Below are 59,138 nucleotides of genomic sequence, written 5' to 3'. Positions count from 1 at the left end.
ACGAAGGAAAGAAGGAAAAAAGAAAGAGGCAGAGGAAAGAAAGATTTGGAGGAAAAGAAGGAACAAAGAAAGGAAGATGGAAAGAAGGAAGGAAAGGAAGAAGGTGGAGGAAAGAAAAGAGAATGGAAGTAGGCATAGCATAGCTGGCTGGAGAATTCTAGGAGTTGCCCCAAGTCTTAAGGTTCCCAAGTTTGAAGACCTCTCTGTTCCTCACCAGGAACAGAGGTTAGAATAAACAAATAATTTCCAGGATCTTCCCAAATTCTGTTGAGATTTTGATGCCATTTTTATGCAGAGGCTAAATGACACCTGACTGTTTCCCATTTTGGGGAGGGTGGTATTTTATCCTGTTTACTTTTCCAAAGCTATCCTCTTGGACTTGGTACTGGGTTAATGTTTGATTGGGGAATAAAGCTGACCATTGTCTTTTGCCCTCTTTAAAAGGGTTCTTAAAGCACCCCTTCTGAAAATGCTGGCTTAGGAGTATGGTGCCTATATTTTTTCCTGCAATAAAGACAGATGCAAAGAATTAATTGAGCTGCTCTCTTGCAATTTTAATTTGTGGTGGGTCCTTGGTGCCCTTTGAACTTCTTGGTTTTCTTGCTAGGACCATCGAGGTTACCTAGTTGGGTAATAAGAAAACAACCAAGCTCAGAGAGTTAAGTTACAAATACTGTAATTCTGTAGAAACTGTATTTCTGGACTTTCAGAGACGTTTGAATGGTGGATTCACCTGTTACCCTAAACCAGGGGTAGTCAAAATTGGCTCTTCTTGTGGACTTCAGCTCCCAGAATTCCTGAGCCAGTCATGCCAGCTCAGGAATTCTGGGAGTTAAAGTCCACATGTCATAGAAGAGCCAACTTTGCCTATCCCTGCCCTAAAACATTATGTGTTTTGTTTTTGGTTTGGCATGCCGGTTGAAGCCTATTCTATTCTATTCCATTCCATTCCATTTTACACTTGGCCAATAAAGAATTCTATTCTATTCTATTTCATTCCAATATTTTATTCTATTCTATTTCATTTTGTTCCAATATTCTATTCTATTCTATTCTTGACAAAGGTATCTTTTTTAGATATACACTGAGAGCATATGCAACAAAGACAAATTCATTGTGTGTCCAATCACACTTGGCCAATAAAGAATTCTATTCTATTCTAGACAAATAAAAAGTAAAATAAAAAGAGGACAATAGGACAGGGATGGTTGGCACAGCGGTGCGCTTATTTTGGAAGCGAGCTGGCGCAAAATGGCAAAAAATAAATAAAATAAAATAAAATAAAATTTATTTATTTATTTATTTATTTATTTATTTATTTATTAGATTTGTATGCCGCCCCTCTCCGTAGACTCGGGGCGGCTCACAATGGCAAAAAATAAAATAAAATAAAATAACATAAAATAAAATAAAGGCGAACGCAGCTGCTGGCACCGCCTTCCTTCCTTCTAGCACCTTTGCGCACGAGGGCGCGGCGCGCGTTTTTACGCGCGGCGCGAATCTCTCCAACCTCGGCCGCTGCAGGCGGGGAATCTCTCGACTGGGGCGGGACGAGAGAGGGCCGGCCTTCCCTTTTTTCCCCCTCGCCCGCCCCTCCCGTGGGTCTGGCCCTGCGGTCCGCCCTCCCCTTCCCTCCCTTCTCTCTCTCCCCTCCCCTTGCCGGGCTGCTCTGGGCCTCGCGCGGTTCCTTTAAGAATCGGCCTACGTGGCACAGCCCTGGCGAGGCAAGGCGAGCGCACAAGCGCCACTTCCTTGGGCAATCGCGGCGGGGGCGGCAGCAGCAGCAAGCAAGCAGCTCTCCGAAGGAAAAAGCCGGGGGGCGGGTGCCTTACAAATCGGCTTTCCCCGTCAAATTTGCGCCCCCCTCCCCGCCAAAAAAATAAAATAAAATAAACCCAAGCCAGCCATGGCCATTGTGCAAAACGACCTGATGGGCAGCGCCGAAGATTTTGCAGACCAGGTGAGTCTGTTCTTTTGGGTGGGTAGAGGCTTTGGGTTTGCAAAGAGACGAGTGGGGAGGGGGGGGGGTTCCTATGGGAGTTCCCCCCCCTCTCCACCACCCGTTCCCGTGCCAATTTCCGTCGATCTATAGGAATTGGAAGCGATTGTATCCATTTCCTCTGCCACAATAAATAAGCGAAGCCAACAAAAAGAAACAAAATACACAACCAAAAACCGAAAGCAAGAAAAGTCTTTGGGGAGGGAGAGAAGGAGGGGCAGGGCGTGGAGCGCATGGCTTCCCCCCCCCTCAACCATCAGAGCTGACCCTGTTTTGGGGGGAGGGGGGAAGCCAGCCTGTTGACCCCCATCTCCATCTCTGGAGCTTGAATGGGCAAGTTGGCTTGAACAAAAGGCTCAGAAAGGATGGGGGTTTTTCTTCCTTGCCATCTTGGAGAAAAAAGAGAGGCCCAGCCCCGGAACGTCGCCTACATTAAACCAAGATTGCGGAATAAACTTGGGTTTTTTAGCCTGTCACACACAGCTGTAAATCATGGTTTCGGGGCTAGGGTTAAGGGTCGTCGTTTGGCAAAATGCAGGTGGGTTTTTTGCCAAAATATTGGATCCGGCCTAACAGAAGTGTGTGTGTGTGTATGTTGGATTTTTGTCTCCTATCATCTTTTTGATGCACTAAGGAATGGGCTCTGTCGGTGCCTAGGAATTAACCTAGTTTGATGTAGGGTCAGTAGGTTGGTTTGTTTTTCCGTGCCTGCTTTTTGGGGATGCTTGGACTTAGGCCTCTCCTTGCTCGTTATTGGTCGATTGGGAGCACAATTAGGGGACAGATAATAATCTTCAAATTCACCCATCGCGATTGGGGACCCGGAATTGGTCTTTCCCTAAACAAGGCGGTTTGTTTAGTGACTTGGGCCTGATTTTAACAACCCTTTTTTTTTTTGACGCGGTTATTAAGTAAATTGTTTGGTTGTTAAGCAAATCTGGTGAGTCCCCTATCTCCCACCCATTGATTTTGCTTGTGGGAAGCAAAAAATAAAAAATAAAAGTGGGTTTCACACAATCCTGGGACACTTCCTCTGTTGCAAATACAGGCCAGCTGCTTGAATTTTCACACAACTGTGGCAGATGCTATGACGGTCGTAAGTGCGAGAACCGATCCTAATTCACTTTCCCCCCGCCATTGTGATTTCAAACGGCTGCTAAAAGGAATGGTTGTAAGTTGGGGACTTTAAAAAATGCAGTCTGGCGTGTTTTGAAATGGCCTGAATGAGTAAAACTGATTTTTTTCAAAAAAAAAAATTTAAAAAAAAAATCTGGTCAGCCTGTCTAGGAGCGTCAGTCCGTCATTACGACACTGGGTCAGCTTAAGATCCCGTAGAAGTGTGGAACATAGGCAGTCCTCGACTTAACGACCACAATGGAGCCCCCAAATTTCTGTCATTAAGTGAGATGTGAGTTTTGCTCCATTTAATGGGTTTTCTTTTGCCCCAGTGGGTAGGTGAATCCCTGTGTCTGTTAAATTAGGTAGCCCAGGTGTTAAGTGAATCTGGCTTCAACTGTTGGGCCTTCTCTGTGTCCCGTCAACAAAACAATGTCGTTTGGCGGGCCCCAGGGGAAGAGCCTTCTCTATGGTGGCCCCGGCCCTCTGGAACCAACTCCCCCCCCGGAGATTAGAATTGCCCCCATCCTCCTCGCCTTTCATAAGCTCCTTAAAACCCACCTCTGCCGTCAGGCATGGGGGAACTGAGATATTCTTTCCCCCTAGGCCTTTACAATTCAATAAATAAACAAACTGTTGACTTCGCTTGTCAGACAGTCGCAAAAGGGGATCATATGTCTCTGGGACACTACAATGGTCATAACTGTGCGTCAGCTGTCAAACATCCAAATCTAAATCACATACGAATGGGGATGTTGCCACGGTCATAAGTATAAAAAATGGTCTTAAATCACTTTTTTCTAGTGTCATCATAACTTTGAACGGTTACTGTCTGTCTGTCTGTCTGTCATCTATCTATCTATGTAACATACACCGCTCAAAAAAATAAAGCGAACACTTAAACAACACAATATGATTCCAAGTAAATCAAATTTCTGTGAAATCAAACTGTCCATTTAGGAAGCAACACTGATTGACAATCAATTTCACCTGCTGTTGTGCAAATGGAATAGTTGTGCAAATGAAATATTCAATGAGAATATTTCATTCATTCAGACCCAGCATGTGTTCTTTGAGTGTTCCCTTTATTTTTTTTGAGCAATATATTTTTGCTGAATTGTAAATGAAGAGAGATTAGTATAGATCTATTCAACAGAAAAGCACACACAAACACACACACATCTATCTCTATCTATCTATCTATCTATCTATCTATCTATCTAATCTATTTATCTATATCTATCTAATTCATTTTATTTATTTATTTATTTTATTTTTGACACAGTTAAATAAAACAAGTAACAAGTAAACAAAACGAAGGAACAACAAAAAAGGAATACATTAATTGGATGCACACACACACATACACATAACTGTTCCTTTAGTGTGTGTCTGTGTGTATGTAGATAGATGATAGATAGATAGATAGAGGGGGAGCGAGGGAGGAAAGATAGATGGGAATAGATGATAGAGAAGATGGGTGAATGGGGGGATAGAGATAATAATAATAATAATAATAATAATAATAATAATAATAATAATAATTTATTAGACTTGTATGCTGCCTCTCTCCGAAGACTAAGGGAAAGAGAGAGGGAAGGAGGGAGGAAAAGTAGGATAGATGATAGAGAAGATAGACGGACGGACGGATGGATGGATGGATAGAAACATAGAAAGATAGAGAGCCGGGGAGGGAGGGCAGGAGGGAAGATAGATAGGGATAGATGATAGAGAAGATGGATGGATAGAAACATAGAAAGATAGATAGCGGGGGGGGGGGAGGAAAGATAGATAGGGATAGATGATAGAGAGGATAGATAGATAGATAGATAGATAGATAGATAGATAGATAGATAGATGATAGATAGATAGATAGATAGATAGATAGATAGATAGATAGATAGATAGATAGATAGATAGATAGATAGATATTGTGCTGAGTAGATAACTGATGGGAGCCAAAGCAAGGATTTTTTAAAACTTTCTGCTCATTCTTCTTTGTGAATGAATGAATGAATGAAAATTGTCAAGGAAAAAACAACTTAGAACTAAGGAGAAATTTCCTGAGAGTGAGAACAATTAATCCGTGGAACAGAAGTTGCCTCCAGAAGTTGTGAATGCTCCAACACTGGAAGTTTTTAAGAAGATGTTGGACAACCCTTTGTCTGAAGTGGTGTAGGGTTTCCTGCCTAAGCAGGGGGTTGGACTAGAGGACCTCCAAGGTCCCCTTTCAACTCTTGTTATTCTATTCTATTCTGTAGCTGTGTTGTTTTCCCCCCCAGCATGAGCAGGGCAAAAAGTAAGGTCAGGTTGCCTTTCTTTTCTTTTTCTTCTGAAAAGTATTCAGCTGCTGTTAAAAAGTAAACAGGAACATTGAAAAACATAGAGGCCTGGTCAACAGTTGGCAAAAAAGAACCGTGCCAACAATCTTTGACCGTGGAAAGGATCCAAAATGGGACTCGGCTGGTGTAGTTTTCCTAGGCTATAATTAAAAAGAAAGAAAAACACGAACATTTGTCCTTTTCAGAATAAGGTATGAACGGGATTGAGTCTTGAGTTTGGTAGTTTCGTTGCAGAGGTTTTAATACCCAACTAGGTAGCATCATCAGTGTTATGCGATGATGGTTGGGGATAATGAAAACCACCAAGCTCAGAGACTAAGGACCCCACAATTGCCGTTCTACCCTCCCTCCCCAAATCTTACTCCATTCTATAACTGATGTTATTCCCTAGGTGGGTAATGAAATGTCTACAAGAAAACCACCAAGTTCGGAGAGCACCACGGATCTCACAATTCTCCTCCTTCCTCCTCTTCCTCCCCTTCTTCCTCCTCTTCCTCCTCCTCTTCTTCCTCCTGCTCCTCTTCTTCCTCCTCCTCTTCCTCTTCCTCCTCCTCTTCCTCCTCCTCTTAATCCTCCTTCTCTTCCTCCTCTTCCTTGTCATCCTCTTCCTCTTCTTCCTCCTCCTCTTCTTCCTCCTCTTCCTCTTCCTCCTCTTAATCCTCCTTCTCCTCCTCTTCCTCCTCTTCTTCCTCCTCTTCCTCTTCCTCCTCCTCTTAATCCTCCTTCTCCTCCTCTTCCTCCTCCTCTTCATACACCCCACTCACTTCTAGCACTGATGATGTTCCCTCGCTGGGTGATGAAACATCTTTTTTTTAAAAAAGCACCAAGCTCAAAGAGCACCAACAGTTCGACCCCCAGCTACAAATATCCTCTTCTATTGATAAACTGGGTTTATTTCATTACCAAGTGACCTAGGAAGCCACACAATTGTGACCAGGGTCACCCTGTCCCATTCCATGTGTTGATTCATTACAGACGAATTTGCACCACGTGCCGAGCCATGAAGCATTCGTAGAAAAAGAAAACCTTTCAATAAATCTACGAGCTGGGTCGTCTTTCTCATAGCAAACCTAACATGCAAAGCCACAAAGACGCCCATCACGACAAACCACGATCCTGCATCTCGGTTCTTCTTCCCTTTACTTTGTTATGAACATGGTTTGTTCTCTCCTGCTGGCTGTTACCCCTCCAGATCTCTGTTTATTTTGTTAGCACAACATCTGCGATAGAAACCACCTGGAGTTGCCTAGGATCGTGTTTGCCCTTAACGCGGAGAGATTAATTTTATCAGGAATTGATTGATCTGCCGTAGCCATTTCATTGGCAGCAAAAGGAAAAACACAGAAACATAGAAGATTGACGGCAGAAAAAGACCTCATGGTCCATCTCGTATGCCCTTATATTATTTCTTGTATTTTATCTTAGGATGGATCTATGTTTATCCCAGGCATGTTACTGTGGATTCACCAACCACGTCCCCTCACGAGGTTTTTGCGCTGAGGTAAAAACCTACTGGGACGCATGCACACACACTCAGGTGAAGCATGCCTGAGATTTCAGCCATTTGTTTGCTCCCGCACATGTACGGAATCAAAAATGTCACGTAAAACATGCCCATGCGCGCCTTCCCTCACAAGGTTTTTGCGCTGAGGTAAAAACACACTGGGACACATGCACGCACACGCAGGTGAAGCATGCCTGAGTTTTCAGCCATGTTTTTGCTCCCGCACATGCGCAGAAACTAAAATGTCACAGAAAATATGCCCGCACGGGCCTCCCCTCACAAGGTTTTTGCGCTGAGGTAAAAACACGCAAAACAAGCGCGGAAACAAAAAAAATTGCTGAAATCTTTCACGCAAGCGCGTCCCCCTCACAAAATGTTGCCTCCTGCGCATGTGCAGAAGTAAAAACCCACTGGGCATGCAGGAGAAGCGAAGTTGCACTGATAGCGCATCAACCCCGATCCCACGCCCGGTTGAAGATTGAGGCCTAACTGTATTAATTGGTTTTACCCAACGGTCTTTGCGTCTGGTTGCATCTGTGGAGGCTCGCTGTGGTTCTTCCTACACGCGGAAGAAGCCTTCATCAAGATTCGATCAAGTTTCTGCTTTTCTTACTAAGCTTATCTGGCAATCATAGATGATTCCGCTGATAGGACACTTCCTTCAACCCTGTTGTAAACCCAAAGTAGGGTGTTTGAACAGTGATGATAGTGAGTTGAGCGGAATATAAATTGAACCAAGAAATGAAATCAACATGTTTGGGGTGGCCCAGAGTTAATTCTGGGGTTTGAACTTGCGGGTTCTTACCTGTATAATTTTACCTGTATAATTTTTATTATTATTATTATTTTCAAGAACTTGTAAACCACAATCCTATGTCCTTCATAAATCTAAGCTTAGGAAGTTTTTCTTTATCCCAGCATTTATATGGCTGCAACCATGGATATTAAAAAAACCCGAGTAGGTTTCAAACAAAGCAATATTTTTGTTAAATGTTTTTTTAAAAAAATTTTTTTTATTGATTTTCAAAAAAGACAGACAAAGACATTTAAGGAGCTACCATTGCTCCGCTTGTCATAGAAGTCTAACTAATACAGAAATATAAAAAACCTAACTGTAGTCAGATCAAAGCAGAAATGCCACACATGTAAGTTACATTCTTATTGAATTCAACTCTATTTTTATAATATTAAACTTATTATTTAAATTTCTTTATATTTTAAGATGCAGTGTTCCCTCAATTTTCGCGGGGGATGCGTTCCGAAACCGCCCGCGAAAGTCTAATTTCCGCGAAATAGAGATGCGGAAGTAATTCACACAGCAAGACATACTACACTCGTTGGCCAGGGGACTTGGGTCTAATGGCCTCAAGCCTGGTGGCACAGATAGGTCTTTAAGCTTTTATGGAAGGTGAGGAGGGTGGGGGCAGTGCAAATCTCCAGGGGGAGCTGATTCCAAAGGGCCGGGGCCCCCACAGAGAAGGCTCTTTCTTTCCCAGGTCCCACCAAACGACATTGTTTAATTGATGGGACCTGGAGAAGGCCGACTCTGTGGGAACTGACCGGTTGCTGGGACTCATTTATTTATTTATTTATTTATTACTTAGATTTGTATGCCGCCCCTCTCCGAAGACTCGGGGCGGCTAACAACATGTAGAAACAAATCATAAGCAATCAGACAAATTTAAAATATTTAAATGCGGCACAAGGCGATCCTGGAGGTAATCTGTATTGTAATATAAGAATAATAACTACAACAGAGTTGGAAGGGACCTTGGAGGTCTTCTAGTCCAACCCCCTGCTTACGCAGGGAACCCTACACTACAAATGACATTTCCGGGCTCTTCCTTGGAAGGAAGTGGAGCCCAGTAGAACCTGGCTTCTCTCATCCCTTCTTTTATCTGTTGTTTTTCCCCTCTCGCGCCAGTTTCTGCGGGTGACGAAGCAGTACCTTCCTCACGTAGCTCGGCTCTGTCTAATCAGCACCTTCCTGGAAGACGGAATTCGCATGTGGTTCCAGTGGAGCGAGCAGAGGGACTACATCGACACCACATGGAGCTGCGGCTATTTCCTGGCGTCCGTCTTTGTCTTCATTAACCTCTTCGGGCAGTTAAGTAAGTAACTCGACTAAACAATGTCATTTGGCAGGCCCCAGGGGAAGAGCCTTCTCTGTGGCGGCCCCGGCCCTGTGGAATCAACTCCCCCCGGAGATTAGAACTGCCCCCACCCTCCTTGTCTTTCGTAAATTACTGAAGACTCACTTATACCGCCAGGCATGGGGGAGTTGAGACACCTTTCCCCCCAGGCTTCTTTATATTTTGTTTCATGTTTGGTATGAATGTGCTGTTTGGTTTTTAAATATTTGATAGGGTTTTATATGCTTCTTTTAATATTAGATTTGTTTTGCTATAATATTGTTTTTATTGTTGTGAGCCGCCCCGAGTCTTCGGAGAGGGGCGGCATACAAATCTAATAAATACTAATACTAATATTAATACTACTAATAATAATAACTCCCACGGGGTTTGAGATGGACAACAGATGGATTTTTGGGGGCATCAGGAATTGGAACCAAACAGCTGGAGTTTGCTTTAATTGTTGCGGTCCTGAGTCGACAACCAATTTCATTTTCTTTCCTTTTTTCCTCCCCTAGGCGGTTGCATTCTTGTGTTGAGCAGGAATTTTGTTCAATATGCCTGCTTTGGATTATTTGGAATTATTGCATTACAGGTAAGAAAGTTTGTGGATTTCTCCGTTCCGAAATCTACTGCAGAAAAAACAACAGCGAGGAATCCTGTGCTGCAGTGTTTCCCAACCTTGACAACTTGAAGATATTTGGACTTCAACTCCCAGAATTCCTGGGGAATTCTGGGAGTTGAAGTCCAAATGTCTTCAAGTTGCCAAGGTTGGGAAACACTGCTGTAAGGGATTGAAGTGGGTAATCTGAATTGGAAAGGGGCAATAGTCCCCATGTTTCCCTCATCTCTCTCTTTTTCCTCCCCTTCTAGACAATTGCATACAGTATTTTATGGGACTTGAAGTTTTTGATGAGGTAGGTCTTTATTTTGCATGACTTCACAAACTTATTCTCGCCGGGTTTAGTTAGAACTTAATTTGATTTAATTTGCAAACTCCTACCACCAGGTCAAAAAAATAGATAAATGAAAAAAACCAACAGAGGGTCTGCATTAATTTTTTTTTCCAGTATAATCTCGTAGATCTTTACCATAGCAAATGACCTTGCGAAACTTTCTTCACTTGTGGCTGGTCAGCCATAGATATGCTAAAATGGAAAATATATTTTTTCCCCAGCTGAGTTTACTTTCCAGGTTTTTTTTCCCCTGCATGGGGAGAAATTGAATTTTTAAAAAAAGTTTAATTCTCCTACAACTACCGTAGATGAGTCTCTTTGGGATCAGCTGGTCATCTCATTTTTGTTTTTGACAGTTCCACAATTCAAGACAGGCCTTCGTCAACTTAGTACAATAGAATAGAATTTTATTGGCCAAGTGTGATTGGACACACAAGGAATTTGTCTTGGTGCATATGCTCTCAGCGTACATAAAATAAAATATACATTTGTCCAGAATCATGTGGTGCAACACTTAATGATTGTCATAGGGGTCAAATAAGCAATAAAGAAACAATCAATATTAATAAAAATCTTAGGATACAAGCAACAAGTTACAGTCATACAGTCAACATGGGAGGAAATGGGTGATAGGAATGATGAGAAAAACTAGCAGAATAGAAGTGCAGATTTAGTAGAAAGTCTGACAGTGTTGAGGGAATTATTTGTTTAGAGTGATGGCGTTTGGAAAAAAATAATAATATAGTATAATATATTATGGGAATTGAGTTGGGTTCCCCCCCCCTTTTTTATTTTAACACAGGCCCCATCAATGGGACAATATTTATTTATTTTTATTTGTTTAATTAAATGTATAGGCTGCCCTTCTCTAAATAGATTCAGGGCGGTGTACAACAATAAAAATACAATAATAAAAATACAATTTAAAGCCCCAATATAAAGAAGATTACTTGTTTGTTTATTTATATTCAGTACACTTCTTTTCCTTTATTTTTTCCCATAACATCAACAATCCTGTAAAATGATTTGGGCTGAGAGAGATGGGATGGTCCAAAGTCACCCAGCCGTCTTTCATGCCTAAGGCTGGGCTAGAACTCACCGTCTCCTGGTGATTGACCCAAAGTCTCCCAGCTAGCTTTCATGCCTAAAATAGGACTAGAACTCACCAGTATGCTGATGATACCCAGCTTTACATCTCCACCCCATGTCCAGTCAACGAAGCAGTGGAAGTGATGTGCCGGTGTCTGTAGGCTGTTGGGGCCTGGATGGGTGTCAACAGACTCAAACTCAACCCGGATAAGACAGAGTGGCTGTGGGTTTTGCCTCCCAAGGACAATTCCATCTGTACGTCCATTACCCTGGGGGGGGGGGGGGGAATTACTGATCCCCTCAGAGAGGGTCCGCAACTTGGGCATCCTCCTTGGTCCACAGCTCACATTAGAGAAACATCTTTCAGCTGTGGCGAGGGGGGCGTTTGCCCAGGTTCGCCTGGTGCACCAGTTGCGGCCCTATCTGGACCGGGAGTCACTGCTCACAGTCACTCATGCCCTCATCACCTCGAGGCTCGACTACTGTAACGCTCTCTACATGGGGCTACCTTTGAAAAGTGTTCGGAAACTTCAGATCGTGCAGAATGCAGCTGCGAGAGCAATCATGCCCATGTTACTCCAACACTGCATTGGTTGTCGATCAGTTTCCGGTCACAATTCAAAGTGTTGGTCATCACCTATAAAGCCCTTCATGGCACCGGACCAGGTTATCTACGAGACCGCCTTCTACCGCACGAATCCCAGCGACCAGTTAGGTCCCACAGAGTTGGTCTCCTCCGGGTCCCGTCAACTAAACAATATCGTTTGGTGGGACCCAGAGGAAGAACCTTCTCTGTGGTGGCTCCGACCCTCTGGAGTCAGCTCCCTCCAGAGATTAGAACTGCCCTCACCCTCCTTGCCTTTCGTAAACTCCTTAAAACCCACCTCTGTCGTCAGGCATGGGGGAACTGAAACATCTTCCCCTGCCTATGTAGTTTTTTTTGTGTGTGACATGACTGTATGTATGTTTTTTATATATTGGGGTTTCTTGTTTTTTAGACTCTTTAAATGTATTATTGTTATTTGAGATTCTAACTATTAGATTTATTTATTTATTTATTGGATTTGTATGCCGCCCCTTTCCGTAGATTCGGGGTTGCTAACAACAGTAATAAAAAACATCATATAAATCCAATACTAAAACAACTAAAAACCCTTATTGTAAAAACCAAACATCCCTACAAACAAACATAACATGCATAAATTGTAAAGGCCTAGTGGGAAAGAGCATCTCACTTCCCCCATGCCTGACGGCAGAGGTGGGTTTTAAGGAGCTTACGAAAGGCAAGGAGGGTGGGGGCAATTCTAATCTCCAGGGGGAGTTGGTTCCAGAGGGCCGGGGCCACCACAGAGAAGGCTCTTCCCCTGGGCCCTGCCAAACAACATTGTTTTGTTGACGGGACCCGGAGAAGGCCCACTCTGTGGGACCTAACTGGTCGCTGGGATTCGTGCAGCAGAAGGTAGTCCCGGAGATATTCTGGTCCGGTGCCATGAAGGGCTTTATAGGTCATAACCAACACTTTGAATTGTGACTGGAAACTGATCGGCAACCAATGCAGACTGCAGAGTGTTGGTGTAACAAGGGCATATTTGGGAAAGCCCATGATTGCTCTCGCAGCTGCATTCTGCACGATCTGAAGTTTCCAAACACTTTTCAAAGGTAGCCCCATGTAGAGAGCGTTACAGTAGTCGAGCCTCAAGGTGATGAGGGCATGAGTGACTGTGAGCAGTGACTCCCGGTCCAACTAGGGCCGCAACTGGTGCACCAGGCGAACCTGGGCAAATGCCCCCCTCGCCACAGCTGAAAGATGTTTCTCTAATGTGAGCTGTGGATCGAGGAGGACACCCAAGTTGCGGACCCTCTCTGAGGGGGTCAGTAATTCCCCCCCCCCCAGGGTTTGTCATTGTATGTTGTTTTTATCATTGCTGTGAGCCGCCCCGAGTCTACGGAGAGGGGCGGAATACAAATCTAATAAATAATAATAAAAATAATAATAATCTCCTGGTGATTGGACCAAAGTCGCCCAGCTAGCTTTCATGCCTAAGGCAAAATTAGAACTCACCATCTCCTGGTGACTGGCCCAAAGTCACTCCACTAGCTTTCATGCCTAAGGCAGGACTAGAATTCGCTGTCACCCAGTTTCTAGCCCAGGGACTTAACTTGCCTGTCAAATTTACAGTCCTTTATAAAATGGTGGTTGAGAGAGACAGGGAATCTGAGAACGATACAGAATGCGGTCTTGAAATATTTTCATCTCTTGTCGACATTGGCGCGAAGATTATTTTTGCAAATTTGGTTGCGTCCAACATTCCGATTTGGACAGACCCGCATCTTGGGTGTGTGTGTGTGTTTGTGTGTTTTGTCTTTCTTTCCTGCAGAAATCTCGCCCTGGGAGGGGGTTTATTACTGCTGTTGGCGGAGTCTCGGTCGGAAGGGAAGAGTATGTTCGCGGGCGTTCCCACCATGCGGGAAAGCTCCCCGAAGCAATACATGCAGCTGGGCGGACGTGTGCTTCTAGTCCTTATGTTTATGACCCTGCTGCATTTGGATGTCAGTTTCTTTTCGGTAAGCACCTGATATCATTTGAACATATAACGTGTTTCTTTAACTTCGGTCCTGCTGTGTCTCTCCATGCAATCCACATCTGGAAAGTTTGTTAGGTTCTGACCCAGTTCCCCAAACCCAACCAACTCTCCGAAGTGAACTCAAAGATTCCTTTCATAAGAGCCCTGGCAAACAATTTCTCTCTCAACGCAAGAGGCTAACGAGTCCATCCGGCCGGGAGATTAATACACTGCCCACAAAAATAAAAAGGGAACACTTAAAACAACAGAATACAGTGTTCCCTTGATTTTCGCAGGTTCGAACTTCGCAAAAAGTCTATACTACGTTTTTTCAAAAATCTTAATTAAAAAATACTTCACGGGTTTTTCCCCTATACCACGGTTTTTCCCACCTGATGACGTCATATGTCATCGCCAAACTTTCATCTAACTTTAATAAATATTTTTTAAAATAAACTTTAATAAATAAACACGGTGAGTAATAATTTAAATGGTTGCTAAGGGAATGGGAAATTGTAATTTAGGGGTTTAAAGTGTTAAGGGAAGGCTTGTGACACTAGCCCAAAATAGTGTATTTACTTCCGCATCTCTACTTTGCGGAAATTCGACTTTCGCGGGCGGTCTCGGAACACATCCCCCGCGAAAATCAAGGGAACACTGTATAATTCTGAGTAAATCAAACTTCTGTGAAATCAAACTGTCCACTTAGGAAGCAACACGGATTGACCATCAATTTCGCCTGCTGTTGTGCAAATGGAATAGAGAGGGAGGGAGGGAAGAAGGAAGGAAGGAGAGAGGAAGGACGGAAGGACGGAAGAAGGAAAGAATGAAGGAAGGAGAGAGAGAGGAAGGAAGGAAGGAGAGAGGAAGGAGGGAAGGAAGGAAGAAGGAAAGAATGAAGGAAGGAAGGAGAGAGGGTGGGAGGAAGGAAAGAGGAAGGGAGGAAGGAAGGAGAGAGGGTGGGAGGAAGGAAAGAGAGAGGAAGGAAGGGAGGAAGGAAGGAGAGTGGGTGGGAGGAAGGAAGGAAGGGAGAGAGGGGGGAAGGAAGGAGAGAGGGGGGAACAAAGGAAGGAAAGAGGAAGGAAGGGAGGAAGGAAGGAGAGAGGGTGGGAGGAAGGAAGGAAGGAAACAGAGAGAGGGAGGAAGGAAATAGAGGGAGGAAGGAAGGAGAGGGAGGGAGGAAGGAAGGAAGGCCGAGTCAACCTTGAGCCTACTGAGATTCAATCTGCCAAAGTGCTGGCAGCGGGTGATCAGCAGAAGTAGCTTGCTGTAATGCACTCTGCGCTACCAAGGAAGGAAGGAGGGAAGGAAGGAGGAAAGCAAGAAAGGAGAGAGGGAAGGAAGGAAGGAATCAACTTTGAACCTACTGAGATTCAATCTGCCAAGCCTGCCAAACTGCAGGACTGCACTCTAACCACTGTGCCACCGAGTCTCTTCGTTGGGTTTCTGCCTAGCTTTCATTCACGGTCTTTTTTTCTCCCCGCTTGTCGCAGATCCTGCAGAACCTGGTGGGCACGGCGTTGATCATCCTGGTAGCCATCGGCTTCAAAACCAAGCTAGCCGCCTTGACTTTGGTCATCTGGCTCTTTGCCATCAACCTGTACTTCAACGCCTTCTGGACTGTCCCCACCTACAAGCCCATGCACGACTTCCTGAAATACGACTTCTTCCAAACCATGTCGGTCATCGGAGGCCTCCTTCTGGTCGTGGCCTTAGGTCCTGGCGGGGTCTCCATGGACGAGAAGAAGAAGGAGTGGTAGAGAAAGAACGGAGGAGCGGGAAAAAAGAAAGAAAGCGACACAGCATCTGGGGACTGACTCACAGTTTTGGGAATTAAACACCGAACAAAACTGGCATATTTTTTTTTACCGAAAAAGTGCCCCTGTTTTCCCTCCCTTTTTAAAGGCTCTTTTTCATGTTTTTTTTTTTTAAAAAAGTTATTTTAGTTCAACGCTGCGCCGATATTTCGATTCCCGTCGCCGGATAATTCTTCATTCAAGAACGTTTTGGGGTTGTGGTTATTTTTTCCCCCCTCGCGCGCATGGTTTTTTCCCTGTTCTTATAAACCTCCCAAAAAATTGGAATGATGCAACAGCTGGCTCGGCTTGAGCCTCTGCCACAGTTAAATTTCTTATTTTTTGTTTTGACAACTGTTTTTGCTTTTTTAAAAAATTTAAAGCTACTGTGATCCGATAAACCTTGCTGTGTCCTTTTCAGTGTGATGGGTGTTGCATCTTAACCTCTTTTTTTTTTTGGTTTTGGGTCGACGCTCGAGTTGTAACTAAAATGAAGTCCCATCCCAGAGGGAGAACGGTTATAAATCTTTTAACGGTTACTCCGTATGAGTTAAAGAGAAGAATTTTTACACAATTGCAGCATTTGGAAAAAAATATTCATTCTGCGACAAGGAAGAGCAAAATTGGGATCTCTTCTTGTGTAAGAGCAGTGGTTTCCCAACCTTGGCAACTTTTAAGAGCCGTGGGGCAGGGCCTTCTCTGTGGTGGCGCCGGCTCTCTGGAATCATTTACCTGCAGAGATCTGTACTGCCCCCCCAACCTAATGGCATTCTGGAAAGCCTTAAAAGACCTGGCTATGCAGTTAGGCCTGGGGCCATTGATCGGGTAGTTTCTGATCTGGCCACAGAAGCGAGGTGTGATTTTATTATGGGTTTTTTAATGCTGTTTTGATATTGTTTTTGTTGTAAGCTGCCCAGAATCCTTAGGGCAGTGTTTCCCAACCTTGGCTACTTGAAGATATTTGGACTTCAACTCCCAGAATTCCCCAGCCAGCGAATTCTGGGAGTTGAAGTCCAGATATCTTCAAGTGGCCAAGGTTGGGAAACACTGGTGTAGAGGCAGTCCTCAATTTAACAGCCACAATTCAGCCCCAATTTTTTTGCTAAGTTGAGTGAATTGGTAAGTTGTAAGTAGCCCCGAGTCCTTGGAGGAGGGAGGCATATAAACCCAATAAAACTGAACCTGCCTTCCCCCATGGCTTTCCAGGTTGCAAAAGACCCCATGACCCTGGAATGCTGCAGCGATCATAAATGGGATTTAGTTGCCAAGCGTCTTAAATTTTGATCACATGGGGCAAAAACCTCACTTAACGAATATCTCACTTAACAACTTAAGTTTTGGGCACAATCGCAGTTGTAAGCTGAGGATAGTTGGTCTCCTGCTTCACTGTTCCCTGGAGGAGAACTTTCACTATTCCAGACATGTTTTTACTGCACAAAAGTTTCCAAACTTGATTGTACGAAAAAGGCAGAGCTGGGATGTTGAAAAACTGGGGGGGGGGGGGGGGGGGGGGGGGGGGTGTGTGTGTGTGTGTTCCAAGTTCGCGCTCAAACACACAACTTAAGCAGTTGCTGTCTGTTCTGTTTTTGCTAAGGTGGACCACATTTTTTTTAAAACGAGAACTGCCGGCTCCAGTTTCCTTCTTTTTAAGGAAACCCATCCTAGGAAATAAAATAGTATTATTCCGTCCGCCGTCTTGCAGTTGTTTTCTGCTTAGCGATGAGCGGAATTAGAAATGGAATAAAAATGGAGGGGGGTTTCCCCCCCTCTTAAAAGGCTGAAAATTTGGGTGCATCTTATATTCTGATTGTAGCCCCACTCACTCACCAGCTCCTTTCCTTCGACCTTGTTTATTTATTTATTGGATTTGTATGCCGCCCCTTTCCGCAGGCTCGGGGCGGCTAACAGCAATAATAAAACAGCGTACAATAATAATCCAATACTAAAAACGATTAAAAACCTATTAATACAAAAACCAAACATACATACAGACATACCATGCATAAAATTGTAAAGGCCTAGGGGGAAAGAGTATCTCAATTCCCCCATGCCTGGCGGCAGAGGTGGGTTTTAAGGAGCTTACGAAAGGCGAGGGTGGGGGCAATTCTAATCTCCTGGGGGGAGTTGGTTCCAGAGGGCCAGGGCCACCACAGAGAAGGCTCTTCCCTTGGGTCCCGCCAAGCGACATTGTTTAGTTGACGGGACCCGGAGAAGACCCACTCTGTGGGACCTAACTGGTCGTTGGGATTCGTGCAGCAGAAGGCAGTCCCTGAGATAATCTGGTCCGATGCCATGTAGGGCTTTATAGGTCATAACCAACACTTTGAATTGTGACCGGAAACTGATCAGCAACCAGTGCAGACTGTGGAGTGTTGGTGTGACATGGGCATATTTGGGATGATGGGCGAGATCATCCAGGGGCATGGGGGTGACGTATCATCAGTATGCGGATGATACCCAGTTATACATCTCCACCCCATGTCCAGTCAACGAAGCAGTGGAAGTGATGTGCCGGTGCCTGGAGGCTGTTGGGGCCTGGATGGGTAGGGTATCAACCATAGATTGCTGATAACAGTTTGTTTTTAGGCTCCGCGTGTTGTGTTTTCAGCCTCCAAACGCTCGATGTGCGGTGCCCAAAATTGCTACCTGGACCAGCCGCTGCCTTCTCTTACCCCTTCCACGCCTTGCCAGCTTGTCACTGGAGCTCCCTCCAAAGATCAGCTATGCTTTTGAAGCTGTTTTGCAGCCCCAACACCAGCTAAGCAATTTTCTGAGCTTCACCTGCTTTTCCAATTGCTCCCCATGACAATCAGCTGTGCTTTAGAAGCATAAACTTCACCATCCCCAAACTCAAAACCATCGAGCGAACGAATGTGCTGAAGCTGACTAGGCTAAAGACCAGCCAGATGACCGATAAGAGCCCACAGGGTCGGCCTTCTCCGGGCCCTGTTGACTAAGCAATGCCGGTTGGTGGAGCCGCGGGGCAGGGCCTTCTCTGTGGTGGCGCCAGCTCTCTGGAATCATTTACCTCCAGAGACCTGTACTGCCCCCAACCTAATGGCATTCTGGAAAGCCTTAAAAGACTTGGCTATGCCGGCAGGCCTGGGGCCATTGATCGGGTAGTTTCTGATCCGGCCACAGAAGCGAGGTGTGATTTTATTATGGGTTTTTTAATGCTGTTTTGATATTGTTTTTGTTGTAAGCTGCCCAGAGTCTTTAGGCCAGTGTTTCCCAACCTTCGCCACTTGAAGATATTTGGACTTCAACTCCCAGAATTCCCCAGCCAGCGAATGCTGGCTGGGGAATTCCGGGAGTTGAAGTCCAGATATCTTCAAGTGGCCAAGGTTGGGAAACACTACCCTAGGGAGTTTGGCGGCATACAAATTTAATAAATAAAATAAATAATAAATACTTAGTAGGCAGAATTTCCCCCCACCCATTTTCCTCCCCCAAAACCAAGGTGCGTCTTATGCTCCGAAAAACACAGTAACGCTATTTCCTCGAGGCAATTCTGCCCTTGGTGGTCAGGTGGAAGAATTTTAGGAACGCCGTAGAGTTGAACGAACTTTATGGACATGAAATACAACGACATGTATATAATTCCTCCCACCGACCTCGAAAAGGACCATGGCGAAATAAAAATGCAACATGTTTTGAGTTCTAATGATAAGTCTTCTCGCCACGCTAAACGAATTGGAGGTTAACCCACGACAAGAAGTTTCGGTTCCTGTTAATGGCTCTTCCGAAGCTTTTTAGATTTCCTGTTCCACTTTTTAAATTTCTTCTTGTGAGGGCCGACTTGTTTCTGGAACGACAAGGGGGAGAAAAAAAAAGGCAGAGGGTAAGCGGAAACTTGTATAGATTTTTATTTTTTTTAAGTTTCTAGGCCTCATGAGTAAGGGACAAAGACTTACTAAGGCGGCTCTCGCCAAGACACTGAGCTTGTCGATCAGAAAGGTCAGCAGTTCGGCAGGTCAAATCCCTACTATAAGCCTCCTGCATGAGGGGGTTGGACTAGATGACCTCCAAGGTCCCTTCCAACTCTGTTACTGTTATTAATTGGGATTTGGCAATCAGAGACTTAATATGCTGCTCAAAAAAATAAAGGGAACACTCAAACAACACATCTGAATGAATAAAATATTCTCATGGAATACTTTGTTCTGTACAAAGTTGAATGTGCACAACAGCAGGTGAAATTGATTGTCAATCAATTGATACTCAATCTGTCTAGTCTGGAGGACAGAAGGAAAAGGGGGGACACGATCGAAACATTTAAATATGTTAAAGGGTTAAATAAGGTTCAGGAGGGAAGTGTTTTTAATAGGAAAGTGAACGCAAGAACAAGGGGGCACAATCTGAAGTTAGTTGGGGGAAAGATCAAAAGCAACATGAGAAAATATTATTTTACTGAAAGAGTAGTAGATCCTTGGAACAAACTTCCAGCAGACGTGGTAGATAAATCCACAGTAACTGAATTTAAACATGCCTGGGATAAACATATATCCATTGTAAGATAAAATACAGGAAATAGTGTAAGGGCAGACTAGATGGACCAGGAGGCCTTTTTCTGCCGTCAGTCTTCTTATGTTTCTAATCCATGTTGCTTCTTAAGTGGACAGTTTGATTTCACAGAAGTTATATTGTGTTGTTTAAGTGTTCCCTTTATTTATTTATTTTGAGCAGTGTAAATGCAATGTGAGCAGGGCTTAAAAGTAGCCCAAGCTTAGCACATGCAACTCCTAAGTCTTAACCTTACCACAGCAGGAAAAATAAGCCACAAACACCCAAAGTGTCAGGTTTACCTTTCTTCTTTTCGTGGCTGTCTGCGAATCAACTTCCATCATTTCTACCCGACTGCCATTTTCCACTATTGGCCTCGCAGGTTCTTCGTCGCTGTCACTCATAAATTCGTTGGGGGCCTCTTTGCCTGTGGCACTTTGCTTTGGGAACAGTTCAGCTTTGAAAATAATTAAAACATTAACATTTAAACATGAAGCATTAAGAGGGGGAAGGTGTCTCAACTCCCCCATGCCTGGCGGTATAGATGGGTCTTGAGTAATTTACGAAAGACAAGGAGTGTGGGGGCCGTTCTAATCTCCGGGGGGAGTTGATTCCAGAGGGCTGGGGCTGCCACAGAGAAGGCTCTTCCCCTGGGGCCCGCCAAACGACATTTTTTGGTCGAAGGGACCCGGAGAAGGCCAACTCTGTGGGACCTTATCGGTTGCTGGGATTCATGCGGTAGCAGGCGGTTCCGGAGGTACTCTGGTCCAATGCCATGCAGGGCTTTAAAGGCCATAACCAACACTTTGAATTGTGACCGGAAACTGATCGGCAGCCAGTGCAGGCCACGGAGTGTTGAAGAAACGTGGGCAAATCTAGGAAGCCCCATGACGGCTCTTGCAGCCGCATTCTGCACGATCTGAAGTTTCCGAACACTTTTCAGAGGTAGCCCCATGAAGAGAGCATTACAGTAGTCGAGCCTCGAGGTGATGAGGGCATGAGTGACTGTGAGCAGTGACTCCCTGTCCAAATAGGGCCGCAACTGGTGCACCAGGCAGACCTGGGCAAACGCCCCCCTCGCCGCAGCCGAAGGATGATGTTCCAATGTCAGCTGTGGATCGAGGAGGACGCCCAAGTTGCGAACCCTCTCTGGGTAATTACCCCCCCAGGGAAATGGAAAGACCTTGGGAGGCAAGACCCACAGCCACTCCGTCTTGTCTGGGTTGAGTTTGAGTTTGTTGACACCCATCCAGGCCCCAACAGCCTCCAGGCACCGGCACATCATTTCACTGCTTCGTTGATGCGTTATTCCCTTAAGCATCGCAAGAGATGTAACAGGCAAGGAAATAGATTGGGGTGGGCAGAGGAAAAGGGCAAACCCAGGACTAACTAAGCCTTAGCTCGCCTACAGATCTGGCCTTTTGGTCTTCTAGCTCAATGATTTTCAACCTTTTTTGAGCCGCGGCACATTTTTTTCATTTACGAAACCCTGAGGCACATTGAGCGGGGGGAGGGTGGGGGCTAAAAAAAGTTTGGACAAAAAAATTCTCTCTCTCTCTTCCTTTCGCTCTATTTCTCTCTCCCTTCTTTCTCTCTCCATCCCTCTTTCTTTCTCTTCCTTCCTCTTTTTTGCTCTTTCTCTCCCTCCGTACCTCCCTCTATGTCTTTCTCTCTCTCCTTCCCTCCCTCTTTCTCTCTCTCTCTTGTTCTCTTTCTCTCTCACGCTCTTTCTCTCTGCTTTCTTTCTCTCTTTCTTTCTCTCTCTCTCCGAGCTTCGCGGCACACCGGACCATGTCTCACGGCACACTAGTGTGCCGCGGCACACTGGTTGAAAACCACTGTTCTAGCTCACTCACCTGGGTATAAATCACTCAGGCTGTCGTCGGTTTCATTGCCCCCTTCATCACTGGCCGGAGGTTCCCAAAATGCCCCCCTCGGCTTCCCCCTCCTTTCGCAAAAGCCGTTGTCCGTTTCTTGCCGGGGCCGTCGGCGTTTGTGCAAGAGGCAAGCGGGGACGTATTCTAGCCCCTCTTTTTGACATTTTTCATCTGTAAAAGAGGAGAAAGACAAGGATGCCAGTCAAGAACGATTTCGGTTCTTCCTTTTCAAACCTTCCAGACTAAGTAGAACCTCTTCGGCTGGGGCAGTCTATCCCGTAATATACCTGGCGCCCCTTCGCCTGCTTCTCTCCCCTCGGAGGGAGGTTTTTCTCCCCCACCAACCTTTAGAAACAACACCGAGACACGAGTCTTCGGAGAGGGGCGGCATATAAATTCAATCAATCAATCAATCAATCAATTAAATAAATTAATTAATTAAATAAATAAATAAATAAATTCTAGCACGTGAGCTGTCCACCTCCTGGGTAGGTTGAGGAAGAAGAGGGAACGAAGGAACCGTTGTAAGAAAAGACAGAGGAGAAGGAAAACCACTCGGGTGGCAACTCACATCGTTGAAGCGCTTTCTGATAACGTCGTCCTTGGACATGACGAAGGACGTGCTCTGGGACTTTGTTGAGATGACGCAGGGTGAGTTTGCAAAATAGCTGATTTCTAGGAACAAGGAAAACAAAGTCACAATTCAAAGTGTTGGTAACGACCTTCATGGCATTGGGCCAGAATACATCCGGAACCGCCTTCTACCGCACAAATCCCAACGGCCGATTAGGTCCCACAGAGTTGGCCTTCTCCGGGTCCCGTCGACCAAACAATGTCGTTTGGCGGGCCCCAGGGGAAGAGCCTTCTCTGTGGCGGCCCCGGCCCTCTGGAATCAACTCTCCCCAGAGATTAGAACGGCCCCCACCCTCCTTGTCTTTCACAAACTACTCAAGACCCACCTTTGTCACCAGGCATGGGGGAGTTAAGATATTCCTTCCCCATGGCCATTACAAGTTATGCATGGTATGTTTGTGTTTATGTTTGGTTTTTACAATTAGGGTTTTTAGTTGTTTTATTAAATTGGATTGTTACATGTTGTTTTTTACCATTGTTGTTAGCCGCCCCGAGTCTGCGGAGAGGGGTGGCATACAAATCCAATATATAAATAAATAAAAAGTGGCCGGGAAGAGAAAGAAAAGAAAAAATTGATCAAATTGAAGGGGTCCAAAGATGGGCTACAAGAATGGTGGAAGGTCTTAAGCATAAAACTTCTCAGGAAAGACTTCATGAACTCCATCTGTATAATCTGGAGGACAGAAGGGAAGGGGGGGGGGGGACATGATCAAAACATTTAAATATGTTAAAAGGGTTAAATAAGATTCAGGAGAGAAGTGTTTTTAATAGGAAAGTGAACCCAGGAACAAGGGGGCACAATCTGAGGTCAGTTGGGGGTAAGATCAGAAGCAACATAAGAAAATATTATTTGACTGAAAGAGTAGTAGATGATTAGAACAAACTTCCAGCAGACATGATTGGTAAATCCACAGGAACTGAATTTAAACATGCCTGGGATAAACATAGATCCACAGTAAGATAAAATACAGGAACATAGTATAAGGGCAGACTAGATGGACCAGGAGGTCTTTTTCTGCCGTCAATCTTATGTTTCTACCGTATGTTTCTAGGAAAAGAAAAGAAAAGGAGAGAGAGAAAGAAGAGAGAAAGAAAAGAGAAGAGAAGGAAAGGAAGAGAAAGAAAAGAGAAAGAAAGAAAAAGGAGGTAGGAGAGAGAGAAAGAAAGGGAGGGAGAAGAGGAAGAAAGGAGGGAGCGTGGAGAAAAGAGAGAGAAAGAAAGAAAAAGAGAAAAGAAAGAAAGAGGAAGAGAAAGAAAAAATAAAGAAGAAAGAAAGAAAAAAAAGAAGGAAAGAAAGAAAGAAAGGAAAGATAAAGAAAGAAAGAAAGAAAGAAAGAAAGAAAGAAAGAAAGAAAGAAAGGAAAGAAAATGAAGCACGGCCTATTGAAGAAACTTCAATCTGAACTAACCCCGGTTACTCAAACTCAACGACACAAACTCAGCCCTTAGCCCCTCTGGGACACTGTCAGCAAAACCAACGTACGGGTTTTTGGTGCTGGGCACGATGTGCGGCTCATACTCGCTGTAATCCAAAACCTCGGAGGTCTTGCTCATACGCAGGTATTTTTTCCCGGCTGTAAACGCTTGGAGTTCAGGCAACCGACAAGGCAGCTCATGGCCGGTCAAGGTGCATCGGACCTGGGTAAGAAAAGCAGGGTAAATAAAGACCGATTCGAACGGAGCCATGTCAGTTTGGGCAGCGGCCCACTTCTAGGATTTCCAGGTGGTGGCCCATCCAAATGTCCCATCGGCCCAGACTTCTTGAGGTCTGGAAACCAGCTGAGGCAGGCCAGGTGCTGCCACACCAATATATTCTTAAAAGCAGGCTGCTTAAGCATACGCTAATTCAAATGGAATTTTCCAGCACAGTAAATTGTCCATCCCTGGGATTTTCGAGTTGCCTGTTCTAGGTTTTCTTAGTGGTCTTCTCTTCATTTGTCCAGTTTTTTTTTTTAAAATTAAGCTTCGGACAAGTGGATGTTGCCAAGCAATGTTCCCTCTAATTTTTTTTCGGTGTGGGCGGAAAAATATAGTGTCTGAGCGGCACATTTTCATGCCTGAGCACAGATGTCACCCAAGACAACTTGTTGCGTAATTATTTGGGGCTCGGTGCTGGGGCAGAATAAAGTCCCTTCCCACTGTGTTATTCTGTTATTTTATATTTCAATTAATATCATTATCCTCTTACAAATCGACTACTTCTTATCCATTCTTCTTAAAAGAAACTAAAAACCTTTATACAACCTTTTCCTAATTAATAAGAAAAAAAATCTGAATAAAACCAAACCAAAATCTATTACTATTAAAACTTTAAAAGCCCTGCAAAACCAAAAACACAACTATTAATAAATCCATGCTTTAAAGTCTTCATTTCTTAAATATTTATCATAGTATTACAGTAATCTATAAATCTATCTGAACACCAATGCATCAATTAATATATTTCCATATTTACTTTTCTAAGTCAACTCAACTGCCGAAACCAAAACCAACTCCAATGCAACTTTCCAGTTTGGGCAAATGCTTAACCTGAGATTTTAGAATACTGTAGTCTCCCTTCTGAGGGTCTGACATCTCAGCCTTCTCCTCAGGGTTCAGACAGGCAGACCACATCCTCAAGAACATGCATGATTTAAATAGAACACCCCTGTGGGATTTCTGAGTGGTCTCCCATCTACCAGTCCAGCTGTTTTTTAGCTTTGGAGGCTGCACAAGACAGGGCAGGTGCTGCCAAGCCAAGAACAGCCTGCCTAAGCCAAGACCCATTTCAAACTGAATTTCCTACTTTTTGAATCGAGCCCTGTGGGATTTCTCAGTGGTCTCCCATCCATTCGCTTGTTTTGAGCTTCTGAAGCCAGACAAAGCAGGGCAGGTGCTGCCAAGCGGACCTGCCCTCAAGAAGCACATCTGCTCATTTCAAAGGGAGGTTCCCAGTATGGCCAACCCCCCCTCCCTTCGCTCCCTTGGGATTTCCTGGTGGCCTCCCATCCACCAGCCCAGCTGTTATTGAGCTTGGGAGGGTGGGGGCGGCCGAGGCAGGTGCTGCCAATTCAACCTCTCCACGGCAGCCGCCTCCCTAAACCTAAAAGACCAATTTCCCAGATTGCCCAAACCCCGCCCCCTTCTCTTGGGATTTCCTCGTGGTCTCCCATCCACCACCAAGCCCAGCCGATCCCGGGAAACAGGTGAGCGCCGACCAACCTTTTTCCCCGGAGGGAGGACTCGCAAGCTCGGGTGCCGCTGCAGGAAACGCTCCACCTCGGCGGGAAGCGGCGATGGTCCCATCTCGCCTTCGCCTTCTCTTTCTCCTCCTTGCTCGCCCGGTGGGTCAGCCATGCTGCCCCACCGGAAGTCGCAGCGGCGCGACCCGGAAGTGCCATCTCGTTTGACCCCCTCCACCTCCATCCAAGATGGCGGCATGGCGACGGTTACTAAGCGACAGGGGATTCCGGGGCGCCCTCGGGAGGCTCCGGGTGAGAAAGGCCGCGACGCCCCCGTAACATCACCCCTCGCGGGCTGCTGTTGGGCAAATTGAGCCTGACTCATCCGCTTGGATTGGGGCCTTTTGACCTTGTCACGTCGTCGTTTGCAGCCCAGGGGGGCTTATGAGGCAGGGCGGGAGGTAGTCATGGGCTTTGGAGTACCAAACAGTTGGGGGGACCCTCAGTTTGCATTAGCATTGATAGTTTGAAAGGGGGATGATGGGCCTTGGAGTGCCAAACAATTGGGGGACCCCCAGCTTGCATTAGCATGGCTAGTTTGAAAGAGGGATTATGGGCATTGTAGTACCAAACAATTGGGGAGAGCCCCAGTTTGCAATGGCATGGATAGTTTGAAAGGGCCCAGCTGAGATGGGCATTGTAGTACCAAATAGTTGGGGGACCCCCAGTTTGCATTAGCATGGGTAGTTTGAAAGGGGGATAATGGGCATTGGAGTGCCATGCCTTTGGGAGAAGCAGGCTTGCATTAGCATGGGTAGTTTGGAAGGACCCGGCTGAGAGTTATGGGCATTGGAGTGCCAAACGGGGGGGGGCACTTTGCATTAGCATGGCTAGGTTGAAAGGTGGATGATAGGCATTGGAGTGCCATGCCTTTGGAAAGGCAGGTTTGCATTAGCATGGGTAGCTTGAAAGAGCCCAGCTGAGACTTATGGGCATTAGTGCAACAATTTGTTGATTTTGGGATTTCTTTCCCCAGTCTTCCTTCAACTTCTACACTTTTCCTTCAGTTTTCCTGCCTGGATGATGGAAGGAGATCCTTTGCCCACTGCCGTTGGAAAGATAGTTTACAGCAGTCCCCAAGTGAGTTGAACCTCTGTAAACAAACTGGTTTTTTTATTTTATTTTTAAAGCCTATGTTTTTGTTTAAAGAACACTGGTTGCTTTATATTTTTATTCATTCATTCATTCATAACATTTCTATTTCATTCATTCATTGAATTTCTCCAGTCACTCAACTCAATCAAGGGACTCTGAGCAATTCTAACAATTGTAAAAAAACTTGCAATTTTTGCCATTCTGAAAATTAGAAAAACATTGAAAAAACATTCCAATGGTGAAAGCATCCGTGCAACAAATAATTACAAACAGCAGCCGTGTTGATTATTCTATACCGCCCATATGCCCTGAGTAACTGGATAGCTTACAATAAAATAATCAATATTAATAAAAGAGTCAGCTTGGTAAGATGAGTGGGGTAGAAATTTGATAAATAAACCTGATGCAGTCAGGCGGTAGGGAAAGCAAGTAGGATGCTTGGCTGCATAGCTAGAGGTATAACAAGCAGGAAGAGGGAGATTATGATCCCGCTATATAGAATGCTGGTGAGACCACATTTGGAATACTGTGTTCAGTTTTGGAGACCTCACCTACAAAAAGATATTGACAAAATTGAACGGGTCCAAAGACGGGCTACAAGAATGGTGGAAGGTCTTAAGCATAAAACGTATCAGGAAAGACTTCATGAACTCAATCTGTATAGTCTGGAGGACAGAAGGAAAAGGGGGGACATGATCGAAACATTTAAATATGTTAAAGGGTTAAATAAGGTCCAGGAGGGAAGTGTTTTTAATAGGAAAGTGAATACAAGAACAAGGGGACACAATCTGAAGTTAGTTGGGGGAAAGATCAAAAGCAACATGAGAAAATATTATTTTACTGAAAGAGTAGTGGATCCTTGGAACAAACTTCCAGCAGACGTGGTTGGTCAATCCATAGTAACTGAATTTAAACATGCCTGGGATAAACATAGATCCATCCTAAGATAGAATACAGAAAATAGTATAAGGGCAGACTAGATGGACCAGGAGGTCTTTTTCTGCCGTCAGATTTCTATGTTTCTATGTTTCTATGATGCCAGCTCTGAGGTTTTACATATAGCTTTGCCACTAATAATGTTTTTTTCCCCCTCTCCACCCTAACAAGAAATTTGCTGGAGGTTTTGTCCAGCCAGAAACATTGCCTCAGCTGCTACTGCTAGAGCCACAGAAGAAAACATACTAAAATGGGGACTTCTGCTCATCCCAGTCGGTTCATTTTTACTTGGTTCTTGGCAGGTAAATAACACAGTGAAGGTTGGCTGTTTGGAGTTTTTTATCTGAGTCTTGCAAAAATTTTTGGCTGGCTTAGCATACTTTATTCTCATGCTTCCTTACTAGAATAGAATAGTATAGAATAGAATTCTTTAAGTGATTGGACACACAAGAAATTTGTCTTTGGTGCACAAGCTCTCAGTGTACATAAAAGAAAAGATAAGTTGGTCAAGAATCATGAAGTACAACACTTAATGATTGTCATAGGGTTCATATAAACAATCAGGAAACAATATTAATAAAAATCTTAAGGACACAAGCAACAAGTTACAGTCATACAGTTATAAGTGGGAGGAGATGGGTGATAGGAATGATGAGAAAAAAAATAGTGATAATAGTAGTGCAGACTTAGTAAATAGTTTGACAGTGTTAAGGAAATTATTTGTTTAGCGGAGTGATGGCCTTTAGGAAAAAGCTGTTCTTGTGTCTAGTTGTCTTGGTGTGCGGTGCTCTATAGCGACGTTTGAGGGTAGGAGTTGAAACAGTTTATGTCCAGGATGCAAGGGGTCTGTAAAAATTTTCACGGCCCTCTTTTTGACTCTTGCAGTATGCAGGCCCTCAATGGAAGGCAGGTTGGCAGCCATTGTTTTTTCTGCAGTTCTGATTCTCCTCTGAAGTCTCTGTCGGTCTTGCTGGGTTGCAGAACCAAACCAGACAGTTATGGAAGGTGCAGATGACAGACTCAATGATTTCTCTGTAGAACTGTATCAGCAACTTTTGTGTGATATAAGTCAAACGCTCACGTAATTTAGGATTATGGCTTGCACGAATTCCTTTTTGTGCTAAATATGTTCTTTTTTGAGGGCAGTGAAACCTTTCGGTTTTAAGTAGGATTAAGTGCAAGTAATCCTCAAATGTCAATAGTTCATGAAGTTACAACGGGAATTAATAATTGCTCCTGTGGAACAAGACTTTTCAGTGTGTGTGTTATTTCTTCCGAATGGTACTCTTATTATTCTACTTTATTCAGGAGAGCGAATTTTAAAAACTTCCTACTTTACTGGGCAGATAGATAGGGATTGCTGTTGCGAGAGAGGAATTCTGTAGATCACGATGTGTTTCTCCTGCTGGACAATGAAACAAAGGGCCCAACATTTTGTGCTTTTATGTCAGGTTCAGCGGCGGGAATGGAAGATGAGACTGATTGCCGAATTGGAGAGCAGGGTTTCGGCAGAGCCAATTCCACTACCAACAGAGTAAGTGTCTTTTGGGAATGGTACAGAGAATTTAGAATATTACCGAGAACGTCAAATGGTACCTCCATTTTGATTTTGGCAGGAAGAACACTTATTATTATCATCATCATTATTATTATTATTTAATATATCGGGTCTTTAGCTTACATAGTTTTTAATTAATTAGATTTGTCTTTGTATTCACTGTTTTATATTGTATGCTGTGAGCCGCCCCGAATCTTCAGAAAGGAACAGCATACAAATCTTATTCATTCATTCATTCATTCATTCATTCATTCATTCATTCTATTTTTATGCCGCCCTTCTCCTTAGACTCAGGGCGGCTTACAACATGTTAACATGTTAACAATAGCACTTTTTAACAGAGCCAGCCTATTGCCCCCACAATCCGGGTCCTCATTTGATCCAATGGTGAGATTTGGTGGAAGGTTAATAGAACTTAAATACTAAAAGAAAACCCCAACTTCCGAGGTTGCTTTGGGAGGAGATAAATTTATTTATTCATTCATTCATTTATTCATTATTGTTGTTGTTGTTGTTGTTGTTGTTGTTATTATTATTATTATTACCATTACATTTTCATCAGGAAGAAAACTGGTGCCACTGTTTGCTGCCACTCCTTTTTCCTGCCCAGAATGTTCCTTCTTAAAAAAACAAATTCTCTTTTGTCAGTTTTCCAAATTTGACAACTTTGAAAGACCTGTGGATGGCTGAGAAAATTCTGGCAGCTTGAGGCCCACAGGTCTTAAAACGGTCCAGTTTGGAGAACTCTGATTTATCTTGAACTCCGATCTATATTGATTGAGTTATGGTTTTTTTTTTAAAGCTGGGGCTATAGTTTTAGATTTGTTTCCATATTTGACTTCTTTTTTACTGTATTTGTATTTTTATATTGTTGTAAACCGCCTTGAGTCCTTCGGGATGGGAAGTTATAGAAGTCGAATTAAACAAACAAACAAAATATGCAGGGGACACAAAAAACCTAGTAGGACATTACAGTTTTCTGGGTATTAGAAAACAGATCTATATATTCAAGCAGCTGGTTTGCTTAAGTTTTCTTTATAGCAAATTCGGGGTGTTGCCTCTTTCTATACTGCTACGGGCAGTTCAATTTATCCGTTTCCCTTTCCTCTCATTCATAAACGACCATATTAATTGGCAGAATTGTCCCTTCCTCAGCCAGAGGGCTTTTGCTGTGTAACCTATAACCCAAGTTTTCCTTCCTGTCTTGCTCCTTTTCTACAGCTTCTACGAACTGAGCGAATTGGAATACGTTCCGGTCAAGGTCAGAGGTCACTTTGACCACACCAAAGAGCTGTATGTGCTCCCACGATCTCCAGTGGACCCTGAGAAAGAAGCCAGGAATGCCGGCCGCATCATGTCTAACGTAGAGAGCGGAGCCCATGTGATCACTCCCTTTTACTGCACTGACCTTGGGTGTGTATGTTATCACCCGCAAGGGTTTAAGTAGCCGCCTAGAGTTGGATGAAAGATAGGTGGCTATATAAATATTTTAAGTAAATAAAAGGCAGCGTTGCTGTCAACCCTGAAGTTGACGCTGAGTCTAACTTTTATTTTTAAACCTGCAGGATAACGATTCTTGTCAACAGAGGATTTGTTCCCAGAAAAAGGATGAATCCAGAGACCAGATTAAAAGGACAGGTACGCTGTAGGCCTCTCTGCTTAAAAGCATACAATAAGGTCCCATGATTGAAATTCGAAATCATTTATGAAATGTGTTGAAACAGTTTTGTTCCTTTATTGATTGATTGATTGGATTTGTATGCCGCCCCTCTCCGTAGACTCGGGGCGGCTAACAACAGTAACAAAAAAACAGCATGTAAATCCAATACTAAAACAACTAAAAAACCCTTATTGTAAAACCAAACATCCATACATACAAACATACCATACATGAATTGTAAAGGCCTAGGGAGAAAGAATATCTTAGTTCCCCCATGCCTGACGGCAGAGGTGGGTTTTAAGGAGCTTACGAAAGGCAAGGAGGGTGGGGCAAATTCTAATCTCTGGGAGGAGTTTGTTCCAGAGGGCCGGGGCCACCACAGAGGCTTTTCCCCTGGGCCCCGCCAAACGACATTGTTTTGTTGACGGGACCCGGAGGAGATCTAACCGGTCGCTGGGATTCGTGTATTTGCTTTGGATTGAACTAGTCCAGGAGTGGGCCTTCCAAGGCATGGCCATGTCTCTCCAGCACTCCGCGGACTGCATTGGCTGCCGATCAGTTTCCGAACGCAATTCAAAGTTTTGGTTATGACCTATAAAGCCCTACATGGCATCGGACCAGATTACCTGCGGGGCCGGCTCCTGCTGCATGAGTCCCAACGACTGATCAGGTCCCACAAAGTCGGCCTTCTCCAGGTCCCGCCAACTAGACAATGTTGCTTGGTGGGACTTAGGGGAAGAGCCTTCTCTGTGGGAGCTCCAGCTCTCTGGAATCAACTCCCCCCGGAGATTCATACTGCCCCCATCCTCCTTGCCTTCCGTAAGAACTTTAAAACTCATCTATGTCGCCAGGCTTGGGGTCCCTAGATTCTAGCCTCTGGTCGATGAGTGTGATGTATGCTTGTTTTTGAATGTGAATGAATGATTTTTAATGTTCCAATTAATGTATTAATTGGATTTTAGATGTTTATATTGTATACTGTGTTTTTTAATATTTTGTGAGCTGCCCTCTTATAATGCTCTGTCCCAATCAGGTTGCAATTCACACCTTATCACTCAGCATTAACATGCCTACATTCTACTTTTTACCTTATATGGTAATACGGTGAAATATCACCCAGGATTGCTAATCCTGATAATCAAAAGTTTTGAACAATAGAAATTGCAGTTGGATTTTTCTTCGTCTTTTTTTTAGACCGAAGGGGATATTGAACTCACTGGGCTGGTGAGGTTATCCGAACCTCGGAGAGCTTTTGTGCCAGAAAACAACGTTGAACAAAACACTTGGTTTTACCGTGATTTGGATGCCATGGCCAGAGTCACCGGAGCCGAACCCATTTTTATTGATGCAGACTATAGTAAGTCCCCCAGAAATTGTCTTCACCCCCACATTCCTGGATGTGGCATTCAGTTTTCCCAGGCAAAATTTAAAATTGACATCTGATGTCCATTAGATTGCAGAAAATACAGTACAACCTCACCTCATTCCTGAGATCTATGGGGGGGGGGGGGGTGCATAAGCGCACCAGCGTGCCTACCATCCCTGCATTACTGTCCCCATTTATCTATACATAATAATAATAATAATAATAATAATAACAATATTGATAACTACACCGATAAACACTCCCCTTGGGAAGATGCACCAATAGGTTGCCTCTGTGGTGGTTGCTACCAGTTCGTCCTGGATTGGGCGAACTGGTGGCGGCAGCAGCGGGAGACTCCGCCCACCCAGACATCATAAAAACACTCTGTGCATGCTCAGAAGGTCCTTGAAGCAATATTTGAGAGCTTAGAAGTGGTTATTCTAAGTTTATTGAACTTCTGGGTGAGCAACACATCACATTCTTTCTCTCTCTACCCACAGGAAGCTCAGTTCCCGGGGGACCGATCGGAGGCCAGACCAGGGTAACTTTACGAAATGAACACATGCAATATATAATTACTTGGTGAGTAGCAATGTTTGTTTCAGCGAGTGGGGAGGGGTGGGAAAGATGAGGAAGAGTTAAATTTGCAAGCGATCCACAAATTTGCACTCCAAATAGTTAAAATACCCCTTCCCTAGTATGAGTTAAGCCGCTGTAAAATCCTGCTTTTTATTTCTTGACATTTATGCAAGATAACTTTATACACGATTCAAAGATTCTAAAACAAAACAGGATGTATTTTAAGCTCCAGTGCCCCTGTGGCTTTAATCTACACGAGTGGGTCAGGGCAGGTGGTAAATCTCCCAGTTCCTACTGATCCAGTATGCCAACAAATCTTGATTAGGTCAGTAAATTTCATTTTTAACACTATGGGCTGTCATTTTTTTCCTCTTTCTTTCCTTTCTATGCCGGCCAATCCCGAAGAACGCATGGCGGCTTATAACAAAATATAAAAATAGTTAACAATAAAAAGAAGTCCAATATAAATTAAATATAGCACCCGGATTGTGGGAGCAATAGCCTAGCTGTTTAAAAAGTGCTATTGCTAACATGTTGTAAGCCGCCCTGAGTCTAAGGAGAAAGGCAGCATAAAAATCGAATAAATAAATAAATAATAATTTATTAGATTTGTGTCGCCCCTCTCTGAGGACTCGAAGCGGCTAAACCCCAGTAAAAACTCACAACTCAGCAATCTAATCAACACAACATACCATTCAATATGATTTTACCCTCTTTGGGGGGAAAATTATCAAACTGAAACCGGTTAAAAAAAATTAATAAAATCCTCGGCTCAAGAGGGATGGGCTTTTGTACCTGAGCTGACAAACCCTGCTTTAGAAGTTTATTTATTTATCAAATGCATAGGCCACCCTTCGAGAGAACTCGGGGTGGCTTACAATAAATAATTACAAAATTAAAATACCCCAATACATAGAAGTTGCTAAGGAGACTCCTGGAGAGCCACAATCAAGCAGTAGATGTGCATTCTTGTCCTTTGTAAAATTCGCCCCACGGTACCGCAGAGCCCTTTCAAATCCTTGTAGAACTATTTTGAAAACTATTGTCCTTGAAAAGAAAATACACTGCTCAAAATAAAGAGAACACTTAAACAACACAATTTAACTCCAAGTCAATCAAACCTCTGTGAAACCAAACTGTCCATTTAGGAAGCAACACTGATTGACAATCAATTTCATGTGGTGGTGTGCACATTCAACTTTGTACTGGACAAAGGATTCAATGAGAATATTTCATTCATTCAGATCTAGGATGTGTTGAGTGCTCCCTTAAATTTTTTTGAGCCGTGTAGTAGTTTGAAAACCACAAGTGGGTTAACACTGTGAACCATACAGAAATAAAAAGATTTTCCAAACATCTTCCTGCCTTGCTATAATCAAGGGATCTGGCAATTAAGCAGTTGTTTCTGGATTTATTTATTTTAGATTTGTATGCTGCCCCTCTCCGAAGACTCGGGGCGGCTAACAACAATATAAAAAGACAATGTAAACAAATCTAATATTAAAAACAATCTAAAAAACCCCCAATTTAAAGAACCACTCATACATACAGGCATACCATGTATAAATTCTGTAAGCCTAGGGGGAAGGGAAATTTCAATTCCCCCATGCCTGATGACAGAGGTGGGTTTTAAGGAGCTTGTGGAAGGCAAGGAGGGTGGGAGCAACTCTGATATCTGGGGGGAGCTGGTTCCAGAGGGTCGGGGCCGCTACAGAGAAGTCTCTTCTCCTGGGTCCCGCCAAACAACATTGCTTAGTCGACGGGACCCGGAGAAGGCCAACTCTGTGGGACCTAACTGGTCGCTGGGATTCGTGCGGCAGAAGGCGGTCCCGGTCATACAGAGCAACTCAAGAGGTTGTTTTCACGTACATGAAATTGAACCTTTGCTCCTCCTGCACAGGTATGGCCTGTGTGTGGCTACTTCCTTCTTGTGGTACAAGAGGTTCATTCAGAAGGTGCCGTTCTGAACCGTTGGGAAGAACATGGTCCTGGTGCGGCTTTAAAAAGTGGCCATCTGACCCACCTTATAGAATGGAACATTTGGAAGACGATTTGGAACTTCTTGATGGACGTTTCACCCAAGCCAGGAGTTTGCTGGAAACCAAGGCCGAGCTTTTCTTTAAAAGTAAGCCAATCCTCACATTATTTGGGGAAATATTACATCAGAAGACAATTCAGTAATGGGGAGACTTGGAGGGGGAAAATTTGAATCATGATTCTCGAAATACCGGCTGCAAATAAAATGGAGACTTTTTACAGTGTGTTCAACTATTGCTGAGAATAATTGCAGTAATTCTTCTCAATCCGCCTCCCATAGGAAAATAGGAAATTTTCTTGTGTATTTTCTATAAAAGTAGGAGAATGGTGCACATTACCCACTACTAAAAAAAATTTCCGCCTTTAAAGTAATCAAAGCACACACAGATAAGGCTTCTGTTTAAAATTTCCTTTATATGTACAGAAAAACTGACACATCTATCCCAGCTTGGTGGCCAGCTCTTTAGCTTTGGCTTTTTCAAGTTTCGCAATCCGAGCGACGGATTTGGGACCAAGGACGTTTCCACCCCAGTGACGACGAATCTGGAAAGGGGAAAAAAAAAAGAAAAACACATTTGTTTGCAAGCAGGAAGAAATGTTGACTGTGCCATACTCTCTCCTCTTTGCAATCGCAACCTCTTTTCCAAATTATTGTGTATTGCAGTAACTCAGAAGCAAGCTATCAATTAGAGCACTAAATAACATATATTTCAAGCCCCAAGAGACCTGCTGTCTACGTTTTAGCAAACTACACGAGCGGAATTAAACCAAACCAAAAATCAAGACAAAAATCACCCTTACCTCATCGTATCTTTCATTGTAGTTAGTCTTAACAGCTTCTACCAGTTTAGCCAAGGCTCCTTTGTCTTCGCTGCATAGAAAAAAAGCCAAGTTTTTCAAGATGAAAATCTCATGAAAGAAACATACACGCAATCCTTGACTTTTAGCATTTTTCAGAGTATAAGACTCACCTTTTCCCCCTGTTAAAAGAGGCTGCGCTTTATACTCCGAATTTAGCTTTTTCGAAGCTTTCCCCCAGGCCCTAATGAACTACTAACAATCTTGCAGGCTTGCTTTCATTGCTACTCCCTCCAAAAAAGTTTTTTTCAGCCCTAACCAGGGGATAAAATAATGTGCTGAAGCTGACCAGGATGCTAACCAATGAATACCTGGTAGGTTGATCCCCCCCCCCCTATTTTCCTCCCTCAAAACTAAGGTGTGTCTTATACTCCAAGAAATACAGTAAATCTATTCGTTTTAGTCCCTGAAAAAAAGTGGACTTATCACCATTTCTCACATCATAGCAGCATCTCCATAGTCACATGATCAAAATTATTATTATTTATTGGATTTGTAGGCCTCCCCTCTCCGCAGACTCGGGGCGGCTAACAACAGTGGTAAAACAACATGAACAATCCAATTAATAAAAACAGCTAAAAAACCCTTATTATAAAAAACCAAACATACACACAAACATACCAGACACCTGGCCACTGTCTCGCATCTATGATGCTCAGTGTCCTGAGGTCCCCTTGAGCTACCTTCTTTCTGACAAGCAAAGTTAACGGGGAAGCTAGATTCTCTTAACCAGGTTACTAACTTAACTGCGGCAAGAAAAGTCATAAAATTGGGCCAAACCCACTTAGCAAGCATCTTACTTAGCAAGGGGCTCAATTGTGGCTGTAACTTGAGGACTCCCTGTCTTCAGCTGCTCTAATGGCACTCCAACCCACAAATCAATGACCTTCTTTTAGCAGTGATTGAAATAACGACGGCTGAGTTGGTACCCAAATCCCCAAAGTATGAAGTCGAGAGGTTGGCAGGACCGAAGACAAGCCTCCATTCAGGGCTACTTACGGGTTAACCTGCGTGAAGGCCACGCAAGTGCAGGTTTTCCGGTGGACGAGGCGACCCACCCTGGCTTTGCCTTTGATGATGCAATAGGGGACCCCCATTTTTCGGCACAAGGCGGGCAGGAAAACCACCAGCTGCAGCAGGGATAAGGAAAAAAAACGTTTTCATTAATGGGTCCCCGCTGCGTTTTCGACGAGACTTAAGAAGGGGGAGAGATTCGGGCAGCAGCAATCGCTCAGGGTTAAAAAGCTCGTATAGTTTTGTTCTCCAGGGGGGAGTCAGTTGAAGAAATTCAAACATCATTGCAATTGCCAAGCCCACACAAGTCACAAGAACTATTTTGAGAACAGGCGTTCCCAGACTTGTAAATGGTCTCCCCACCACCACCAAGTTAACCAAGAGAGCCACACTTTATATGAAAGAATCTGACAAGAGTGACAGCAAAGGACCCATTTTTTTTTTCAGTCCTTGGATATAAAATTGTTAATTGAGGAATTAACTGAGAGGCAATTGAGGAAACCGATCCCAGGTTCCTTATTCATAGAAGATTGATGGCAGAACAAGACTACATGGTCCATCTCATCTGCCCTTATACTATTTCCTTTATTTCACCTTAGGATGGATATATGTTTATCCCAGGCACATTTAAATTCAGTTACTGTGGATTTACCAACCAGGTCTGCTGGAAGTTTGTTCCAAGGATCTACTACTCTTTCAGTCAAATAATATTTTCTCACGTTGCTTCTGATCTTTCCCCCAACTATCCTGATGGTGTTCTTGTGTTCACTTTCCTATTAAAAACTCTGAACCTTATTTAACCCTTTAACACATTTAAATGTTGTGATCATGCCCCCCCTTTCCCTTCTGTCCTCCAGACTATACAGATTGAGTTCATTAAGTCTTTCCTGGTAAGTTTTATGCTTAAGAGATTCCACCATTTTTATAGCCCGTCTTTGGACCCGTTCAATTTTATCGGTATCTTTTGATATCTCTGCATTTCCCCCCCAGTCCTCTTCAAAGACAAGGCTACAAATTTATCAAAGGGGAAAAAATACTGCATATTCCTGCCTGGGAGTTCTCAGTATTGAGTTTGGGATTCTACCACACTATAATTTCAAAATACAAAAAGGGCAAAACCTTCTTCCCATCTGCTTTACCTCAATGGGGTCTACATCATGTGCGATCACCACCAGCTGAGCCTTCTTGTTCTCCACCAAGGTTGTGACTGTGTTGACACCTGAAAAAGAGAAATTAAAAAACTGGTAAGCTAAATTTACAGCATTAACTAAGCCGAACTGCAAGCGATACCTCCAAGGAACGGGCCAACCTGCTAATGCTCAGAAACAGTCAAAGAAGGTCTTCAATCTGGAGTTCAGGTGAAGAAATTCACACATCATTGCCATAGCCGGCTGTCAAGAGGAAAAACCCCGGGGAAGGCTGTCCTTTCTAGCGAATCAAGCTTAGGAAAACCAGAGATGCTTAAAAAAATGTACCTGCTCTCAGCACAGGTGGCCTTTTGGTGGGAACGTCGCCCTTCCCCGCAGCTTTCTGCTCGGCCCGAGCCAACAACCTCTGTTTTTTCTCTTGCTTGGTCTCAGGCCTGTATTTGTGAGCCAGCTTCAGAAGCTGAGTCGCTGTGGAGATAAAGACATTAAGTGAGGCGCTGAGAATTTCTCCACCCGTCCTCTAGCACCTTAATAAAGATCCTCGTGCATCAGCGATCTTGGTGGTTGGGAGTCGTCAAGAAAGCTCAGATATTTGCTTCCATCATCTGCACGGTATAGAACCTTTTTCCTCCTGCAGGCCAACCCCGAAAGGGGGGACTCCTTCCGCCCCTTTTCATATACCCCACGTTATTTAGAATCTAGCCAGCAAAACCATACCCCCAAATCAAATTTTTATTGGCACATGAATTACTATGCTCTGAATTGACAACTGAGCGCCCAAAAATACACTGCTCAAAAAAACAAAGGGAACAAAGAACCCATCCTAGATCTGAATGAACGAAATATTCTCACTGAATACTTTGTTCTGTACAAAGTTGAATGTGCACAACAACATGTGAAATTGATTGTCAATCAGTGTTGCTTCCTAAGTAGACATATAATAGAATTCTTTCTTGGCCAAGTCTGATTGGACACACAAAGATATATGATCTCAGTGTACATAAAAGAAAAGATACATTTGTCCAGAATCATGAGGCACAACACTTAATGATTGTCATAGGGGTCAAATAAGAAATCAGGAAACAATATTAATAAAAATCTTAAGGATACAAGCAACAAGTTACAGTCATACAGTCATAAGTGGGAGATGGGTGAAAGAATGATGAGAAAAATGTAGTAGTAATAGTAGTAGTGCAGACTTAGTTTGACAGTGTTGAGGGAATTATTTGTTTAGCAGTGATGGCGTTTGGGAAAAAACTGTTCTTGTGTCCAGTTGTCTTGGTGTGCAGTGCTCTGTAGCAACGTTTTGAGGGACAAGCAACATTTGCTTCTGGTTTCTGGCGAAGAACCCTAAAATTACTTAACTAATTGTTCATTTAATGACTGCCAAAGGTCATAAAATAGGGTGCAGCCACATGAACTGGTTAACCACCTGCAGAAATTAATGGCTGGAATTCCAGGCTCAATTCTTATCATAAGTCAAGGACTAACAGTATACAGGAAGACCCTTTTTTTCCCCGTTGGCAGCCCTCTGATAATTAAACAGTAAAATCACCATTTACCCGTCTGGCGGTCCAGGGCTTGGGTGAACTGGTTGACCGCTGGAGGCACCTTCAACCTCTTGTAAAGGATTGCCCGTTGGCGTTGGAGCCGGATGTAGCGTGGCCATTTCACAAAGCGGGTCAAATCTCTCTTGGGCTGGATATCCTGACCTGAAAGGTACAAACGTTAACTCAAGGGAGGAACTCCTTTCGTTAAGCATTCGCAACCCCAAAACCCCAGAACAAAGAAAGGGGCGTCAGCATCAGAGATCTTGGTGGAAAAGCTTGTCAGCACTGCCAACTCAGTTAGCAAATATTCTTTCCATCATTTGCTTTGCGCCCTTTTTCACGGCATTCAAGTTCAAGAGATTCGAAGGCACGACTGGCAAAAACACGGAGATATTTACGCAAACAGTCAGTTTCGAACAGAACAAAGCAGCCAGTTGAAAGAAGTCAGCAGCGTCTGTTTTCTCTAAATGGAAATATCCCCACATTTGTCCTAAAAGACTGAATAAATTGCAAGAAAGCAACCGAGCTCAGAAGCACCAAAGACTCCGAGCCTAATCAATTTTGCTCCAATTCTCTGCATGAAGAGCCTTTTGGGGGGTGGGTTTCTGGCCCCCTGGAATCACAGAGATCCCCACTGCCCCCACCGTCCTCGCCTTCTGCAAGAGTTTGAAGACTCGTTTGTGCCACCAGGCTTGGGGCCATTAGATTCTAACCATGAGATGTATGTTTATTTGGTTGAATGGGAATGTTTGATTTTTTTTAAGGTCTTGGGTTTTAGATTAGCTAGTTTTCTATTTAATTGGATTTAGGATATTTTGTTTTGTTTTTTAATATGTTATAAGTCGTCCTGAGTCCTTGGAGAGGGGCAGCATATAAATCCAATAATAATAATAATAATAATAATAATAATAATAATAATAATATATTAGATTTGTATGCCACCCCTCTCCGAAGACTCGGGGCAGCTCACAACAATAATAAAAACAATATTATAAATGAAGGAAGGAAAGGCCCGCATCCCATCAACCTCCTCCTTCCCCACTCACCGATGCCAAAGTTTTTGGGCCTCTTCTCAAAGAGAGGGTTCACCACCTTCTTGGCCTCCTGCTTCTTGACCACAGCAGGGGCCGGAGCCACCTTCTTCCCCTTGGCCTTCTTCCCCTTCGGCTGCAAGAGCAAAGCACAAGTTAAATCTGGATCGTTCTATCTACTGCCAAACAATATACATGCAATGTCTCCTATATAACTTTTGTCAAGCTGATGACGGCTATGTCCAAACGATGGTTTCTCAAGCTGGGGGATCAGGCTAGGCGCTGAATTAAAACTCAGCCATGCTGCTCAAATAGATATGGAAGCATATGCGAATCCCCTTACAAATATCAATTTTAACCCTTCATTTGGAGTCATGCATGTACCAGCATCAACTGAGACTAGAAACATAGAAGATTGACGGCAAAATAGTCTGCACTTACTATTTCCTGTATTTTATCTTAGGATGGATATATATTTATCCCAGGCATGTTTAAATTCAGTTACTGTGGATTTACCAACCAGGTCTGCTGGAAGTTTGTTTCAAGCATCTACTACTCTTTCAAATATTTTCTCACGTGGCTTCTGATCTTTCCCCCAACTCACCTCAGATTGTGCCCCCTTGTTCTTGTGTTCACTTTCCCATTAAAAACACTTCCCTCCTGAACCTTATTTAACCCTTTTAACATACTAAATACAGCGGGAGACTATTGCTTCCATTACTCTAAAATAGCCAAACTTGTTAAAAAGGACTTTGCGGATTTAATTCCTCCCAGAATTTCCCGCTCTAAAATTAAGACCTGGCACCAGGCGTCTGTTGCCCGATTCGGGCATCTGCAAGCTTTTAAAGCAGCTTTTCAGGTTTGTGGACTTCAACTCCCAGAATTCCTCAGCTCGGCAAGGCTAGCTTAGGAATGTTGGGAGTTGCAGTCCACAAAGTCTTCCAGGTCCCCAAGGTTAGGGATTCTAGCCTAATTCATTGCTCCGGCTCCCAATCGGCAATGCTGAATCGGCCGATAGGCCCGAAGCAGCGGCCTAGCCTAAAACGATCCACCGTTCTTTGCAGGCCGGAGCTCCATCCCACCCCAAGACCGGCTTCCAGTCGTTTTCCCCTCCCAATAAAAGCGGCCTCCGGTTCGGCGGGGTTCCTGGCTCTCTTGTGCGCGGTAAACACCCCCAAGTCGGGCCTCCGATGGACGGATGGCGCCGGATTGGAAGGTCCCCCCCACCTTTTCCACTGGTAAGACACAACGCGTCGCAGCGACCCACCATCTTGCCTGGAAGAAGAAAAAAGAAAGAGCGGTGCCTTTTGGGTAGTATATCGCAAGGCGCGCTAGTTCCCGCGAGAGGTTGGGCCCGCAATCACGCGGGAGGAGGCGGAAGCGGAAGACCGGTCTCAGCCCGACTTTTGTTTTTTCATCATAGAGACGATAAGGGACTGTAAAGGCTTATGCACGCTCCTAGAGAGTCCTCGGCGCAACTGGAATACAACAGCCAATCTGGGAAAACAAAACTCCCTTTTCGGATAAGAAATGCTCGATTAAGGAGTGGGAGTGAAAAGGGTGGATTGTTGGTAAGGTAAGAACGTCAATTTGGAAGCAACTGCATTGCTATTTCAAGCCACTTTTGCAATGCTTTGTCTCTGGGCTTTTAAATGTATGGAGCAAGCAAGGCGCTAGTCCTCATCAGCCTTATTCTCACAGCGCCCTCCCTCCTTTAGGGGAAAGAGCTGGATCCAGTAGATTGAAAGGGAGGTGATTATTTGTGGGTCATTTGTTGTGTGAATGCAGCCTTGCTTTGAAATCTGCTCCCAGATATGGAATTTATATAGCTTTCTGACATTTGATTCTCAGCTCCTCAACCTTGATTATTTGCTGTGTGTGTGTATACATACAGATATACATGTACATATATATACACCAATACATACATACATATACAGTATACACACACATGCATATATATATGTACAGTATACACATACACACATATATTTATTTATACAGTATCAGAAAAATCCATCAGTTTTTGGACCATATATAGTGTAAACTATATTTACAGCAGCACGAAGCTAACAACTTCAGCATGATGATGGGGAATGTGATTTCACTGAAATGTCGCATAGATATTCAAAATATTACACAGGGCAAAACCCGAACCCAGTGTAGACACACTGCTCAAATAAATAAAGGGAACACTCAACACATCCTAAATATGAATGAATGAAATATTCTCCTTGAATACTTTGTTCTGTACAAAGTTGAATGTGAACAACAGCATCTGAGATTGATTGTCAATCCGTGTTGCTTCCTAAGTGGACAGTTTGATTTCACAGAAGTTTGATTGAGTTGGAGTTACATTGTGTTGTTTAAGTGTTCCCTTTATTTTTTTCACACACACACACACACACACACACACATGTGTATGTATATTTATTTATATCAGAAAAAATCCACCGGCTTTTGGAAGATTTAGGGTTTCTTTGTAATATTGATGTGTTTGCAGAATAACACTGACACACGTGCAAATTTTAACCCTGAAAATTGAAATGGAATGTTTATGGGCAATATTTCTTCTTCTTTTTTTTTTTTTATATTTTAGATTTTTTTGGGGTGGTGGTGTTTTAATGCATTTTTCTCTGGATTTCTTGTGATGCCGTTTCTTGGCACATTCCCCTCCTAGCCATGGCTCAGCAACGTGTCCTACCCCAGAGTAAAGAAACTCTCCTCCAGTCCTACAACAAGAGGCTGAAAGATGATGTTAAATCCATCATGGACAACTTTACGGAAATCATCAAGTCTGCAAAGGTAGGTATGGGAGAAGAGACACTCCACCCACCCCTTTCTCCTTTTTCAGCCTAAACATTTGCTCCTTTGAAGAGTTCAGGTTTTCTTTGTTCGTGCTTTGAACAATTTCAAATTATTCTAAGTAAGCAAGCAACATTACACAGTGCAAAGAAATAGAGGAACATATTTTTATTAGAGCAGAGGGGGAAATGCTTGACAGCTTTTCTTTTCCTTTTTAATATATTTTTATTATTTTTCACATCTTAAATATAACATTTCTTTGAGTGAATCTACAACCTTTTACATACATTATACTTACATTTATACAATTTATACATCCTTTTCAGGGTGTCCAGGGGGAAAGCATTTTGAAATTCCCTGATATTTCCCTGACATTTCCCTGTAACTTGCGATCTAGTTAAGGCACGGTCGTAGATAATGTCATACCAAACGGCTAAGCCATGGAGAAATATCAATAGCTGAGGAAGCAAGTTGTTGCCACAGTTATGTTCGTTTTTGTTTGACTCTGCCAGGCAGCGCGATCCGGTGGTTTTTTTTTACATGATTTTTCCCTGCTCAATTTCAAAAAATGGATCCAAACTTAAAAATTTGATCCAACAGACCAAATTTAAATTTGGATATATTTTGACAACTTTTCAAATAACGCGCAGATGGTTGGACTTTTGGTTCCTTTTCCAGATTGAAGAAGAAACCCAAGTGTCTCGCGCGACTCAAGGCGAACAGGATAACTATGAGATGCACGTCAGAGCAGCAAATATCGTGAGTGGCTTCGATCTGAGATATTCTGCAGATGATTCTGCTCGGAGATGAGTGGCAGACCTGCCTTTCATTAATTTAACTTTATGCATATCAATTAAATCCATTGAATGAACCTGAACATTGAAAAATGTTGGCGTTACCATCCACCCTCATAAATTGGGTTTGAATTCTGTCCCACCCAGGAAGGGAAGGAAATAATTCATGACCAAAATTGCTAATAAACTGATAAAATTTGGCCATGTTTTCAAATGCAGTGATACCTCGTTACTCACCAGGAATTGATTCCGGGAGGTGCGATGAGTACCAAAAATGATGAATAACAAATTCATCCCATGAGCAATAATGTAGTGACTCACAAGGCAGCTGACACTAACAAACTCTAGCTTGTGAGCTGAAAAAAACAAATGATGAGTCCCGAGGATAAAACCAAATCTGATGCATTTCAAATAATTTGAATACTATTATACAGTGGTACCTCTACTTACGAACTTAATTCATTCTGTGACCAGGTTCTTAAGTAGAAAAGTTTGTAAGAAGAAGCAATTTTTCCTATAGGAGTCAATGTAAAAGTAAATAATGCGATTGGGGAAACCACAGGGAGGGTGGAGGCCCTGTTTCCTCCCAGGAGATTCCTAGAGAGGCCCCACGCAGGCTTCTCCCTGCCTTTTCCGGCTGTTTCCTCCCAGGAGATTCCTAGAGAGGCCCCACGGAGGCTTCTCCCTGCCTTTTCCGGTTACAGTTTCAGAGGCTCTGGTTTGTAAGTGGAAAACGGTTCTTGAGAAGAGGAAAAAAAATCTTGAACACCCGGTTCTTATCTAGAAAATTTCATAAGTAGAGGCGTTCTTAGATAGAGCTACCATTGTATATTGATTTTCCCCCCCGTCAGGTCCGAGCTGGCGAGTCGCTCATGAAGCTGGTGTCCGATCTGAAACAGTTCTTAATCCTTAATGACTTTCCTTCGGTCAACGAAGCCATCAACCAACGCAACCAGCAATTGCGGGCTCTGCAGGAGGAATGCGACAAAAAACTGATCACGCTGCGGGACGAAATCTCCGTCGACCTCTACGAACTGGAAGAGGAGTATTACTCTTCCAGGTACAAATAAATCCACGGAGAAATCTCAGGATAATCAGACCATGGCCTTAAAATAAAATAAAAAAACAACCCTTGGAGACAGAGATTGCATTCTGAAGCTTTTTAAAACTTTGATTATTATTTTCTTTAAAAAAACTGCTTTTTAATATTTCCGGGGAGGTTTTGGTCATCCTCAAAACAATCAAACTCTCCTGTTTCTTTATTTTCAATTCCGGAAAACCTCTAAGGAAGTGAAATGCTGCATGGCAATCTTGCAGTTTTGGGGTTTAAATGTATTTTCTTTCGTTTTGTCCCTCCCTTGGTCTGCGATAGCCAGGACCTTATTTTATTTAAGAGTTTGATGATGTTCTTAGTTGGCTTTTTTTGTAGATCTTTATTAATATATCCCCCTAATGATCACTGCAGCTTTATTATAAATAAAACTGTGGTGGGGAAAAAAGGAAGGAGTCAACTTTGGGCTGTGTTTTAATTTTATTTCTTGATTGTGTCTTATATATATTTAACCCGCAGTTTCTCTGATCGCCCCCTTCTGTCTCTTATGCTTAGCTTGTGCCTCTCTTTTTGGCAATTTATCTGCAATCTTTTGCAATTTCTGTCGGCTTCCGAGCAAAGCTTCTAGAGGAGAGAGAAGGAATAAAGTGGGGCATAGTTTGGGAGATCTACCCCGCTACAAAATGCAGGCAGTCCTTGACTTACGACCAAACCGAGCCCAATCTTCCTGTTGTTAAGTGAGGTTTGTCCTGTTAACAGTTATTAAGTGAATCTGTTAGAGGGGGATTGCATGCATTCCAGGACATGCAAGCCATCATAAATGTGAGTTGGTTACCAAGTTACTCTGAATTTTCATCACATAACTGGGGGGGGGGGGGAGAGAGGAGGAGGAGGAGAGATTCTGCAATGGCCATTAAGTGTGAAAAGCAGTTTGTAAGTCGCTTTTTTCAGTGCCTTCACAACTTTGAACGGTCACTAAATGAAGTGTTGTAAGTTGAGGACAGAAGAACCAATGGCTACAGGAAAGAAAAGTGATTTCCTTAACAGCGGTGGCAAGACTGCCAGAGGAGCCTTCCAGTGGTGCTTAAGGAGGCTTTGGCAGCCCAGAGCAAACGAAGCATTTTCCTTTCTCTGGGCGCTTGGAGAGGGAATAAACCTCTGCCAGCGCCCAGAGAAAAGAAACGTCCTCTTCCTCTTCTTCTTCCTCCTCCTCCCACCCAAATTCCGAGCTTTTATTTCTTTCCTAGTGGGTTTGCACACATTATTCGCTTTTGCATTGATTCCTATGGGAAAAATTGCTTTTACTTACAAACTTTTCTACTTAAGAACCTGGTCACAGAACAAATTAGGTTCTTAAGTAGAGGTACCACTGTATAGTCTTAACAGCGGTGGCAAGAAAGGTCATAAAATGAGGCAACGTTCACTTAAAAACTGTTAAAACTTAGCAAGAGAAATCCTGAATTGTCGTAAGTCCAGACTGTATGTATGTTGCTGCAAGTTCTCAGCCAGTGAGAGGGTATGGCTAGATGATGAGGCCAGAACAAGGCCAAAATAGATTTATCCTAGTCTCCCTTAATTTTAAATTCAGCAAAAACATGTAAGTCCAGACTGCTTTAGGATGAAAATACATACACACAAACACACACATATATAAAATCCCATGGGGATTCTAATACCCTGACAAAGTTAGTAGAAAGCTAAGTACTGTAATTTTAGTAGTTTTGAATCCATTTTTAAATGTTCCGGAGATCGCAATGACTGTTGCCTCCTCATTATGTAGTAAATATATAGTACTACCCTGTTTCCCCGAAAATAAGACGTACCCCGAAAGTAAGGCATGTCAGAGGTTTTGCAGAATTTGCTAATATAAGGCACCCCCTGAAAATAAGGCGTAGTCAAGTTTACATACGGTACAGTGGAAAAACATATGGTACCATTCAAAGCTGTTCATAGCGGTACCGTAATAATGTGGCGTCCCCTGCTTTGTACCGTCCAGTGCAGGAGACACAGTCTGCTGCGGTCTCGCCGCCATTACAGTCTCCACTACAGTGCGTAGACTGTAGTTCCTCTGGTGGCCGGAGGCTGCAATAGCGGGAGTATGCTGTTGTACCGTATAAGTGCCGTCGTTAGTGTGTGTGGGTGCCATACTGACAGATACCGTACCGTAATCAGTGTACCATACGGTACACTTTCTTTGGGGGTGTCAGCTTTTCTGCCTGTGAATTTGTCTTATTTGAGAAATATAAGGCACCCCCCGAAAATAAGACGTAGCACAACTTTTGGAGCAAAAATTAATATAAGACAGTGTCTTATTTTCGGGGAAACACGGTATACATATACAGTATAGTAAAAAGCCCAGGTCTGAATCTGATGGTGAAAAGGAAGCCCGCAAATTGTTGGTACTGCCTTCTGATAGATGTTGCTGTTTTCGTAACGCTTTTGCTTCTCTCTTGCTTTCTTCTTTCCCCCCTCTCTCTTTCTCTCTCTCTCTTTCTCTCTCGTCTCTTTCCTCGCTGCCTTCGTGGGCACCTCCTTCCGCCAAGCTACGGCGTCTGCGATGCCAGCAATCTCTCTCTTTCCGAAGCCTTCGGAAGACAGGAACCAGCAGGCTCGCCTCTGGAAAGCCTCGCCACCTCCCTGCCCAGCGCGATGGACCAGAATCTTCCCGGCCCGCAAACCTCAGGGCCTTCACACCCGCACATCAATGGGCACGGAGTAGGCGCCCCCGAGCACCCCTAAAAAGCTATTCCTCCCCCGCTCCGTGCAGGCGGCAATTTCAGCAATAAACTTTAGCAACCAAAAACATCGGGCGCAGTTTGTAAGTTCTGACTTACAAACGGTACTGTAGAAAGGGACTTAATGGCCGTTTTTCACAATCGTTGCAACCTTCTTGTGGTCGCTGATCAAAATCTGGACGCTCGACATCTGGTTCGTATTTACAAACAGTCGTAGCATCCTAAGGTCATGGGATCGTCCTGATGTCCATGGCAGAGCGGTCCTCATTTAGTGACAGAAATCATAGAAACATAGAAGACTGATGGCAGAAAAAGACCTCATGGTCCATCTAGTCTGTCTTTATACTATTTCCTGTATTTTATCTTACAATGGATATATGTTTATCCCAGGCATGTTTAAATTCAGTTACTGTGGATTTACCAACCACGTCTGCTGGAAGTTTGTTCCAAGGATCTACTACTCTTTCAGTCAAGTCATATTTTCTCATGTTGCTTTTGATCTTTCCCCCAACTAACTTCAGATTGTTTAACCCCCAAATCCCGGGGTCCGTCTTAACTCGAAGGCTACCTGTAGAAGCTGTCTCCTTGTTGTCCTGTGTTTGCAACGCCGTTTTGATAGTCTGGAAAAAGATTGTATTTTTCTTTTTGAGAAGATATTTCACATCATAATAAATGCTTTTAAGGAGATGCTCAGACTAGGGGGAAAAATGTTGCTATTTTTCTGTGACTTTGAGAAGAAGAAACCGTTAAGCCCGCAAATACTGCTGAGTGACAAACCCCCAAATACCCAACCAACAGGGTTTAAGGTACCAAATGGAGATAGTTAAGGGACCCACAACTTTTCCACCAGACAGTGATATTAAAAAATCAGGTAAGCTTAGAGACATTGAACAGTATTGAAAAATGAAAGATAACAATGGGGATTTCTTCGGTTTGTGGGAAACTTTACTCTTTTTTTCTTTTTAAAAAATATTCGTTTTCTTATTGTAGGAGGCTAGCTGAGTTTGGTAGTGCTCAAGGTGTGGATAATACTTTGCGAGACAAAATATGTGACACATTCTCTCTCTTTCTCCGCTTTGGGGAAAGGATGCCACAAAAATGAACTGCAAAAAATAAGATGTTTTGATGGGTGATTTAAGTACTGAACTGCAAAACTAAGGCAGATGTTGGAAAGGAGGTCCCAAAAGTGAACTGCAAAAAAACACCCCAAAATAAGTTTGAGTGGGTTACTTTTATGTTCCGCAGTTCCACAGCTTTCAAAAGTGTGTTTCAATGGCACATTGGTAGAGATTGGGGGTTTTTTAACTTCGCATGATGCCATGCATTAAAAACGAAAAACACTATAGCTATAGTAACAAAAATCCACGGAGAGGGGCGGCATACAAATCCAATAAATAAATAAAAATAAGATTTAAGTATAACGTGACTAAGTGTATATAAGTTATAAATGTGATGATGCTCGAAGGAAACACAACAATGTAACCATGCAGAATTACTTATGGTACTTATTGTATTGATGTTTTAAAGAAAAAAATGAAAATAAATTCTGTTAAAATAAAGAAATAAAAAGGAAAAATACGGAAGTGAAACCCGGCATTTAAAATGCCAGCTACTTTGCGGTTTGCTTAATTTTTTTTAAAGTCAAAACTGGCAATGATCCTGGAGCCCGATGTGAGTTTTTTGTTAATAATCTTTGGCTCTTCTTTCTCTTGGAGTTTATTGAAAGGTCTGGGCTGTTTATCAGCAAAACGTTCCAACATCGCAAGGAAATCAGATGGGGAAAAAACGCTGCTTGGCCCGATCCTCTGGATTTGCAAAGAAAAGCCAGGCGCAATGGCGATCCCGGGAAAGCGCGCGCGCACGGGATCCAACCCAGCAGCCAAAAGCACGTGCGCAAAAGCTCTTCCTCTCTCTCTTCGCCCCTCCCTTGCCTTGGCCCCCACCCCCTCCGTCATCCCATAATAACCCAAGGCTGCACGAATCGAGCCCCGAGCTGCTTTTTTTTTGGCAAAGGGATGGGACTTGGATCGATTGGCAAGCCTGAACCTCTCCGGCCACGTGGTGGAGGAGGCAAAGCTGGTGGGGAGCGCGCCCCGTTTTACGCGCGGGGATTCCCTTTTGCGCACGTCTTGCGCCCTCGATCTTGAACCCGATCCGGACCCCGCTGCCCCTTCCCCACCAACCAGGTGATGGACTTCTCTCCCCAGGCCCCGAAGCGTCCTCGCTCAGGAAATTTGGGGGGTTGGCTTACTAATTTATTAACCTTGCCTTCCTTTCTCCGGAGAGGGGCGGCATACAAATCTAATAAATTATCTAATTTACTATTATTATTATTATTATTATTATTATTATTATTATTATTATTATTATTATTATTATTATTCCTTCCATCCTTCCCTCCCTCCCTGATTCAGCTTCTTTTAATCCTTCTTTCCATCTTCTGCATTTTCAACTGACTTACTTCCTCCTTCCTTTTTTTCCTCCTTCCCTTCCTTCCCTGCTTTTAATCCTTCTATCCATCTTTTCTTCTGAATTTTTCAACTTCCTTCCTTCCACCCTCCCTCTCTTCTTCCCTCCCCCTTTCTTCCTCCTCCTTCCCTTCCTTTCTTCCCTGCTTCAGCATCTTTTAATCCTTCTTTCCATCTTCATTTTTCAATTTCCTCCCTCCCTTCTTCCTTCCTTCCTCCTCCCTCCCTCCCTCCTTTAGAAACATAGAAGTCTGACGGCAGAAAAAGACCTCATGGTCCATCTAGTCTGCCCTTATACTATTTCCTGTATTTTATCTTAGGATGGATCTATGTTTATCCCAGGCATGTTTAAATTCAGTTACTGTGGATTTATCTACCACGTCTGCTGGAAGTTTGTTCCAAGCATCTACTACCCTAGCATCTACTCTATTCTGCTAATCTAACATAGAAGTCTGACGGCAGAAAAAGACCTCATGGTCCATCTAGTCTGCCCTTATACTATTTCCTGTATTTTATCTTAGAGTGGATATATGTTTATCCCAGGCATGTTTCAATTCAGCTACTGTGGATTTATCTACCACGTCTGCTGGAAGTTTGTTCCAAGGATCTACTACTCTTTCAGTCAAATAATATTTTCTCATGTTGCTTTTGATCTTTCCCCCAACTAACTTCAGATTGTGTCCCCTTGTTCTTGTGTTCACTTTCCTATTAAAAACACTTCCCTCCTGGACCTTATTTAACCCTTTAACATATTTAAATGTTTCGATCATGTCCCCCCTTTTCCTTCTGTCCTCCAGACTATACAGATTCTTTCCCCCTAGGCCTTTACAATTTATGCATGGTATGTTTGTATGTATGTTTGGTTTTATAATAAGGGCTTTTTAGTTGTTTTAGTATTGGATTGTTACATGCTGTTTTTATCATTGTTGTTAGCCGCCCCGAGGCCACGGAGAGGGGAGGCATACAAATCAGATAGATAGATAGATAGATAGATAGATAGATAGATAGATAGATAGATAGATAGATAGATAGATAGATCTGTAGATAGATAGATAGATAGATAGATCTGTAGATAGATAGATAGATAGATAGATAGATCTGTAGATAGATCTGTAGATAGATAGATAGATAGATAGATAGATAGATAGATAGATAGATAGATCTGTAGATAGATAGATAGATAGATAGATAGATAGATCTGTAGATAGATAGATCTGTAGATAGATAGATAGATATAGATAGATAGATCTGTAGATAGATAGATAGATAGATAGATAGATAGATAGATCTGTAGATAGATAGATGGATAGATAGATAGATAGAACATCAAACAATAGACATTAACATCCATCTAACTCAACATTAAGTCTTAAAAATATCGATCAATTGAATCTTCCCTTTGCATTTATAAAAAGCCCGAAGGTCAGCTTCGTGGCTTTCACAATCAAACTTGACCCCCCCCCTCCATTATTCATCAGTTTGGTGTTTCTTTGCACAGGATTTCACGAAGGGCTGACTGGCGACCCCTCATCATTTCAGAGGCGTTTTCCCTCTGGAGAAAATCTGGTTTGATCTTGGTTGGGCATCGCTCTAAAAATGGCCAACTTAGTTGCCACGGACTTTTACCTGCAGACGCTGGCGAAGAAAATTTGCACCCAGGAACTCCGTGAGCCGCCGAAAAGAAAGTTTGGTATGATTTCCGAGACACCAATTTACCTCCGGGAACTGTAGAAAAGTCACATTCTCAATCTTCCCCAATAATTTAGTTTTAGTTCTTATTATTTATGGATTAAATGTATTTGTGCCTCCCGTCTTGCTATTGATTGACTGGGCGTTGAAAAGAAGATTCTAATTAGAACAGTAAAATTGTTATTTTTGGAACGGTTGGGCAGAGCACCAGGGGTTTAGGCCAGTGTTTTTCAACCAGTGGGACGCGAGACATGGTCAAGTGTACCGTGGGGAAATTAAACATGGGTCCCCAAACTACCATTCCTGCCAGGATATTTATTTATTTATTGATTGATTGATTGATTGATTTGATTTGATTTGTATGCCGCCCCTCTCCGAAGACTCAGGGCAGCTAACAACAATAAAAAAGACAATGTAAACAAATCTAATATTAAAAATAATCTAAAAAACCCCCAATTTAAAGAACCACTCATACATCCAAGCATACCATGTATAAATTCTATAAGTCTAGGGGGAAGGGAAAATTTCAATATCCCGTTTGTGTTCATCGAAACAGGCCCAGGTTTCACACTGAGTATAAATACATTTAGAAACTATATTATTAACTATATGTATAATATATAGTGTGTTAAGAGTGTCATTTTGGTTGGTGGTGTGCCCCAGGATTTTGTAATTGTAAAAAATGTGCCGTGGCTCAAAAAAGGTTGAACATCACTGGTTTAGGCAACCTTTATATTTGTCTCGGAGATTAAAAGTCTTTTAACACTCAGATTGCAGCTTTCGATGCAAAGTCACTAGGATTTTATTCTATTCTATTTTATTTATATGCCACTCACTCCAAAAGGACTCTAAGCGGTTAACAATTGGAATAAATATAACAACAATAAATAACAATATTATAAAAAAAACATACGGTACATACTTACAATCAGCCTAGTTGTGAGCCACCCCGAGTCTTTGTATTTGTGTTTGTATTTATTAGATTTGTATGCCGTCCCTCTCCGAAGACTCGGGGCGGCTAACAACAATATAAAAAGACAATATAAACAAATCTAATATTAAAAACAATCTAAAAAACCCCAATTTAAGAGACCAATCATACATACAAGCATACCATGTATAAATTCTATAAGCCTAGGGGGAAGGGAAAATTTCAATTCCCCCATGCCTGACGACAGAGGTGGGTTTTAAGGAGCTTGCGAAAGGCAAGGAGGGTGGGGGCAACTCTGATATCTGGGGGGAGCTGGTTCCAGAGGGTCGGGGCCGCCACAGAGAAGGCTCTTCTCCTGGGTCCCGCTAAACGACATTGTTTAGTCGACGGGACCCGGAGAAGGCCAACTCTGTGGGAGAAGGGCGGCACACAAATCTAATAAATAATAAAATAATAATAATAATTCCAGGCCTGCCAGAAAAGCCAAGGTCTCTGTCTCTAGTCTGATCACGGCATTAGTTAAATTAATAAATAAATTAGTTAAAATAATAAATGGATTGGTTTCTGTTTTCAAAGGAATGTTTGGAAGCAAGGTGAAGGACGAGAGCACTCCGCCTGGGAAGAAGAGGAAGAAGAAGAAAGAAAAAAATCAGAAAAAGAAAAATACGTTGGGGGATTCTAGGAGCAAAGTTAGCCAAGGTCCAGCCAAACCAGCAAGCTCCAATGCTAAGAATCCAAAGTCAGTTGCCCCAATCACACCTGGTGCCAGTGCAGAGGAAAGGCATGAGAAAGAGACGCTGGTAACACCTGGCGTTACAGGTAAGAATGCGATAGAAGGGGGAATGAGCCAGTCGGGTCTAATGGTGAAGATGAGGCTGATGTAGAAAGCAGGAGACTGGGAATTCTAGTCTTGCCTTAGGGATGAAAGCTGGCTAGGTGATAGAATAGAATAGAATTATTTATTGGCCACGTGTGATTGGACACACAAGGAATTTGTCTTTGGCGCTTATGCTCTCAGTGTACATAAAAGAAAAAGATACATTTGTCAAGAATCATGATGGGGAACTGTTCTGTCGGGCTCTCGGGTAGACTCCTCCCAAAAATTCACAGGTACAAATTTCAGACACACACACGTTTGAAAATTCAAACCAATGTTCTTTATAATGAAAATTCACTTAAACCAAGCCCTCTGTTGGTATAGCCAAGAGCACTGGTCTCCAAACAAACTGGTCATTTGTACAAGTCCCTTATCAGTTCTGTGATACTTAGTTTGCAGCTGTGAGGCAATTCACAGTCCTTCTTCTTTCACATAATGAAACACCGTTTGCTCTGGTTTAGTTTCAAAGCGGGGGGAAATCAGCACACAAAAGGTCAAAGTCAGTAAAGCAGGCACGAAACACAACGATCAGATAATCCTCCACAATGGCCAAACCCACAGGCTGCTCTTTATAGCAGCCTCACTAATGACCACAGCCCCACCCAACCACAGGTGGCCTCATTTTCTTTGATAATAATCTCTCAGTTGTTGCTGCCTATGCATCGCTCTCCGCATGCGTGACTGTATCATTAACTCTTGTTCCGAATCCAAGGAGGAGCTAGATAATTGATCTCCTTCTGAGCTGTCTGCCCCACTCTCCTCCTCCCTGTCACTCATGTCTTCTTGGTCAGAGGAGCCTTCATCAGCAGATTCCACCGGGGGCAAAACAGGCCTGCAGCATGTGGATGTCTCCCCCACATCCACAGTCCTTGGGGCAGGAGCTGGGCCAGAGCCAACCACAACAGGAACATTTAATGATTGTTATAGGGGTCAAATAAGCAATGGGGAAGCGATCAATATTAATAAAAATCTTAAGGATACAAGCAACAAGTTACAGTCATACAGTCAAAAGTGGGAGATGGGTGAAAAGAATGATGAGAAAAATGTAGTAGTAATAGTAGTGCAGACTTAGTTTGACAGTGTTGAGGGAATTATTTGTTTAGCAGAGTGATGGCGTTCGGGAAAAAACTGTTCTTGTGTCTAGTTGTCTTGGTGTGCAGTGCTCTGTAGTGACGTTTTGAGGGTAGGCATTGAAGCTTGTGGAGTGTTGCACGGATGGGCTACAATTTTTAATCTTGTTTTTTCTTTTTTAAATCCACCCAGGGAATAAAAAGGCACCTGGCACAAATTTCGCAATGGATTTCTTGCGGCAGAGGCTACACAACAAAATGGAAGAAATTTCTGGGAAGGTAGGAATGAGAAGAAAGTTTTCAAAGTTAGCTTTCTAGGTCCAGAAGAAATGAGTAGTAGCCTCAAATTTTACCTTTGGGCTTCTATTACTTGTCTGAGAATGTAACCATTGATCTCTGGATAGATAATACAATGATGCCATATTTTGTCACATCCTCATGGGGGGCGTTTAAAATACAGGTAGTCCTCAACTTACAACAGTTTGTTTAATGACTGTTCAAAATTACAACCACGGTCAGTGGAGAAGCGAGACCCTTTAACGACGTGTCACTAACATAAACACTGCAGTGGTTTGCTTAATGACTGTCACAAAAGGTCATAAAACCATGGAAGTGATGTGCCGCTGCCTGGAGGCTGTTGGGGCCTGGATGGGTGTCAACAAACTCAAACTCAACCCAGACAAGACGGAGTGGCTGTGGGTCTTGCCTCCCAAGAAGGACAATTCCATCTGTTTGTCCATTACCCTGGGGGCAGAACTATTGACCCCCTCAGAGAGGGTCCGCAACTTGGGCATCCTCCTCGATCCACAGCTGACATTGGAACATCATCTTTCGGCTGTGGCGAGGAGGGCGTTTGCCCAGGTTCGCCTGGTGTACCAGTTGCGGCCCTATTTGGACAGGGAGTCATTGCTCACAGTCACTCATGCCCTCATCACCTCGAGGTTCGATTACTGCAACGCTCTCTACATGGGGCTACCTCTGAAAAGTGTTCGGAAACTCCAGATCGTGCAGAATGCGGCCGCGAGAGCCATTGTGGGGCTCCCTAGATTCGCCCACGTTTCTGAAACACTCCGCAGCCTGCACTGGCTGCCGATCGGTTTCCGGTCACAATTCAAAGTGTTGGTAATTACCTTTAAAGCCCTACATGGCATTGGGCCAGAATACATCCGGAACCGCCTTCTACCGCATGAATCCCAGAGACCAGTTAGGTCCCACAGAGTGGGTCTTCTCCGGGTCCCGTCAACTAAACAATGTTGCTTGGCGGGACCCAGGGGAAGAGCCTTCTCTGTGGCGGCCCCGGCCCTCTGGAATCAACTCCCCCCAGAGATTAGAACGGGCCCCACCCTCCTTGTCTTTCGCAAATTACTCAAGACCCACCTTTGGATTGTTATATCAATCAATCAATCAATAAGCAAACCAACTTTAATTCACAACAAGCCACCTACAACAGACCACCCACAACAAACCACAGCTATGCAAAGGTGCATCACATTTTATACATTTATCCACCAATCGTGTTGTAGCACATTCTGTAGATTCACGGTGACTCAGCATTCTTTACTTGTTAACAATCATTATATTAATTATAATCCTTCTTCCTGCTTTGGGATATTACATTGATTGTGTGCTTGTTTCTTAATATTCTGGGGTTGTTTTTTATGAATTTTTTAGCTTAAATTGTAATTGGATTGGTGGGTATTGGATTTGTTATTATGTATTTTTTTTACCTTGTGAGCCGCCCCGAGTTTGCGGAGAGTGGCGGCATATAAATCAAATCAATCACATTTGGTCAGTACTAATCCTGACGGTTTCCTGTTTCTTGCAGGCTAGTGGCCAAGCCCTGTCCCCTGCCGTTCTGGAGAAACGCCAGCGAAGAAAGTACGAACGAGAGAGAAAGAAACGCCGGAGGAAAGAGATCAAGATGAAGGAGAAATTAGAGAAGGAAACGGCAGAAGGGGTGTCGTCTGCCGTGGTTTCGGAGACCCAGCAGAAGGCGGAGAGCAAAACTGACCTCTTGTTTAACAAAGTGGAGGCCGGCGCAGAAGAGGAGATGAACAAAGCGAAGAAGAAGGAGGATAAAAGAAAATCCATCAAAGGCAACCTAACACCACTGACCGGCAAGAATTACAAGCAACTCTTAACCCGGCTGGAAACTCGGAAAACCCAGCTGGAAGAGTTGAAGGCCAAAGATGAGGAGAAGGCCAAGGAGTTGGAGGCGAAGATGCAGTGGACCAACGTCCTCTATAAGGCGGAGGGCGTGAAGATCCGCGATGACGAAGAGAAGCTGAAGGCCGCCTTGAAGCACAAGGAGAAGCGCAAAGCCCAGCGTCAGAGGAAATGGGAAAAGCGGACCGAACAGGTGGTAGACAGAATGCAGCAACGGCAAGAGAAACGTCGCAAGAACATCAAGGAGAAAAAACTGGCCAGGATTGAGAAGAAGAAGACTAAAGCTCGGAAGAAAGGACGCATCCTTCCGGAAGATCTTAAAAAAGCTGGCTCTAAATGAAACTGAGTTTATTATTACTAAGTTTTTATTATTTATCAAAGTATAAAACACAACAAAAAAAGAAAAACTGGTTGAAACCGAGTTTTAACACAATTTAGGTTTGACTGAATTATGTGATGGATGTTAGAGAATCCACAAAGATTTTTGGGGTCAACCCTGGGTTTGAGGTGGACCTCAAGGCTGGCAGATACGTCTCCCCGACGTCTCGCAACCAAAGTTGAGTTGTTGGATTGCCTCTTTCTAACTGTTAACAAATTATCATTTCCTGTTTTAATAATAATAATAATAATTAATAATTTATAGGATTTGTATGCCGCCCCTCTCCGTAGACTCGGGGCGGCTAACAACAATAATAAACACAACATGTACAATCCAATAATAAAAAACAACTAAAAACCCCTATTATAAAACCAAACATACACACAAACTACCATGCATAACTTGTAATGGCCTAGGGGGAAGAGGTATCTCAACTCCCCCATGCCTGGCGGTATAAATGAGTCTTGAGTAGTTTACGAAAGACAGGGAGGGTGGGGGCAGTTCTAATCTCCAGGGGGAGTTGGTTCCAGAGGGCTGGGGCCACCACAGAGAAGGCTCTTCCCCTGGGGCCCGCCAAACGACATTGTTTAGTCGATGGGACCCAGAGAAGGCCAACTCTGTGGGACCTTATTGGTTGCTGGGATTCATGCGGTAGCAGGCGGTTCCGCAGGTAATCTGGTCCAATGCCATGTAGGGCTTTAAAGGTCATGACCAACGCTTTGAATTGTGACCGGAAACTGATCGGCAGCCAATGCAAGCCACGGAGTGTTGAAGAAACGTGGGCGAATCTTGGAAGCCCCACGATGGCTCTCGCAGCTGCATTCTGCACAATCTGAAGTTTCCGAACACTTTTCAGAGGTAGCCCCATGTAGAGAGCGTTGCAGTAATCGAACCTCGAGGTGATGAGGGCCTGAGTGACTGTGAGCAATGACTCCCTGTCCAAATAGGGCCGCAACTGGTGCACCAGGCGAACCTGGGCAAATAGGGAGTTTAAGTTCCAGGTTTAACTTGAATCATGGGGTGAAAGGATGACATTTATCCTCTTGATCTGGGGAATAAATTGAAGCAAGGAGGGAGTCATTAAACATTCTATCCTGGTCTGCATTCTCAGCTTGGTTGGTGACTTTTTAATCTGTTGTCTTGATTTTGGTATTTGGAACTGTAGGGCAAATCAACCCAATTGCCAAGATTTGTACAACGTGCTGAAAAGTAAACAAAACAAGGCATTATAAAGTGGTATTGACACTTCACGTGATCTTGATTCTGTCCCTGTTAATGCAGCCTAGGACTGCAGTGGCTTTTTTGGCAGTGCACGCTTAAGAATTGAATAAATTTCACTCTATTTGTTTGTTTGTTTATTTATTTATTTATTAGATTTGTATGCTGCCCCTCTCCGAAGACTCGGGGCGGCTCACAACAATAATAAAAACAATATTCCAGCGAAAACAAATCTAATTAAAAAGCACATAAAACCCTATCATATTTAAAAAAGCAAACAACATATACATACCCAAACATAAATATAAAAAAGCCTGGGGGAAAGGTGTCTCAACTCCCCCATGCTTGGCGGTATAGACGGGTCTTGAGTAATTTACGAAAGGCGAGTGTG

The 59,138-nt window shown here is 43.4% G+C and overlaps 6 protein-coding genes and 3 non-coding genes across 10 annotated transcripts; 4 read left to right on the top strand and 5 right to left on the bottom strand.

The window, feature by feature from the left end:
• The first annotated feature begins 1,513 nt into the window (after window positions 1-1,513).
• Window positions 1,514-15,918, top strand: SURF4 (surfeit 4). The gene is made up of 6 exons (XM_070758504.1): window positions 1,514-1,960; window positions 8,886-9,072; window positions 9,612-9,688; window positions 9,967-10,010; window positions 13,517-13,703; window positions 15,196-15,918. Exons 1-6 carry the CDS (start codon window positions 1,907-1,909, stop codon window positions 15,460-15,462), a joined length of 816 nt encoding a protein of 271 aa, XP_070614605.1. The 5' UTR covers window positions 1,514-1,906; the 3' UTR covers window positions 15,463-15,918.
• A 3,131-nt stretch (window positions 15,919-19,049) lies between these two features.
• Window positions 19,050-25,954, bottom strand: SURF2 (surfeit 2). The gene is made up of 6 exons (XM_070758500.1): window positions 25,713-25,954; window positions 23,995-24,149; window positions 22,450-22,553; window positions 21,858-22,049; window positions 20,304-20,458; window positions 19,050-19,303 (listed from the first exon to the last, which is right to left on the bottom strand). The coding sequence occupies exons 1-6, from the start codon at window positions 25,929-25,931 to the stop codon at window positions 19,229-19,231; spliced, it is 900 nt and encodes a 299-aa protein (XP_070614601.1). The 5' UTR covers window positions 25,932-25,954; the 3' UTR covers window positions 19,050-19,228.
• On the top strand, window positions 25,688-35,187 carry SURF1 (SURF1 cytochrome c oxidase assembly factor). The gene is made up of 9 exons (XM_070758499.1): window positions 25,688-25,984; window positions 26,740-26,812; window positions 27,935-28,065; window positions 29,215-29,297; window positions 30,543-30,734; window positions 30,887-30,959; window positions 32,176-32,338; window positions 32,848-32,929; window positions 34,827-35,187. Exons 1-9 carry the CDS (start codon window positions 25,922-25,924, stop codon window positions 34,891-34,893), a joined length of 927 nt encoding a protein of 308 aa, XP_070614600.1. The 5' UTR covers window positions 25,688-25,921; the 3' UTR covers window positions 34,894-35,187.
• A 170-nt stretch (window positions 35,188-35,357) lies between these two features.
• Window positions 35,358-41,882, bottom strand: RPL7A (ribosomal protein L7a). Its single transcript, XM_070758501.1, has 8 exons — window positions 41,832-41,882; window positions 40,580-40,700; window positions 39,546-39,695; window positions 38,311-38,451; window positions 37,975-38,054; window positions 36,821-36,951; window positions 35,765-35,834; window positions 35,358-35,506 (listed from the first exon to the last, which is right to left on the bottom strand). Exons 1-8 carry the CDS (start codon window positions 41,832-41,834, stop codon window positions 35,402-35,404), a joined length of 801 nt encoding a protein of 266 aa, XP_070614602.1. The 5' UTR covers window positions 41,835-41,882; the 3' UTR covers window positions 35,358-35,401.
• Window positions 37,048-37,125, bottom strand: LOC139171724 (small nucleolar RNA SNORD36). Its single transcript, XR_011559781.1, has one exon. It is a non-coding gene; the product is annotated as a small nucleolar RNA SNORD36 (small nucleolar RNA).
• Window positions 38,528-38,593, bottom strand: LOC139171726 (small nucleolar RNA SNORD24). Its single transcript, XR_011559783.1, has one exon. It is a non-coding gene; the product is annotated as a small nucleolar RNA SNORD24 (small nucleolar RNA).
• LOC139171725 (small nucleolar RNA SNORD24) lies at window positions 39,784-39,858 on the bottom strand. The gene has a single exon (XR_011559782.1). It is a non-coding gene; the product is annotated as a small nucleolar RNA SNORD24 (small nucleolar RNA).
• An 86-nt stretch (window positions 41,883-41,968) lies between the features above and the next one.
• Window positions 41,969-45,308, top strand: MED22 (mediator complex subunit 22). Of its 2 annotated transcripts, none has more exons than XM_070758502.1 (4): window positions 41,969-42,140; window positions 43,245-43,369; window positions 44,048-44,128; window positions 45,015-45,308. In XM_070758502.1, the coding sequence occupies exons 2-4, from the start codon at window positions 43,247-43,249 to the stop codon at window positions 45,231-45,233; spliced, it is 423 nt and encodes a 140-aa protein (XP_070614603.1). In that variant the 5' UTR covers window positions 41,969-42,140; window positions 43,245-43,246; the 3' UTR covers window positions 45,234-45,308. The 2 variants fall into 2 exon arrangements, with proteins under 2 accessions (XP_070614603.1, XP_070614604.1); XM_070758503.1 differs by having other exon boundaries at window positions 42,046-42,135.
• Window positions 45,309-49,946: 4,638 nt separating this feature from the next.
• SURF6 (surfeit 6) lies at window positions 49,947-58,881 on the top strand. Its single transcript, XM_070758185.1, has 5 exons — window positions 49,947-50,135; window positions 51,916-52,107; window positions 53,614-53,856; window positions 55,178-55,263; window positions 56,810-58,881. The coding sequence occupies exons 2-5, from the start codon at window positions 52,014-52,016 to the stop codon at window positions 57,488-57,490; spliced, it is 1,104 nt and encodes a 367-aa protein (XP_070614286.1). The 5' UTR covers window positions 49,947-50,135; window positions 51,916-52,013; the 3' UTR covers window positions 57,491-58,881.
• The last annotated feature ends 257 nt before the right edge of the window (window positions 58,882-59,138 follow it).

Source organism: Erythrolamprus reginae, chromosome 8 (genome assembly GCF_031021105.1).
Source record: "Erythrolamprus reginae isolate rEryReg1 chromosome 8, rEryReg1.hap1, whole genome shotgun sequence".
NCBI lineage: Eukaryota > Metazoa > Chordata > Lepidosauria > Squamata > Dipsadidae > Erythrolamprus > Erythrolamprus reginae.
The sequence above is the reverse complement of the archived record's forward strand: the minus strand, read 5'-3'. Positions and strand labels throughout refer to the sequence as shown.

What these genes read in the sequence shown, in the direction of transcription:
- SURF6 (XM_070758185.1), top strand. Translation starts at nt 52,014, where the DNA reads ATGGCCAACTTAGTTGCCACGGACTTTTACCTGCAGACGCTGGCGAAG. An exon ending in GCCGCCGAAAAGAAAGTTTG is followed by an intron (nt 52,108 to 53,613) that starts GTATGATTTCCG and finishes CTGTTTTCAAAG; the next exon opens with GAATGTTTGGAAGCAAGGTG. An exon ending in GGTAACACCTGGCGTTACAG is followed by an intron (nt 53,857 to 55,177) that starts GTAAGAATGCGA and finishes AAATCCACCCAG; the next exon opens with GGAATAAAAAGGCACCTGGC.
- SURF4 (XM_070758504.1), top strand. Translation starts at nt 1,907, where the DNA reads ATGGCCATTGTGCAAAACGACCTGATGGGCAGCGCCGAAGATTTTGCA. An exon ending in TAACCTCTTCGGGCAGTTAA is followed by an intron (nt 9,073 to 9,611) that starts GTAAGTAACTCG and finishes TTCCTCCCCTAG; the next exon opens with GCGGTTGCATTCTTGTGTTG. An exon ending in TTGGAATTATTGCATTACAG is followed by an intron (nt 9,689 to 9,966) that starts GTAAGAAAGTTT and finishes CTCCCCTTCTAG; the next exon opens with ACAATTGCATACAGTATTTT.
- SURF2 (XM_070758500.1), bottom strand. Translation starts at nt 25,931, where the DNA reads ATGCCGCCATCTTGGATGGAGGTGGAGGGGGTCAAACGAGATGGCACT. An exon ending in GTGCCCAGCACCAAAAACCC is followed by an intron (nt 22,554 to 23,994) that starts GTACGTTGGTTT and finishes CCTTGTTCCTAG; the next exon opens with AAATCAGCTATTTTGCAAAC. An exon ending in CAGCCACGAAAAGAAGAAAG is followed by an intron (nt 19,304 to 20,303) that starts GTAAACCTGACA and finishes TTGTCGTTCCAG; the next exon opens with AAACAAGTCGGCCCTCACAA.
- MED22 (XM_070758502.1), top strand. Translation starts at nt 43,247, where the DNA reads ATGGCTCAGCAACGTGTCCTACCCCAGAGTAAAGAAACTCTCCTCCAG. An exon ending in AAATCATCAAGTCTGCAAAG is followed by an intron (nt 43,370 to 44,047) that starts GTAGGTATGGGA and finishes TTCCTTTTCCAG; the next exon opens with ATTGAAGAAGAAACCCAAGT. An exon ending in ACGTCAGAGCAGCAAATATC is followed by an intron (nt 44,129 to 45,014) that starts GTGAGTGGCTTC and finishes CCCCCCCGTCAG; the next exon opens with GTCCGAGCTGGCGAGTCGCT.
- RPL7A (XM_070758501.1), bottom strand. An exon ending in GCCCAAAAACTTTGGCATCG is followed by an intron (nt 39,696 to 40,579) that starts GTGAGTGGGGAA and finishes TGTACCTTTCAG; the next exon opens with GTCAGGATATCCAGCCCAAG. An exon ending in AGCCCTGGACCGCCAGACGG is followed by an intron (nt 38,452 to 39,545) that starts GTAAATGGTGAT and finishes TTATCTCCACAG; the next exon opens with CGACTCAGCTTCTGAAGCTG.
- SURF1 (XM_070758499.1), top strand. Translation starts at nt 25,922, where the DNA reads ATGGCGGCATGGCGACGGTTACTAAGCGACAGGGGATTCCGGGGCGCC. An exon ending in TTTTACTGCACTGACCTTGG is followed by an intron (nt 30,735 to 30,886) that starts GTGTGTATGTTA and finishes TTAAACCTGCAG; the next exon opens with GATAACGATTCTTGTCAACA. An exon ending in AGACCAGATTAAAAGGACAG is followed by an intron (nt 30,960 to 32,175) that starts GTACGCTGTAGG and finishes TCTTTTTTTTAG; the next exon opens with ACCGAAGGGGATATTGAACT.